This window comes from Cannabis sativa, chromosome X, assembly GCF_029168945.1.
Source record: "Cannabis sativa cultivar Pink pepper isolate KNU-18-1 chromosome X, ASM2916894v1, whole genome shotgun sequence".
NCBI lineage: Eukaryota > Viridiplantae > Streptophyta > Magnoliopsida > Rosales > Cannabaceae > Cannabis > Cannabis sativa.
The window spans coordinates 63,111,912-63,184,000 of NC_083610.1; the positions used below are offsets into that span (position 1 = coordinate 63,111,912).

General features: G+C 35.1%; 2 protein-coding genes and 2 non-coding genes across 4 annotated transcripts; 2 read left to right on the plus strand and 2 right to left on the minus strand.

Moving 5' to 3' along the window:
• Nucleotides 1-11,823: 11,823 nt before the first annotated feature.
• LOC133032539 (uncharacterized) lies at nt 11,824-20,028 on the plus strand. Its single transcript, XM_061106512.1, has one exon. The coding sequence runs from the start codon at nt 13,914-13,916 to the stop codon at nt 19,356-19,358; it is 5,445 nt and encodes a 1,814-aa protein (XP_060962495.1). The 5' UTR covers nt 11,824-13,913; the 3' UTR covers nt 19,359-20,028.
• On the minus strand, nt 14,490-14,596 carry LOC133032868 (small nucleolar RNA R71). The gene has a single exon (XR_009685455.1). It is a non-coding gene; the product is annotated as a small nucleolar RNA R71 (small nucleolar RNA).
• Nucleotides 20,029-23,245: 3,217 nt separating the features above from the next.
• Nucleotides 23,246-26,029, plus strand: LOC133032308 (uncharacterized). Its single transcript, XM_061106206.1, has one exon. The coding sequence runs from the start codon at nt 23,246-23,248 to the stop codon at nt 26,027-26,029; it is 2,784 nt and encodes a 927-aa protein (XP_060962189.1).
• On the minus strand, nt 23,729-23,835 carry LOC133032869 (small nucleolar RNA R71). The gene has a single exon (XR_009685456.1). It is a non-coding gene; the product is annotated as a small nucleolar RNA R71 (small nucleolar RNA).
• Nucleotides 26,030-72,089: the final 46,060 nt, after the last annotated feature.

Below are 72,089 nucleotides of genomic sequence, written 5' to 3' on the forward strand. Positions count from 1 at the left end.
ATAGTTGGTACTCCATGTCTAGTTGAGTTGTAATAGTTTTTACTTTGGAATGGCCAAGTAATATGGCACTAACTTTGATAGGGCTGGTCATCCGGATTGGGATATGTCTCCTCTTAACCCCTTTGACCTATTCATGATAACTAGTTTTAGGAAATTTAGTAACTATTATAGTTCTTCTTTCTCGTCAGATGACTATGGTAATTTTCTTAAGTGGAAGATTATCTCACCACACTTTTCATGCTTATATTGAACAAGTATTAATGTTTATCCTTTTGTCTCGCAGATATGGACTTTGAAAATCTCTTGTCCACTTTGCGTTTCAAAAAAGGTAAGAAGCGAGCTGTTGTATCAGAGACTTCTTTTGGGACGAACCCAGATGTAAAGCCTGCTTAGTTAATTTGGAAATTAGCAGTTGTTTATGTTTAATTATGAAATTATTTATAGCTATTTAAATAATTTATTACTGTTATTTATGGAATTCAGAAATGCATGATTATGTCATCAGTAGTTTTTCATATTTTGCATTTCCGGTGTCCGGTATTTTGGAACTCGGCGTTTGGCTCAGTAGAAATCACAACTTAGCATGTTAGTAGTTTGGGGACGGGTTTTAGACATTGGGAATGTCGGGAATGGCCGGGAATTTAGAATTTCCCAAAAATACCCCTTTAGTGATTTTTATGTGATTTAGAATGGAGGGGCAAAATGGTCTTTTTGCCCCCAATGACTTTTTGTCTTTTAGTGGCTTGTTTATTTGAAAAATAAGTGTTATTTGTTTATGTTATTGGCTGAAGTAAATGAGATAAATGCCTTTACTTTTATTCTCCAATTTTTACAAAAAAATGCTAAGTGTAGAATTAGAAAAAAACTTGAAAAAAGAAACTCTCTCAAGCCTCTCTCTTTTCGGCCTCTTTGAGCAGCAAGGAGGAGGAGTTTTCCTTGGTGATTCAAGTCCCTTTTGTGTTGATTTTTGTGATCCTTAGTTCTAGTAAGTGGTTCTCAACTCTTCTCTTTGTTCTTGATGTTTTTGAAGTGAAAATGGTAGGTTACATGTTAGTTTGTGAAGCTCTATGTTGCTGTGTTTAATTGTTGTTTTCAGTAGCTTAATTAGGTTTTAAATGGATGGATTATATAGGTTCTAATGCATGCTAGTTGTGTTGTTCAAGGTTTGGAAATTTTCTATGCAAAAATGTGGTTTTTGGAGGAAAATATAGTGATTCTGTTATTGTGTTGTTGCTGTAGTTTCTAATAGTTTTCAGAGGTGATTTCATGCATAGTTGAGTAGAATTAACTAGGTTTGAATGCATGTTTGTGGGAATCGCTCAAGTTTGAGTTTAGAACTCAAAGCTTGAGCTCCAATGGTGAATTTTGTTTCTGTGGTTTCTGGGTTAGTTTGTTGCCTTAGATTTGTTCTTTGGGGTGTTTAGAGCAGGTCTGGAAAGTTTGGAACCAATTGGGGTTGAATTGGTCGAGTTATGAAAAATTTGGTTTGCTGCCTGCGAGGAACCGGAATTCCGGTTGTGCATCCGGAATTCCGGATGAGGGTTCTGAATTTTCCAGAACCGGAATTCCGGTTGGGCAACCGGTCTACCGGTTGGGGAAAATTCAGGGACCCTAGTTTTCCTCGTTTTTGTGTTTTTAGGGGTATTGTCATGCTTTTTAACGATAGGGAAACTTTTAGTTCCTAGTTTTAGTCCCCGGGAAGTGATTTAGCGTGTCACTTATAGCGTTGTGATTTTTATGGTTTAGGAGCCAGTAATCCGCCACTCAGCTTCAGTTCCAGTCAGGTTGACCGGCACACCTAAAATCGGAATCCAGGTAAGATTAGTATAACAGTATGCATATGTAGATTACATGTTTAGCGAGCATGTAGGAAGCCTATTAGATTACATTAGTTGTATGTTGGCTTCGAACCATCCAACCCTGTCACGTCGGTACAGGCTGGAGTATGACCAGCAGCCGGAGTATGACCGGTTTGACCGATCAGGCTGACACTTGGTTGGTGGTTCCGTGCTATTGACGTATCCCGTCGGTACAGGCTGGAGTATGACCAGCAGCCGGAGTATGACCGGTTCGACCGATCAGGAGGGTATAGTAACACGTCGGTACAGGCTGGAGTATGACCAGCAGCCGGAGTATGACCTGTTCGACCGATCAGGTTGTTACGTGTCAATAGTACCGTCCCTATGAACGTTCGTAACTCGGTACCATGTTGGACATGGCAGTAGTGGCTCAGTACCATGTTGGACATGGCAGTAGCGGGACTCAGTATCGTGTTGGACACGGCAGTTAGAATTATGTATGATATTATTATGCTTTTCTTACTGAGTCTGTCGACTCACAGTTTATGTTCATGTGTAGGTAAAGGCAAGGCTTTAGCTGATGGACCGTGAGCGAGCTTATGAGATTGTACATGTCGGGGCGGTTAGGCCTGGAGCGTACGATCCTCGGGACAGCAAGGCTGAATTTTTGTAACCGGTCGTTAGACGACCTTTATTTTATGTATCAGTTAAACAGTTAAACTTTTTGTAAATATTTTTATAATCGGGATCCCGAATCTTTTGTAATATGGTTTATAAGTTTAATTAAAAAGAAAATTTTTAATCAATCACGTTTTTCCATAAACCTCGTTGATTAGCAACGAGCTGCACAGTACGTTTAAAAATCACGTAATACGCCTAAGGTAGTTAGGGTGTTACAATTTGGTATCAGAGCCGCCAGGTTGTCTTTCGAAGATCGTCACGACATGTACAATCATCATCAGCAGTTAGCTCGGTTCACGGTTCAGTAAGCCTTTATTGCTTTAGTAGTTTATTTTATTCAGTTATGAAAAAGAAAAGCCTGTTAGGAAGCATGTTAGTAGCCTGATAGTAGAATAGGCGCATGTTTCGTTTTTAATTTCCAAATTAAGCGGCATTAGTAAGCTCTCGATGATCGTGACCTGAAGTGCCAACTCGGGATTTCGAGGCGGTTCAGACTAGATGGACGCCAGACGAAATATTAGGAGTCAGGGCATCTCAGTCGGGTCAGATCAAGGTCGAGGAGCTCAGTTCCCCTCAAGTGTTTTGGGCCGAGGTAGAGGTCCCAGGGGCAGGGTTCGCGGTTGGAGGATGTTAACTCGCCGCAAGCTGCCCAAGTCAATCAGGAAGCCAGAATTGGGAAGTTAGGTTTGCTGAAATGCAAGCCCGGATAGAAGAGCAAGACCTCGAGATTCAGAGGTTGAGACAGCAGGGTGCTCCTGCAGTTCCGGTGCCCGTAGTTCCAGTGGCACACCTCGCCCTCGCCGCCTGTGCCGAGATAGTGGTGGCGGCCCATAGATTGGAACCTTTGTACGAACGGTTCCGGAAGCAGGCACCTCCGGTTTTCCTGGGAGGTCCGGATGTAGTGAAAGCCGAGCAATGGCTGACGGTGATCACCAAGATTCTGAATTTTATGGGTGTCACCGTGAACGACAGAGTGGTGAGTGCCACTTTTCAGTTTTAAGAACACGCTTTGGTTTGGTGGGACATGGTGTCTCAGATCCATGACGTCGTCACTATGACCTGGGAAAGGTTTTAGGAACTCTTCAGCGTTAAATGTTATAACAAGGCGGTCAGAAGCGCCAAGAGGAAAGAGTTCGCCCACCTGACCCAGCGAGTGAATATGAGCATGACGGAATATATTACTCAGTTCAGCTGGTTGGCGAGGTTAGCCTCGGGATTTGCGCCAACCGATTTCAGTAAGAAAGAAAATATCTCGATGGACTTAATGTGAAGATCAAGTATGACCTTATGATCACTACCGACGATAAGACCATCTAAGCTGAGATGGCGAAGAAAGCATGGTGAGCTGAGGGCGCAGCTAGATGTATGTGGAATCAGTTAGGACTCCGGAATGTGGCGGGGCTCCTACCCCTTCTGCGTCAGGTTTCAGCAGGGGAGGTAGTGGTTCGGCCATGGACTGGAGGAGGAATCATCCACTGCATCCGGTGGCTCGAGGCAGAACAAGAGGTTCCGAGGGAACCAGAATCAAGACGACCGTCAGGGTAGTGTTAAGACCCGTTATTCCTACTGGAGTGTCTTATTAGTAAGAGGCATTCTCTGGATGAGTGTTTCGGTCAAGGATGTCTGGTGTCGCAGCCAGAGTCTTTAGAAAATTGGAAAGATCGTATGATAGATATGAATCAGGGTTTGGAACCCTGTTACCTGGCAGAGAATTGGTTATCTCCAATAGGTGGATTAGGTCTATGCCGATCAGGATAGATGGTAGAGAGTTAAGCGCTGATCTGATAGAGATGAGCTTAGTCGAATTTGATATTATTTTAGGAATGGATTTCCTATCTAAATATTCGGCGAGCGTTGATTGTAAAAGGAAGATGGTGGTCTTCCAACCGGAAAGTGAAGAACCGTTTGTATTTGTGGGTTCAGTTCAGGGATCTCGGATCCCGGTGATCTCGGCTATGTCAGCGAGAGAATTGTTGCACGGCGGGTGCTTAGGGTTTCTGGCCGTGGTGGTGGACACCACTCGGCCAGATACCATTCGGCCAGAGGACATCAGAGTGGTTCGGGAATTTTTGGATGTTTTTTTTCGAAGAACTTCCAGGGTTACCACCTCAGCGGGAGATTGATTTCGTGATTGACTTGGCACCAGGGGTGGAACCGGTTTCCAAAGCCCCGTATAGGATGGCTCCAGCTGAACTTAAGGAATTAAAGATTCAGCTCCAAGGGTTGCTTGACATAGGGTTCATTCGGCCCAGTGTGTCACCCTGGGGAGCCCCGGTTTTGTTCGTCAAGAAGAATGATGGATCTATGAGGATGTGCATCGACTACAGGGAGTTGAACAAGCTGACGGTGAAGAATAAATACCCATTACCTAGGATCGATGACTTGTTCGATCAGCTTCAGGGGAAGACGGTCTTTTCTAAGATTGATCTCCGTTCGGGTTATCATCAGTTGAGAATCCAAGAGGAGGACATTCCAAAGACAGCTTTCCGCACTAGGTATGGACATTACGAGTTTCTGGTTATGTCATTCGGACTAACCAATGCTCCTGCAGCATTCACGGACCTGATGAATAGAGTATTCCAGGATTTCCTCGATATCTGTGTGATTGTGTTTATCGACGACATCCTCGTGTACTCTCAATCAGAAGAGGAGCATGAGTTACATCTTCAGATGGTACTGCAACGACTTCGAGAGCATAAGCTTTACGCCAAGTTCAAAAAATGTGAGTTCTTGTTGTCTCAGGTGTCCTTCCTAGGGCACATTGTGAGTAAAGATGGGATCAAGGTGGATCCCGGGAAGATTGAATCCGTCAGGGATTGGCCGAGACCGAAGACAGTGACAGAGATCAGAAGCTTCTTAGGTTTAGCTGGGTACTACCGTAGGTTCGTGGAGGGGTTCTCCAAAATTTCAATGCCCCTAACCGAGCTTACAAAGAAAAATCAGAGATTTATTTGGTCAGATAAATGTGAAGCTAGTTTTCAGGAGCTAAAGCAGAGGTTGATTACTGCTCCAGTGCTAGCTTTGCCTTCGGACAAGGAAAAGTTCGTAGTCTATTGTGACGCATCCAAACAGGGTTTGGGGTGTGTATTGATGCAAGCCGATCGGGTCATCGCTTATGCCTCCCGTCAGTTAAAGGATTATGAACAGCGATACCCGACTCATAATTTAGAATTGGCCGCAGTGGTTTTTGCACTGAGGATTTGGCGGCATTACCTTTATGCGGAGAAGTGTGAGATCTATACCGACCATAAAAGTCTCAAGTATTTCTTTACTCAGAAAGATTTGAACATGAGACAAAGGCGTTGGTTGGAATTAGTAAAGGATTATGATTGTGAGATCCTCTATCATCCCGGAAAAGCCAATGTAGTGGCTGATGCCCTGAGCAGAAAGGGTCCCGGGCAAGTAGCTAGTATGATTCAGATCTCACCTCAACTAGCAGAGGATATGGTTAGATCCAGCATTGAGTTGGTGGTAGGTCAGCTTCACAACTTGACGCTGCAATCTGATCTGTTGGAAAGAATAAAAGTCGCTCAGATGACAGATCCGGAGTTAGTGAAGATCCGAGATGAGGTGTTGGCTGGTCAAGCCAAGGACTTTTCAGTGTCAGACAGTGGGATGCTTTTGTATAAAGCCAGAGTTTGTGTTCCGAGCAGTATGGAACTTAGAAATGAGATCTTTGAGGAGGCTCATTCTACCCCATATTCTCTACATCCCGACACCACCAAGATGTACCAAGATTTGAAACCGTACTTCTGGTGGAGCGGTATGAAGAAGAATTTGGTAGAATTCGTATCGAGATGCCTCACTTGTCAGCAGATTAAGGCTGAACATCAGAGACGAGCAGGGTTGTTGCAGCCTCTAACCCTACCAGAATGGAAATAGGAGGATATTACGATGGATTTTGTGGTCGGGTTACCTAGGACCACAGGTTTATTTGATTCCATCTGGGTAGTGGTGGATCGATTTACGAAATCTGCTCATTTTCTGCCGGTTAGAACAACATTTTCAGTGGATCAGTTGGCAGAACTGTACGTCAGAGAGATAGTGAGACTTCACGGGGTACCGAAGTCTATAGTTTCGGACAGGGATCCGAAATTCACCTCCAAATTTTGGCAAAGTTTGCAACGGGCAATGGGTACAAAGCTGAAATTCAGTACAGCATTTCATCCTCAGACAGATGGTCAGTCCGAAAGGACAATTCAGATATTGGAAGATATGTTGAGAGCCTGTGTTATGGACTTTGAAGGCTCCTGGAGTAAGTATCTACCGTGGATAGAATTCTCTTTCAACAACAGTTATCAGAGTACGATAGGGATGGCTCCCTATGAACTGTTGTACGGTAGAAAGTGTAGATCCCCTATCCACTGGGATGAGACAGGGGAGAGGAAATACCTAGGTCCAGAGTCAGTTCAGCGGACCAACGAGACAATAGAGAAAATAAAAGCTAGAATGCTTGCCTCACAGAGCAGACAGAAGAGTTACGCAGATCCGAAACGCAGAGATGTTGAGTTCCGAGTAGGGGACCATGTGTTTTTACGAGTATCTCCGATGAAGGGGATTACGCGTTTCGGGAAAAGAGGCAAGTTATGCCCTAGATTTACAGGACCTTTCGAGATTCTCGAAAAGATAGGTCAAGTGGCATATCGGTTAGCATTGCCTCCAGCCTTATCAGCAGTTCACAACGTATTCCATGTCTCAATGTTGAGAAAATACGTTTCAGATCCCTCTCATATACTCAGTTATGAGAGTCTTCAGCTTCAGCCAGACATGACTTATGAAGAACAGCCAGTGCAGATCCTGGATAGAAAGGATAAAGTCCTTCGGAATAAGACCATAGCATTGGTCAAGGTACTCTGGAGAAACAGCAAGGTGGAGGAAGCCACCTGGGAGCTAGAGTCAGATATGAGAGCTCAATATCCAGAGTTATTCAGGTTAGATTTCGGGGACGAAATCCTTTTAAGGGGGGGATAGTTGTAAAGCCCGCTTAGTTAATTTGGAAATTAGCAGTTGTTTATGTTTAATTATGAAATTATTTATAGCTATTTAAATAATTTATTACTGTTATTTATGGAATTCAGAAATGCATGATTATGTCATCAGTAGTTTTTCATATTTTGCATTTCCGGTGTCCGGTATTTTGGAACTCGGCGTTTGGCTCAGTAGAAATCACAACTTAGCATGTTAGTAGTTTGGGGACGTGTTTTAGACATTGGGAATGTCGGGAATGGCCGGGAATTTAGAATTTCCCAAAAATACCCCTTTAGTGATTTTTATGTGATTTAGAATGGAGGGGCAAAATGGTCTTTTTGCCCCAATGACTTTTTGTCTTTTAGTGGCTTGTTTATTTGAAAAATAAGTGTTATTTGTTTATGTTATTGGCTGAAGTAAATGAGATAAATGCCTTTACTTTTATTCTCCAATTTTTACAAAAAAATGCTAAGTGTAGAATTAGAAAAAAACTTGAAAAAAGAAACTCTCTCAAGCCTCTCTCTTTTCGGCCTCTTTGAGCAGCAAGGAGGAGGAGTTTTCCTTGGTGATTCAAGTCCTTTTTGTGTTGATTTTTGTGATCCTTAGTTCTAGTAAGTGGTTCTCAACTCTTCTCTTTGTTCTTGATGTTTTTGAAGTAAAAATGGTAGGTTGCATGTTAGTTTGTGAAGCTCTATGTTGCTGTGTTTAATTGTTGTTTTCAGTAGCTTAATTAGGTTTTAAATGGATGGATTATATAGGTTCTAATGCATGCTAGTTGTGTTGTTCAAGGTTTGGAAATTTTCTATGCAAAAATGTGGTTTTTGGAGGAAAATATAGTGATTCTGTTATTGTGTTGTTGCTGTAGTTTCTAATAGTTTTCAGAGGTGATTTCATGCATAGTTGAGTAGAATTAACTAGGTTTGAATGCATGTTTGTGGGAATCGCTCAAGTTTGAGTTTAGAACTCAAAGCTTGAGCTCCAATGGTGAATTTTGTTTCTGTGGTTTCTGGGTTAGTTTGTTGCCTTAGATTTGTTCTTTGGGGTGTTTAGAGCAGGTCTGGAAAGTTTGGAACCAATTGGGGTTGAATTGGTCGAGTTATGAAAAATTTGGTTTGCTGCATGCGAGGAACCGGAATTTCGGTTGTGCATCCGGAATTCCGGATGAGGGTTCTGAATTTTCCAGAACCGGAATTCCGGGTGGGCAACCGGTCTCACCTATTGGGGAAAATTCAGGGACCCTAGTTTTCCTCGTTTTTATGTTTTTAGGGGTATTGCCATGCTTTTTATCGATAGGGAAACTTTTAGTTCCTAGTTTTAGTCCCCGGGAAGTGATTTAGCGTGTCACTTATAGCGTTGTGATTTTTATGGTTTAGGAGCCGCAATCCGCCACTCGGCTTCGGGCCAGTCAGTTGACCCGCACACCGAAATCGGAATTCAGGTAAGATTAGTATAACAGTATGCATATGTAGATTACATGTTTAGCGAGCATGTAGGAAGCCTATTAGATTACATTAGTTGTATGTTGGCTTCGAACCATCCAACCCTGTCACGTCGGTACAGGCTGGAGTATGACCAGCAGCCGGAGTATGACCGGTTTGACCGATCAGGCTGACACTTGGTTGGTGGTTCCGTGCTATTGACGTATCCCGTCGGTACAGGCTGGAGTATGACCAGCAGCCGGAGTATGACCGGTTCGACCGATCAGGAGGATATAGTAACACGTCGGTACAGGCTGGAGTATGACCGGCGGAGTATGACCGGTTCGACCGATCAGGTTGTTACGTGTCAATAGTACCGTCCCTATGAACGTTCAGAACTCAGTACCATGTTGGACATGGCAGTAGTAGCTCAGTACCATGTTGGACATGGCAGTAGCGGGACTCAGTATCGTGTTGGACACGGCAGTTAGAATTATGTATGATATTATTATGCTTTTCTTACTGAGTCTGTCGACTCACAGTTTATGTTCATGTGTAGGTAAAGGCAAGGCTTTAGCTGATGGACCGTGAGCGAGCTTATGAGATTGTACATGTCGGGGCGGTTAGGCCTGGAGCGTACGATCCTCGGGACAGCAAGGCTGAATTTTTGTAACCGGTCGTTAGACGACCTTTATTTTATGTATCAGTTAAACAGTTAAACTTTTTGTAAATATTTTTATAATCGGGATCCCGAGTCTTTTGTAATATGGTTTATAAGTTTAATTAAAAAGCAAAATTTTAATCAATCACGTTTTTCCATAAACCTCGTTGATTAGCAACGAGCTGCACAGTACGTTTAAAAATCACGTAATACGCCTAAGGTAGTTAGGGTGTTACACCAGAACCTTTGAAGAGATTGAAAAAATCAACGACCAACAAGAAACGTGCGTCGACTCGATTGTTATTGAGCTAGAGGTTCCCCCGGTGACCTCTTCGGTACCTGTTGCTGCCTTGATGAGCAGGCTTTAGGGTTTGTTCATCAGGTTAGATTCTCGGGATGACAACCCGAGATAGTACTCTTGGAGCCTTCTTGCCCCCTGCGAAATTCTGCAGGCATTAAGGGTTCGCAAGTTTTCTAGCAATATGTCACCACCTGCTGGCGTCATTACAAATCTTTTCAACAAGATGATTGAGACTTGACTAATGATGGCAATTTTCAAATTTTATCTGCAAGGAGCGCCGATCTTACTCTCTCAGTTAGTATGCATCTTATTCTTTTATTTTGACTTTATATCTCTTTTTTTAGTTATTCTTTCTTAACTTTGTTCTTTTCCAGGCATCTTTTTTGTCTCACCATGCTCAACAAAGAGGCCTTCAGAGAATCAAACAGTTGGAGACTGAGCTTTGCAAGTCTAATGAACAATGTGAAGTCGTTGCGAGGCAATGGACAGATTCTCAAACTGAGATTTCTCAGTTAAAGAAGGATGCTGAAGATCAAAAGAAAACCCACAAGGCTGAGCTCGATGGTGCCCAAAAAGAAGCCAAAGATCACCTTGAGGCCCATTAGAAAACCTAGGAAGAGCTTAATGATGGCAAAAAGAAGCTTGAAGAAGCCGAGGCCAATGCTAAGGCTAGATGTAACTCAGTTGCCAAGTGTTCTATCTGTAGAGCTTGGTTGGCAAATCCAAATATGGACCTAAGTTTCTTGGAAGATGGTGCTAAGGAGATGTTGGCTTTTTGCGAGCAGACCAAAAAAGATTAAGATGTTGCAAAAGAGGAAGTTGAAGAAGAAGAACAGGAACCCACTAAATCTCCAACCATGTAGATTTAGTTTTTATCATTTTAATTTCTGAACAATGGCCTTAAGGCCGAGACAATGGTTTGCCCCTTGTGCCACTTTTGTAGTATTATTCAAACTTTTACTTTGTTTAATGACCAACATCGCTAATTTATATATATATATATATACTTTTATGCCTTTTATCTTGCTTTTTTTGAGTTATTCATGTTTGTTTATTGCATTTTTTTTACAACAAAACATTTTCCTCGATTTAGCTTAGGATATTTTTGGGTTACACACATACAGTTGTCATTATCTTGTTATTAAATAGGCGAGCATTTAATATTTAGGCATTTTTTTTTTCGAGAAATTAGTAATCTGCTATGTCTTTTGTGAGCAGTTAATATTCTGTTATATTTAGAGCAAACTTCAAATATTTTGAAGAGTTCTTGTAAGAACCATTTTGATTTTTTTATTGCTCGTATGAATAGCCAATCCTCTATTCATACTTTAGCTTGCGTATTATTTTTCAAGACACATTTGTATCTTGTTTATAATACATGCTATAATCATACGAGCCGTTATTTACTCAGATCGCATATAGCTTTTTGTTGTTTTATGAGAAAAAACCTCACTTACAACTGCTATTTCAATTTTCACCTAAAGAAAAGTTTTTCAACTCTTGACTTTATACTATCCTAAGACAGTTTTTAATCAATCATCCCATCATTTCTCTTGTGAAAATTTTTAATTTCCAGGTTTTAGCATTTTTGTATATATTTCTAGGTGGAATCTAATTATTATACACATATATGCTCCCAAGTAATTTTAAAGAAAATAAAACTTTATGATTACTTGAAACATTCAACTTTTTTTTTCAAGATAATAAACCACTATTACAAAGATTAATACATCATTACATAATAAATTACTGGTAATAAAGGTTGATTAGTGGTTAAAAATACACTTTTATTTATTTTAAATGATAAAATAAATTGAGTTTTAATTGATATTTTCATGAAATTATTGTAATATATTTTATAAATGAAGATATTTGATTTTGATTCAATTTATGTCTTTCTTGTAGGAATTAAAGTGTATTTTTGTTGAAAGAAAGAGGAAGGAGCAAAGTTGAAAAGAAATGAAGAAAAAAATGACATTTTTGTTGAAGTCCATAGCAACCCAACCCAAAAAGGTTAAGCCTAGCCCATGAAGCTCATCATCAATTTTGTCTCTTCCAAAGCATGTGATGCAATGATGATAAGTCTAGGTCATCATCAACCCTATTTTCCTCTTCCACACTCAACCTTCATCCAAAGAGTAGAAGTCAAAATCACAATGATAACAAAAATAATATTAATTTTATTTTTGATTTGAAATGTCAAATTTAATCTTAATATTTATTTTATAATCCCAAATTTTTATTTATTTATTTTTAGTCCTTTTATGGCTCTATAAATAGGAGCTCATTTTAGTAATTTTTAGAGTGTAATTTTTAGTGTAGAAAAACTATAGCAAAATTCTCTCAACTTTTCTTCTCATCTTTTCTCTTTAGAAATTTTATGAGAATGATTAGCATAATGGCCTAATCTTCCTTGGAAGGTTAGGGATGATTCCATATGCAAAGTGAGGTTATTTTGTATCTTTGATTCACTTTTTGTTGTAATGTTTATTTGAGTAATGCAAGTTCATATTCCACTTTTATTTTTATGTTCTTCTTCCATATATACTATCTATGCTATTATACCAAATATATATATAGACTTAGTCATGCTCTTTCTATATATTTTTATTTAGTGATTATAGTAATGGTAGTATTGCTCATTTCTATCTTTTATGTTCATTTTTATTTACTTTTTGTTAAATGATATATAGGTTTAGTCATGCTCTCCCTATGTGTCTAAAAATTAATAAAAGTAATATTAATGTTCATTTCCTTCACTATCACCTCCATCTCCATCTCTATCTCTTTGTCATTATTTTTACTAAAAATATATAGGATTAGTCATGCTCTTTTTATGTGTTACTATTTAGTAAAAATAATATTGATGTTTAGTTTTATATTTAATCTTTTATTGCATTATTGCTTGATGTATAATGTCATTTCTAGGTTCTACATAAGATTAAATTATTTCTTTTATTTTTAAGAACTTGTATACTCAAAATATAATGAACTTTAATGTTACATCATTTGTGTCAACTTAGTGAATCAAAGGTACAAAATAGCTAAACAAGCATATGGATGATTCTTGAAGCCTTTCTCTCTTTTACTATTGATTACACATCTATTTGCTTTCTTTTAATATTTATTATCAAATTAAAAATCACAAAATCATTGGTTACTATTATCACTTATTATTAACATTTTGTTTTTATTTTTCTACTAACGCTTTTGTCCATAATCACCTTCCTGTGGAATCGACCGCCCGATCTATACTACAACCACCGCTAGTGGAAGTCACATTTGGGCGTTAAACAAATTTTGGCGCCGTTGCCGGGGAGGTAATTTTTCGAAAGCTAGTGAAATCTACAATCAAGAGGTTAGTAACTTTTTTTTGTTACATTTTATTTTCTTGTGAATATTGTCTTATGTTGTGTAAATATTTGTAAAAAAAAAAATTACCAAGAATTCAAAGTATGCTCTAAGGTTGCGGTTTTATCCGATCTTCCTTATCAGAAATGATTTCTTGAAAAAAAAAAAGTCTATTCCCTTTATTTATTTTTTATTTTTTTTACTTTAATTTTTGTTTAGTGTGATTGTTTATACTATCTTTTAGTTATTGTTTTCTTTTTTCATTAGTGTTTTATTTGTCTTTTTCTTAGTACTCATAGCATTTAAGTCCTCTAAAAAATCATAAAATACAAAAAAAAAAAAAAGTAAGTTATAAAAACTCCTTCATAAAACGCTTAGTATTTGGTACAACAGTGTAATATTGTATATGACACAAACCAAGATTGTTCTGTCTAGAAAGATTGGTTTTTAAATAAGGTTTGTGTTAGTGTACCCTCCACCTTACCTGGGAACCTCGGTTCTGTCTAGGCAAGGTTGGGACGAAGCGGTACCTTGGCAACCTTTCCAATTGGCCTGGGAACATTTTTGTGTTAATCATTGTAATATTACATTTTTGTGCTATTTACTATAACAAAAACAACGTTGTTTTATCAAAAATAAGCAACTCATTTTTGCTTAGAAAGGTCTTTGGTCGAAAAGGTTAGTGAACCCTTCACACTTACCTGGTAACCCCGGGGAGTTCTAGTAAGTTGTGAATGACCATTCTAAAAACCTCCAAAGTAACCTGGGAACAAGTTGAACAAAAAAAATTAAATATATTAAAAAAAAAAAAAAGCAAACAAGAGTGGATGAGTAACTCTTCTTCTGACGAAACCACTTCTAGTGAAACTTCGTCCAATCCATCCACTACTCCTTCTCCCATTCACACGATAATTGGTAATCCTTTCGCAATGAATAATAATAATGAAATACAACAGAGAACACTTAATGATTACCTTCACCCCACCCAAACTTCCATACCATCATGCTTCATATTTCCACCTAATATGCCAAGTCTTGGTGTCAAACCCGGCATTATTCAACTTTTGCCAACTTTTCATGGAATAGAAAATGAAAATCCATATGTGCATATTAGGGAATTTGAGGAAGTTGTTGACACTTTTTATGACCGAGCAACCATCAATGATGTTGCACGCTTAAAGTTTTTTCCCTTCTCCTTGAAGGATAAAGTTAATAGTTGGTTGTATTCTTTGAGATCTAGGTCTATCGGAACATGGGAAGAAATGACCAAAACATTTTTTGTTAAATATTTCCCTGTCCATAAGACCAACAGTTTGAAAAGACAAATCTCAACATTTTCCCAAAAAGACAATGAAACGTTCTATCAAGTCTGGGAGAGATTTAAAGATCTCTTAAGTCAGTGTCCACACCACGGGTACGAGAGTTGGCGCATCGTCAGCTACTTCTATGAAGGCCTCACAAGTCGTGAGCGCCAGTTCGTAGAAATGATGTGCAACGGTGAGTTCCTTCAAAAGGAACCCGAAGAAGCTCTTGAGTTTCTCATTGAGCTTGCTGAAAAATCTCACACATGGACTGGTCAAAGTGCTGCTGAAAGCACCAACAGAAATCGACCAGCTGGGATTTACCAACTTTGGGAAGAGGACATCTTAAAGGCCCAAGTCGAATCTTTAAAAAAGCAAATTGAAATCCTTACGACTAAAGATGGCCAAAAAGGGTGCATGGTTGCCCAAGCACAATCCAGACCACTCGAACCTTGTTTCGTTTGTGGAGAAAATGGGCATTTAGCTAAGGACTGCTTAGTTTACAAAGAAATGAAGGGGGTTCATGAGGAGCAATGCAATGCCTTAGGGAAATATAACAAGCCATTCTCCCATACGTACAACCACAGTTGGAGAAACCACCCGAATTTTAGTTGGAGAGATAACTCTAACCAAGCTCAAACATCTGGAGGACAATGGAGAAATGAGCATCAAGCTCAACAACCTCCAAAGGCATATCCTACGCCTCAATACAATGCTCAACAACAAGGGAACTCCCTTGAAAGTACTATTCATGCATTCATTGAGGAACAAGCTAAAATCAATCGCCAATTAAAGGAAGATGTCCAAGAAATAAAAAGTCAATTTTCAAAATTGACCGCATCCTTGGCTATTTCTGAGAAAGGCAGACTTCCTTCCCAGCCTCAATTTAATGCACAAGGGCAACACATGGCTGAAATCTCCACCTCTAATGATCCCATCGTTAAAGGGGTTAACGCCATCACAACAAGAAGTGGTAAAGCTTTGGAAGATCCATCCATCAAAACCACTACTTCAAATTCAAAAGTTGCCCCTGACAGTGCACCGATAAATGCTCAAGCAAAAGTACTATTTCCCCAAGCTCTTAGACCTATTGGGAAAATTCCTGAAAACCGAGCTGAACTCCTTGAGCACTTGACACAAGTGAAGATTAATCTTCCTTTGCTTCACATCATAAAACAAGTGCCAGCTTATGCCAAAATCATCAAGGACTTGTGCACTGCTAAGAGAAAGCACCATGTCAAGAAGACTGCTTTCTTGACTGAACAAGTGAGTGCGGTGATCGAACAAAAGACACTGCTAAAATACAAAGATCCTGGTTGTCCCACCATTTCATGCCAAATTGGGACTCATGAAGTCAGCCAAGCTTTGCTTGACCTTGGCGCGAGTGTGAATCTCATGCCTTACTCTGTGTACTCGCAACTTGGTCTTGGAGAAATGAAGCCAACATCTGTTGTGCTGCAGCTTGCTGACCGCTCTATCAAAAAGCCTCGGGGTATCGTTGAGGATGTTCTTGTTCAAATTGAGAAATTCTATTATCCCGTGGACTTCCTTGTTCTAGATACTCAATCTGTGGTCAACATGGAATCCAAAATTCCCATCATCCTTGGAAGACCATTCCTTGCCACTGCAAATGCTTTGATCAATTGTCGTAATGGTCTAATGAAAATATCATTTGGAAATATGACACTTGAGGTCAACATTTTTCACATTGGGAAACAACTTCAAGAGGATGAAGAATGTCATCAAACATTCATGATTGACAATCTTGTTTCTGAAGAGATTCAATTGCAAAGAAATTTCGTTAATCTTGATGAACTCCTCTCTCGCCTTGAAAATGAAAATCCCAGTTTTGTTGTGTCCGCTCTTGCTACCGATGATCAATTGGACACACAAAACAGAGGGAAGAAATTTTGGAAGCCACACTTTGAAGCATTACCTCGTGAGAGGGAAACGCTAAAAGCTTCTGCCGAAGAACCTCCCAATGTTCAACTGAACCAACTTCCAAAGGGTTTGAAACATGTTTTTCTGGGAGATGGCCAAACCTTTCCAGTTATCATCTCGTCCGACCTTCAACTTTCTCAAGAATTGCAGTTACTCGAGCTACTGCGAAAATACAAACTTGCGATAGGTTGGACGTTTGCTGATATCAAAGGTATTAGCCCTCGAATTCGCACCCATCAAATTAATCTAGAAGAAGCTATCCCACGAAGGGACCCTCAAAGAAGACTGAACCCCACTATGAAAGAAGTGGTGAAAAATGAAGTGTTAAAACTTCTTGATGCTGCTATCATTTACCCGGTGGCCGATAGCAAATGGGTCAGTCCAGTTCAGGTAGTACCTAAGAAATCAGGTGTTACTGTTGTCCAAAATGAAAAAGGGGCCCTTGTTCCCTCCAAAACTGTGACGGGTTGGCGCATGTGCATTGATTATCGAAAATTGAATGCCGCCTCCCGTAAAGATCATTTCCCGCTCCCATTCATTGATCAAATTCTTGAGCGCGTAGCTGGTCATCCTTTCTACTGCTTTCTCGATGGTTATTCAGGTTACTATCAAATTGAGATTGCATTAGAGGACCAAGAGAAGACCACTTTCACTTGTCCTTTTGGAACATATGCTTTCCGGCGTATGCCATTTGGACTGTGTAATGCACCAGCTACTTTCCAAAGATGCATGATGAGTATTTTCAGTGACATGATTGAAAACACCATGGAAGTTTATATGGATGACTTAACCGTCTTTGGAAAATCTTTTGACGCATGCCTTCTCAATCTTGAGGCTGTTTTAAAACGTTGCATCGAGAAAGGTCTTGTGCTTAATTGGGAAAAGTGTCATTTTATGGTATCTTCTGGAATTGTCTTAGGCCACATTGTTTCTGAAAAAGGGATTGAGGTTGATCAATCTAAAATTGACCTCATCTCTAAACTTCCTACCCCTAAGACTGTCAAAGACATTCGGTCATTTTTTGGCCATGCTGGTTTTTATAGGAGGTTCATAAAGAATTTTTCAATGATTTCTCGTCCATTATGCAACCTCCTAGCCAAAGATGCTACTTTTGAGTGGACCCCAAAGTGTGAGGAGTCCTTCCAAACACTTGTGAATTCACTCACTTCTGCTCCCATTATTCAATCACCCGATTGGAGTCTTCCTTTTGAAATCATGTGTGATGCCAGTAATTTTGCTGTTGGAGCTGTTCTTGGACAACGAAGGGAGGGGAAACCTTTTGTTGTCTACTATGCAAGTAGAACTCTTAATAGTGCTCAAATGAACTATTCCACAACTGAAAAAGAGTTGCTTGCCGTTGTCTTTGCTCTTGACAAATTCCGAGCTTACCTGATTGGATCACCTATTACGATCTTCACCGATCACTCCGCCCTTAAGTACCTCCTTTCCAAAAAGGATGCTAAGGCACGCTTAATAAGGTCGATCCTTCTCTTGCAAGAATTTGACATAACAATCAAAGACAAGAAAGGTGTTGAAAATGTAGTCGCGGATCACTTGTCCCGACTTGAATTTAGTGATCCCGCTGATGGCCCACCTATTCATGATGATTTCCCCGATGAACAATTATTCGTTGTTACTAAGTTACCGTGGTATGCGCACATTGTTAACTACTTAGTAACTGGTGAGCTCCCTTCTGAGTGGAGTTCACAAGACAAACGCAAATTCTTGGTCGAGGTGCGAAATTTCTTTTGGGATGATCCATACTTATTCAAGTATTGTCCCGACCAGATTATGCGAAAATGCATTCCCGATGATGAGGTGTCTAGTGTGCTAAATTTTTGCCACAATGATGCTTGTGGTGGTCACTTTTCTGTGAAGAAAACCGCTGCAAAAATCTTACAATGCGGTCTTTACTGGCCCACTTTGTTCAAAGACACCAATGATTTTTGTCGCTCTTGTGTAAGGTGCCAAAAGTTAGGCTCCTTGTCCCATCGGCACATGATGCCCTTGAACCCAATTCTTGTCATCGAAGTATTTGATTGTTGGGGGATAGACTTTATGGGACCATTTCCACCTTCTTTTGGTTACCTTTACATCCTTCTTGCTGTGGATTATGTTTCAAAATGGGTCGAGGCGGTACCTTGTCGAAATAATGATAACGCGACTGTTGTGAAATTCTTAAAAGAAAATGTGTTATCGAGGTTTGGTACCCCTCGCGCTATCATTAGTGATCAAGGCACTCATTTTTGCAACCGATCTTTTGAGGCTCTTATGCGAAAGTACGGTGTACTTCACAAAGTTGCAAATGCCTATCATCCACAAACCAATGGTCAAGCTGAGCTAGCTAATAGGGAGATCAAAAACATTCTTGAAAAGACGGTAAACCCCGACCGCAAAGATTGGTCAACACGTCTTCAAGATGCACTTTGGGCATATCGCGCTGCTTACAAGTCCCCTCTTGGGATGTCTCCTTATCGGCTTGTCTATGGGAAAGCATGTCATTTACCTGTCGAACTTGAGCACAAAGCTTATTGGGCTATTAAGGCCCTGAACTTCGATCTACGTGCGGCAGGTATGAACCGAAAACTTCAATTGTCTGAAATTGAGGAGTTGAGAAATGATGCTTACGATAATTCTAGGATCTACAAAGCAAAGCTGAAAGTTGCTCACGATAAACAGATCCTAAGAAAACATTTTGAGCCGAATCAAAAAGTACATTTGTACGATTCTCGTTTGCATCTCCACCCCGGTAAGTTGAGATCGAGGTGGACTGGTCCATATGTGGTGAAACAAGTATTCCCCAACGGTTCTGTTGAAGTCAAGGACCCAACCGATGGGAGAATTTTTCGAGTCAATGGCCAGAGACTGAAACATTACATTGAGAGTGTGAGCCTTGTTGAAGAGGTCCTTCTTGAGGACCCAGATTATACACTCTGAATGTTTATTTTCCCTATCTATATATTATAGTATTTTATTTTATTTTTATTTTTGTTTTGTGTTTTTGTATTTTTGTATTTTCTATGTTTGTTTTGGGTTACTGTTATCAGGTTATCTCCACTCTCACCCCGTGCATATTATCGTCGATCAGGTGTACTCTTTTCCCTATCTTTTTCATTTCATATTTTTTGTGACATTGAGGACACTGTCTAATTTTGAGTTGGGGGTGGTGAGCTCTGGTGAGCGTTCATTTAGAGAATTATAATTGTCTTGTTGAATTTTTTTTAAGTCAAATTTTTTCAAAATTATCCAAGCATGATAGTAAAATTACAGTTTGAGTCAATATTTGCTATATTTTGTTACCAAGTTGTGATTTTCAGAGTTCTTTTGTGCACTTTCCAAACATGTGGTAAAATGGTTGTAAACACATATAGTTAAGAAAAATTTAAAGTGTAAAGTTTTTCATTTTTTGTGAGTTGTGAGAGTTGAGAAAATAACTTTTTGAACTTTCATTGATCATTTGAGTTGGTAAAGTTAAACTTTTGGAATTTCAAACATGACATTTACTAGAGGGATTAATTTATTGTCAAAAGAGCCTTTGTGTTTATTTCTTTGTAACTTTATTGTATTTCTTTATATCTTTATTTTTATATGTTGTCTCTTGTCAAAAAAAAAAAAAAAGGGAAGAAGAAAAAAAAAAGTAAAAAAAAATCATCAAAAAAATATATATAATGAAAAAAAAAGGAACAAGAGCAACATCATTTTATTTTGATTTTCAAGTAGTCTCCATCTTTTTTTTTTTTTTTTTTGAGAAGAAAAAATAAAAAAAAATAAAAATAGCAAAAGTAATATCATTTTATTTCTATTTATCTCCATTCTTTCCATATCTAAAAAAAAAAAAATTATGTTAGTTTATTTTAATTAAAAAAAAAAAAGAGAAGCATCACATGTCTCTCTAAAGAAAAAAAAATTGTTATTATATTTCTTTATTTATTAGTTAGTTAGTTGGCTCTTTATTTTGTGAGTTTTTCATGTAAATCCCAAATGTTGTTTGTCATTTGAATTCTATTGGTTTGATATGTCTATCTTGTGATCAATATTTGTTCAAATTGCTTATCCTAAAAAGTTTATCCTCTCTCATTTGTGCGTTAATTGTTACATTTCCAACTCCAAAGAGTGTCACCCTTCCAATATAAATACTTTCAATACCCGTGAAAAAAATTAGAGTTGAGACCTTTACACTTTTGAGATTTTTTGATACTATTTGTGTTAAGACTTGAAATAAAATAAATACAGTTTGGTGCACACACACACAACTCTGTTGTTACAACTGAAATAACACTGATAGCAATCTTTAACTCTCTACTAATATTTTGAAAATGCTTGGATATTTTTGCGTGATTTGACTTGTTTATTCAACTCGATTATTATTTTTCTCCGCTTGAATTGCTAGGGACTAGCAATAAGCTAGTTGGGGGTTGTGATTAGTGGTTAAAAATACACTTTTATTTATTTTAAATGATAAAATAAATTGAGTTTTAATTGATATTTTCATGAAATTATTGTAATATATTTTATAAATGAAGATATTTGATTTTGATTCAATTTATTTCTTTCTTGTAGGAATTAAAGTGTATTTTTGTTGAAAGAAAGAAGAAGGAGCAAAGTTGAAAAGAAATGAAGAAAAAAATGGCATTTTTGTTGAAGTCCAAAGCAACCCAACCCAAAAAGGTTAAGCCTAGCCCATGAAGCTCATCATCAATTTTGTCTCTTCCAAAGCATGTGATGCAATGATGATAAGTCTAGGTCATCATCAACCCTATTTTCCTCTTCCACACTCAACCTTCATCCAAAGAGTAGAAGTCAAAATCACAATGATAACAAAAATAATATTAATTTTATTTTTGATTTGAAATGTCAAATTTAATCTTAATATTTATTTTATAATCCCAAATTTTTATTTATTTATTTTTAGTCCTTTTATGGCTCTATAAATAGGAGCTCATTTTAGTAATTTTTAGAGTGTAATTTTTAGTGTAGAAAAACTATAGCAAAATTCTCTCAACTTTTCTTCTCATCTTTTCTCTTTAGAAATTTTATGAGAATGATTAGCATAATGGCTTAATCTTCCTTGGAAGGTTAGGGATGATTCCATATGCAAAGTGAGGTTATTTTGTATCTTTGATTCACTTTTTGTTGTAATGTTTATTTGAGTAATGCAAGTTCATATTCCACTTTTATTTTTATGTTCTTCTTCCATATATACTATCTATGCTATTATACCAAATATATATATAGACTTAGTCATGCTCTTTCTATATATTTTTATTTAGTGATTATAGTAATGGTAGTATTGCTCATTTCTATCTTTTATGTTCATTTTTATTTACTTTTTGTTAAATGATATATAGGTTTAGTCATGCTCTCCCTATGTGTCTAAAAATTAATAAAAGTAATATTAATGTTCATTTCCTTCACTATCACCTCCATCTCCATCTCTATCTCTTTGTCATTATTTTTACTAAAAATATATAGGATTAGTCATGCTCTTTTTATGTGTTACTATTTAGTAAAAATAATATTGATGTTTAGTTTTATATTTAATCTTTTATTGCATTATTGCTTGATGTATAATGTCATTTCTAGGTTCTACATAAGATTAAATTATTTCTTTTATTTTTAAGAACTTGTATACTCAAAATATAATGAACTTTAATGTTACATCATTTGTGTCAACTTAGTGAATCAAAGGTACAAAATAGCTAAACAAGCATATGGATGATTCTTGAAGCCTTTCTCTCTTTTACTATTGATTACACATCTATTTGCTTTCTTTTAATATTTATTATCAAATTAAAAATCACAAAATCATTGGTTACTATTATCACTTATTATTAACATTTTGTTTTTATTTTTCTACTAACGCTTTTGTCCATAATCACCTTCCTGTGGAATCGACCGCCCGATCTATACTACAACCACCGCTAGTGGAAGTCACATTTGGGCGTTAAACAAATTTTGGCGCCGTTGCCGGGGAGGTAATTTTTCGAAAGCTAGTGAAATCTACAATCAAGAGGTTAGTAACTTTTTTTGTTACATTTTATTTTCTTGTGAATATTGTCTTATGTTGTGTAAATATTTGTAAAAAAAAAAAATTACCAAGAATTCAAAGTATGCTCTAAGGTTGCGGTTTTATCCGATCTTCCTTATCAGAAATGATTTCTTGAAAAAAAAAAAAAGTCTATTTCCTTTATTTTTTTTTTTTACTTTAATTTTTGTTTAGTGTGATTGTTTATACTATCTTTTAGTTATTGTTTTCTTTTTTTTTATTAGTGTTTTATTTGTCTTTTTTTTAGTACTCATAGCATTTAAGTCCTCTAAAAAATCATAAAATACAAAAAAAAAGTAAGTTATAAAAACTCCTTCATAAAACGCTTAGTATTTGGTACAACAGTGTAATATTGTATATGACACAAACCAAGATTGTTCTGTCTAGAAAGATTGGTTTTTAAATAAGGTTTGTGTTAGTGTACCCTCCACCTTACCTGGGAACCTCGGTTCTGTCTAGGCAAGGTTGGGACGAAGCGGTACCTTGGCAACCTTTCCAATTGGCCTGGGAACATTTTTGTGTTAATCATTGTAATATTACATTTTTGTGCTATTTACTATAACAAAAACAACCTTGTTTTATCAAAAATAAGCAACTCATTTTTGCTTAGAAAGGTCTTTGGTCGAAAAGGTTAGTGAACCCTTCACACTTACCTGGTAACCCCGGGGAGTTCTAGTAAGTTGTGAATGACCATTCTAAAAACCTCCAAAGTAACCTGGGAACAAGTTGAACAAAAAAAATTAAATATATTTGAAAAAAAAAAAGCAAACAAGAGTGGATGAGTAACTCTTCTTCTGACGAAACCACTTCTAGTGAAACTTCGTCCAATCCATCCACTACTCCTTCTCCCATTCACACGATAATTGGTAATCCTTTCGCAATGAATAATAATAATGAAATACAACAGAGAACACTTAATGATTACCTTCACCCCACCCAAACTTCCATACCATCATGCTTCATATTTCCACCTAATATGCCAAGTCTTGGTGTCAAACCCGGCATTATTCAACTTTTGCCAACTTTTCATGGAATAGAAAATGAAAATCCATATGTGCATATTAGGGAATTTGAGGAAGTTGTTGACACTTTTTATGACCGAGCAACCATCAATGATGTTGCACGCTTAAAGTTTTTTCCCTTCTCCTTGAAGGATAAAGTTAATAGTTGGTTGTATTCTTTGAGATCTAGGTCTATCGGAACATGGGAAGAAATGACCAAAACATTTTTTGTTAAATATTTCCCTGTCCATAAGACCAACAGTTTGAAAAGACAAATCTCAACATTTTCCCAAAAAGACAATGAAACGTTCTATCAAGTCTGGGAGAGATTTAAAGATCTCTTAAGTCAGTGTCCACACCACGGGTACGAGAGTTGGCGCATCGTCAGCTACTTCTATGAAGGCCTCACAAGTCGTGAGCGCCAGTTCGTAGAAATGATGTGCAACGGTGAGTTCCTTCAAAAGGAACCCGAAGAAGCTCTTGAGTTTCTCATTGAGCTTGCTGAAAAATCTCACACATGGACTGGTCCAAGTGCTGCTGAAAGCACCAACAGAAATCGACCAGCTGGGATTTACCAACTTTGGGAAGAGGACATCTTAAAGGCCCAAGTCGAATCTTTAAAAAAGCAAATTGAAATCCTTACGACTAAAGATGGCCAAAAAGGGTGCATGGTTGCCCAAGCACAATCCAGACCACTCGAACCTTGTTTCGTTTGTGGAGAAAATGGGCATTTAGCTAAGGACTGCTTAGTTTACAAAGAAATGAAGGGGGTTCATGAGGAGCAATGCAATGCCTTAGGGAAATATAACAAGCCATTCTCCCATACGTACAACCCTGGTTGGAGAAACCACCCGAATTTTAGTTGGAGAGATAACTCTAACCAAGCTCAAACATCTGGAGGACAATGGAGAAATGAGCATCAAGCTCAACAACCTCCAAAGGCATATCCTACGCCTCAATACAATGCTCAACAACAAGGGAACTCCCTTGAAAGTACTATTCATGCATTCATTGAGGAACAAGCTAAAATCAATCGCCAATTAAAGGAAGATGTCCAAGAAATAAAAAGTCAATTTTCAAAATTGACCGCATCCTTGGCTATTTCTGAGAAAGGCAGACTTCCTTCCCAGCCTCAATTTAATGCACAAGGGCAACACATGGCTGAAATCTCCACCTCTAATGATCCCATCGTTAAAGGGGTTAACGCCATCACAACAAGAAGTGGTAAAGCTTTGGAAGATCCATCCATCAAAACCACTACTTCAAATTCAAAAGTTGCCCCTGACAGTGCACCGATAAATGCTCAAGCAAAAGTACTATTTCCCCAAGCTCTTAGACCTATTGGGAAAATTCCTGAAAACCGAGCTGAACTCCTTGAGCACTTGACACAAGTGAAGATTAATCTTCCTTTGCTTCACATCATAAAACAAGTGCCAGCTTATGCCAAAATCATCAAGGACTTGTGCACTGCTAAGAGAAAGCACCATGTCAAGAAGACTGCTTTCTTGACTGAACAAGTGAGTGCGGTGATCGAACAAAAGACACTGCTAAAATACAAAGATCCTGGTTGTCCCACCATTTCATGCCAAATTGGGACTCATGAAGTCAGCCAAGCTTTGCTTGACCTTGGCGCGAGTGTGAATCTCATGCCTTACTCTGTGTACTCGCAACTTGGTCTTGGAGAAATGAAGCCAACATCTGTTGTGCTGCAGCTTGCTGACCGCTCTATCAAAAAGCCTCGGGGTATCGTTGAGGATGTTCTTGTTCAAATTGAGAAATTCTATTATCCCGTGGACTTCCTTGTTCTAGATACTCAATCTGTGGTCAACATGGAATCCAAAATTCCCATCATCCTTGGAAGACCATTCCTTGCCACTGCAAATGCTTTGATCAATTGTCGTAATGGTCTAATGAAAATATCATTTGGAAATATGACACTTGAGGTCAACATTTTTCACATTGGGAAACAACTTCAAGAGGATGAAGAATGTCATCAAACATTCATGATTGACAATCTTGTTTCTGAAGAGATTCAATTGCAAAGAAATTTCGTTAATCTTGATGAACTCCTCTCTCGCCTTGAAAATGAAAATCCCAGTTTTGTTGTGTCCGCTCTTGCTACCGATGATCAATTGGACACACAAAACAGAGGGAAGAAATTTTGGAAGCCACACTTTGAAGCATTACCTCGTGAGAGGGAAACGCTAAAAGCTTCTGCCGAAGAACCTCCCAATGTTCAACTGAACCAACTTCCAAAGGGTTTGAAACATGTTTTTCTGGGAGATGGCCAAACCTTTCCAGTTATCATCTCGTCCGACCTTCAACTTTCTCAAGAATTGCAGTTACTCGAGCTACTGCGAAAATACAAACTTGCGATAGGTTGGACGTTTGCTGATATCAAAGGTATTAGCCCTCGAATTCGCACCCATCAAATTAATCTAGAAGAAGCTATCCCACGAAGGGACCCTCAAAGAAGACTGAACCCCACTATGAAAGAAGTGGTGAAAAATGAAGTGTTAAAACTTCTTGATCTTTCTTATCATTTACCCGGTGGCCGATAGCAAATGGGTCAGTCCAGTTCAGGTAGTACCTAAGAAATCAGGTGTTACTGTTGTCCAAAATGAAAAAGGGGCCCTTGTTCCCTCCAAAACTGTGACGGGTTGGCGCATGTGCATTGATTATCGAAAATTGAATGCCGCCTCCCGTAAAGATCATTTCCCGCTCCCATTCATTGATCAAATTCTTGAGCGCGTAGCTGGTCATCCTTTCTACTGCTTTCTCGATGGTTATTCAGGTTACTATCAAATTGAGATTGCATTAGAGGACCAAGAGAAGACCACTTTCACTTGTCCTTTTGGAACATATGCTTTCCGGCGTATGCCATTTGGACTGTGTAATGCACCAGCTACTTTCCAAAGATGCATGATGAGTATTTTCAGTGACATGATTGAAAACACCATGGAAGTTTATATGGATGACTTAACCGTCTTTGGAAAATCTTTTGATGCATGCCTTCTCAATCTTGAGGTTGTTTTAAAACGTTGCATCGAGAAAGGTCTTGTGCTTAATTGGGAAAAGTGTCATTTTATGGTATCTTCTGGAATTGTCTTAGGCCACATTGTTTCTGAAAAAGGGATTGAGGTTGATCAATCTAAAATTGACCTCATCTCTAAACTTCCTACCCCTAAGACTGTCAAAGACATTCGGTCATTTCTTGGCCATGCTGGTTTTTATAGGAGGTTCATAAAGAATTTTTCAATGATTTCTCGTCCATTATGCAACCTCCTAGCCAAAGATGCTACTTTTGAGTGGACCCCAAAGTGTGAGGAGTCCTTCCAAACACTTGTGAATTCACTCACTTCTGCTCCCATTATTCAATCACCCAATTGGAGTCTTCCTTTTGAAATCATGTGTGATGCCAGTAATTTTGTTGTTGGGGCTGTTCTTGGACAACGAAGGGAGGGGAAACCTTTTGTTGTCTACTATGCAAGTAGAACTCTTAATAGTGCTCAAATGAACTATTCCACAACTGAAAAAGAGTTGCTTGCCGTTGTCTTTGCTCTTGACAAATTCCGAGCTTACCTGATTGGATCACCTATTACGATCTTCACCGATCACTCCGCCCTTAAGTACCTCCTTTCCAAAAAGGATGCTAAGGCACGCTTAATAAGGTCGATCCTTCTCTTGCAAGAATTTGACATAACAATCAAAGACAAGAAAGGTGTTGAAAATGTAGTCGCGGATCACTTGTCCCGACTTGAATTTAGTGATCCCGCTGATGGCCCACCTATTCATGATGATTTCCCCGATGAACAATTATTCGTTGTTACTAAGTTACCGTGGTATGCGCACATTGTTAACTACTTAGTAACTGGTGAGCTCCCTTCTGAGTGGAGTTCACAAGACAAACGCAAATTCTTGGTCGAGGTGCGAAATTTCTTTTGGGATGATCCATACTTATTCAAGTATTGTCCCGACCAGATTATGCGAAAATGCATTCCCGATGATGAGGTGTCTAGTGTGCTAAATTTTTGCCACAATGATGCTTGTGGTGGTCACTTTTCTATGAAGAAAACCGCTGCAAAAATCTTACAATGCGGTCTTTACTGGCCCACTTTGTTCAAAGACACCAATGATTTTTGTCGCTCTTGTGTAAGGTGCCAAAAGTTAGGCTCCTTGTCCCATCGGCACATGATGCCCTTGAACCCAATTCTTGTCATCGAAGTATTTGATTGTTGGGGGATAGACTTTATGGGACCATTTCCACCTTCTTTTGGTTACCTTTACATCCTTCTTGCTGTGGATAATGTTTCAAAATGGGTCGAGGCGGTACCTTGTCGAAATAATGATAACGCGACTGTTGTGAAATTCTTAAAAGAAAATGTGTTATCGAGGTTTGGTACCCCTCGCGCTATCATTAGTGATCAAGGCACTCATTTTTGCAACCGATCTTTTGAGGCTCTTTTGCGAAAGTACGGTGTACTTCACAAAGTTGCAAATGCCTATCATCCACAAACCAATGGTCAAGCTGAGCTAGCTAATAGGGAGATCAAAAACATTCTTGAAAAGACGGTAAACCCCGACCGCAAAGATTGGTCAACACGTCTTCAAGATGCACTTTGGGCATATCGCGCTGCTTACAAGTCCCCTCTTGGGATGTCTCCTTATCGGCTTGTCTATGGGAAAGCATGTCATTTACCTGTCGAACTTGAGCACAAAGCTTATTGGGCTATTAAGGCCATAAACTTCGATCTACGTGCAGCAGGTATGAACCGAAAACTTCAATTGTCTGAAATTGAGGAGTTGAGAAATGATGCTTACGATAATTCTAGGATCTACAAAGCAAAGCTGAAAGTTGCTCACGATAAATAGATCCTAAGAAAACATTTTGAGCCGAATCAAAAAGTACATTTGTACGATTCTCGTTTGCATCTCCACCCCGGTAAGTTGAGATCGAGGTGGACTGGTCCATATGTGGTGAAACAAGTATTCCCCAACGGTTCTGTTGAAGTCAAGGACCCAACCGATGGGAGAATTTTTCGAGTCAATGGCCAGAGACTGAAACATTACATTGAGAGTGTGAGCCTTGTTGAAGAGGTCCTTCTTGAGGACCCAGATTATACACTCTGAATGTTTATTTTCCCTATCTATATATTATAGTATTTTATTTTATTTTTATTTTTGTTTTGTGTTTTTGTATTTTTGTATTTTCTATGTTTGTTTTGGGTTACCGTTATCGTGTTATCTCCACTCTCACCCCGTGCATATTATCGTCGATCAGGTGTACTCTTTTCCCTATCTTTTTCATTTCATATTTTTTGTGACATTGAGGACACTGTCTAATTTTGAGTTGGGGGTGGTGAGCTCTGGTGAGCGTTCATTTAGAGAATTGTAATTGTCTTGTTGAATTTTTTTAAGTCAAATTTTTTCAAAATTATCCAAGCATGATAGTAAAATTACAGTTTGAGTCAATATTTGCTATATTTTGTTACCAAGTTGTGATTTTCAGAGTTCTTTTGTGCACTTTCCAAACATGTGGTAAAATGGTTGTAAACACATATAGTTAAGAAAAATTTAAAGTGTAAAGTTTTTCATTTTTTGTGAGTTGTGAGAGTTGAGAAAATAACTTTTTGAACTTTCATTGATCATTTGAGTTGGTAAAGTTAAACTTTTGGAATTTCAAACATGACATTTACTAGAGGGATTAATTTATTGTCAAAAGAGCCTTTGTGTTTATTTCTTTGTAACTTTATTGTATTTCTTTATATCTTTATTTTTATATGTTGTCTCTTGTCAAAAAAAAAAAAAAAGAGAAGAAGAAAAAAAAAAGTAAAAAAAAATCATCAAAAAAATATATATAATGAAAAAAAAAGGAACAAGAGCAACATCATTTTATTTTGATTTTCAAGTAGTCTCCATCTTTTTTTTTTTTTTTTGAGAAAAAAGAATAAAAATAGCAAAAGTAATATCATTTTATTTCTATTTATCTCCATTCTTTCCATATCTAAAAAAAAAAAATTATGTTAGTTTATTTTAATTAAAAAAAAAAAAAAGAGAAGCATCACATGTCTCTCTAAAGAAAAAAAAATTGTTATTATATTTCTTTATTTATTAGTTAGTTAGTTGGCTCTTTATTTTGTGAGTTTTTCATGTAAATCCCAAATGTTGTTTGTCATTTGAATTCTATTGGTTTGATATGTCTATCTTGTGATCAATATTTGTTCAAATTGCTTATCCTAAAAAGTTTATCCTCTCTCATTTGTGCGTTAATTGTTACATTTCCAACTCCAAAGAGTGTCACCCTTCCAATATAAATACTTTCAATACCCGTGAAAAAAATTGGAGTTGAGACCTTTACACTTTTGAGATTTTTCGATACTATTTGTGTTAAGACTTGAAATAAAATAAATACAGTTTGGTGCACACACACACAACTCTGTTGTTACAACTGAAATAACACTGATAGCAATCTTTAACTCTCTACTAATATTTTGAAAATGCTTGGATATTTTTGCGTGATTTGACTTGTTTATTCAACTCGATTATTCTTTTTCTCCGCTTGAATTGCTAGGGACTAGCAATAAGCTAGTTGGGGGTTGTGATTAGTGGTTAAAAATACACTTTTATTTATTTTAAATGATAAAATAAATTGAGTTTTAATTGATATTTTCATGAAATTATTGTAATATATTTTATAAATGAAGATATTTGATTTTGATTCAATTTATTTCTTTCTTGTAGGAATTAAAGTGTATTTTTGTTGAAAGAAAGAGGAAGGAGCAAAGTTGAAAAGAAATGAAGAAAAAATGGCATTTTTGTTGAAGTCCAAAGCAACCCAACCCAAAAAGGTTAAGCCTAGCCCATGAAGCTCATCATCAATTTTGTCTCTTCCAAAGCATGTGATGCAATGATGATAAGTCTAGGTCATCATCAACCCTATTTTCCTCTTCCACACTCAACCTTCATCCAAAGAGTAGAAGTCAAAATCACAATGATAACAAAAATAATATTAATTTTATTTTTGATTTGAAATGTCAAATTTAATCTTAATATTTATTTTATAATCCCAAATTTTTATTTATTTATTTTTAGTCCTTTTATGGCTCTATAAATAGGAGCTCATTTTAGTAATTTTTAGAGTGTAATTTTTAGTGTAGAAAAACTATAGCAAAATTCTCTCAACTTTTCTTCTCATCTTTTCTCTTTAGAAATTTTATGAGAATGATTAGCATAATGGCCTAATCTTCCTTGGAAGGTTAGGGATGATTCCATATGCAAAGTGAGGTTATTTTGTATCTTTGATTCACTTTTTGTTGTAATGTTTATTTGAGTAATGCAAGTTCATATTCCACTTTTATTTTTATGTTCTTCTTCCATATATACTATCTATGCTATTATACCAAATATATATATAGACTTAGTCATGCTCTTTCTATATATTTTTATTTAGTGATTATAGTAATGGTAGTATTGCTCATTTCTATCTTTTATGTTCATTTTTATTTACTTTTTGTTAAATGATATATAGGTTTAGTCATGCTCTCCCTATGTGTCTAAAAATTAATAAAAGTAATATTAATGTTCATTTCCTTCACTATCACCTCCATCTCCATCTCTATCTCTTTGTCATTATTTTTACTAAAAATATATAGGATTAGTCATGCTCTTTTTATGTGTTACTATTTAGTAAAAATAATATTGATGTTTAGTTTTATATTTAATCTTTTATTGCATTATTGCTTGATGTATAATGTCATTTCTAGGTTCTACATAAGATTAAATTATTTCTTTTATTTTTAAGAACTTGTATACTCAAAATATAATGAACTTTAATGTTACATCATTTGTGTCAACTTAGTGAATCAAAGGTACAAAATAGCTAAACAAGCATATGGATGATTCTTGAAGCCTTTCTCTCTTTTACTATTGATTACACATCTATTTGCTTTCTTTTAATATTTATTATCAAATTAAAAATCACAAAATCATTGGTTACTATTATCACTTATTATTAACATTTTGTTTTTATTTTTCTACTAACGTTTTTGTCCATAATCACCTTCCTGTGGAATCGACCGTCCGATCTATACTACAACCACCGCTAGTGGAAGTCACATTTGGGCGTTAAACAAAGGTCGTAGATGCTTGTTGTTCCAGTGATTTTTTATTAGCGAGCCATTAAGCCAAGCTAATTTATAAACTCCGGTTCCAACTACAGCTAGGACCTTCCTAGTTTGGGTTGAACACTCCAGCTGCTGGATCTCGTGTGTTTGCAAATACACATCTTAACACCAAATCTCCTACTTTAAAGGGTCTTTTTCAAACTCTTTTATTAAAGTATCTAGTGATACGGTTTTGATAAGAAGCATTGGTTACTTGCAACTCGGTGCGTTTTTCTTCAAGAAAATCTAAGGACATATTCAGTAGTTCTTGGTTTTGTTCTTGATTTTAGAATTCACACATGTGGGTTGCAATGTTTACTTCTACAGGCAACATTGCTTCCAAGCCAAATGTCAAGCGTCATTACAAGCGTCTCGATGTCACATTGAAATATTAACCATGTAAGACCAACAATGCGAATATCCTTAAATTAAAGCTCAATATTTTAAAGAATTTTTTTTTCATTTGATATTTATTTTAATATTTATATATTTATTTAAGGCTAATTAAAAAAAATTTCCGAACTTTGACATGTGCCAAATCATGCCCTCTGAACTTTTTTGTCTGTTAAAATTCCCCCTGAACTATTCAGATTGTTAGATTTGTTAAAAATTCTCCCTAAACTATTTAGAAAAAATTTGACTAAAAAATTCCAAATATATATATACACTAAATAGATGTTACGTGCCAAGTCACGTATGTTAATTTTATTTTAGTTTTTAGTTTTTAATATCATAATTTTAAAGTCAATAATATTCAATGTAGTGATAATCATTAAAATTTAAAAGCATAATAGTGATTTAAATAAAAATTACTATTATACTTTGTAATAGAAATTAAAAAAAAATATTATTCGTCCTAAATTTATCTTTGGAATTAATGAAAATGCTCATTTGGTTAAACTATCATAATATTCAAATTTAATTTAAAATAATATTTAAAATTAAACTAATTCTAAATAACAAAATTTGAAAATAATTTTTAATAATAAAAAAATACACAATATGAACAAATTTATTATTAATTGCAACACTTTAGGTGGATTAATCATATTTAGGTTTAACTAACTATATGAATGCTGATCCTTTACGTGGCAACATCTAATAATTTATTATTTTTTTTATCTAAGAAAAAAATCAGCCAATAATTTTTCATAAACCATATATATAAACGGTATATTGTAGTATGCACGACAATTTGACGGTGAGTTTGTCGTTACATTGGAGAGTTATTCACACACCATGGCTCCTTGGTGATGCTCTTACTCTTTATATATGTAGTTCTTCGACTGCGCAAATATGGGGAAATTAAATAAATAAGTATAGCTGATAAAAGGAGAATTAAGAGCCCCTATTATGTGACTTTCAAACTTAAGAAGCCTTGTCTTTATCCCGTTGGTAAGTCGGTGATGGTTGTCGTAGTATTATTCAAGTATTACACCAATTAATCCCACTTCTTTTCTTTGAAACGATTTACGTACACTTAGGATAGGACTAGAGGACGCATACATACTGAGGCAGTAATTTGAAAGAGGTAATACTTATATTATTGTTATATTGAGGCCAACTTTAAACACAAGGCTCGTTCTCATTGACCATATACTGTTAAAGATTCAACGCCGACTGGCACATGTTTTAAATTAAAAAAAGATTTGATCTTTGGAAATTTAAGGTACAGGTTGTTATGATTTTCATTAGCTAGTAAATGTCACACAGCTACTGATTGAGAAATCATATTTAATGAACTAAGCGATCGAATATTTTATACATAAAAAAATAGAAATAAAAAATGTGTAATAGGTGAGACTAGGTGAAAATGAAAAGTAAATCAGATCGAGTAGTTGTGCTTCCATTCTCATTCAATGTAATTAGAAAATTGGGGGACCATTGTCTTTCCATTTACTCTCTTTTGCTTAGTTTTATAATTTATTTTTGGTACTCATAAGAGTACGTAACTATGCACTCTTTATTTTTTATTCAAATTTTAGTTAAAATAATTAATATATTGAAGTAGAGAACTATTTTTCTTAATTTTACTTTATTCATGCTTTCTAAATTACTAAAGATTTCTTATTTTAATAATATTTTTATAATGAATTTATTAAATATACATTAATTTAAAAAAACTAATAAAACAGTATTAATGTACTTAATTAAAATACTATTAAAAGAATTTAGAGGAGCCCCTATTCATAATCTATTTTATTGTTCTGATCTTATTTTTTTTAAGTCATATTCTCTAAGAGTGTGTTTAAGAATTCATAATAAAAATAACATTTAAATTATAATAAGCAATTAATTAACTGATTTTTTTTTGAATAATTAATCAACTGAATTGTTGCGTAAGAATATACACAAAATTCTGGTCAAAGATTTTAACATGAAGTGGGGTATATTTTTCCTCGCCCTTTTGTGATCTTTTCTCTTTTGACTCCAACGAGGAAAAAACTGCTGAATTTAGTGGATTCAATTTTTCCAGTTACCTTTTCTTATTCCTTACTCCACAAACTCAGAAAAGAAAAAGAGGAGAAAAGAAATTGCTGTAACAATGAAACTAATGCTTCCAAAATAATATAACCAATACACAACAGAAATGATCTCTATCAAACATTTTATAGAGAACATACAATATGCAACACGTACAATATATGGCGCATATATATGAATATGCATGTATGTACGTATAATTTATACAAATGGGAGTTTTCTTCAAAGCCTCGAATTCTAATTAACCTTAATATCTCACGTATTTGCTCATATTGAGATATGATAAGTAACAAACAACAACGAAATCAACTAGCGAGATCGTACATGTGTGTATACATATATATATATATATGCCTCTTTTATAAATAATGAAAGGAACTATAATTCTAAACCAGCTAAATTGGAGATCTCGAGTCACAATCTCTTTTAGCCAATAAAAGAAAAGAAAAACAAAAAGGAACAAAAGAATCATAATTAATGATGAGGATGATCAGGAGTACTAGCTTGTATAGCTAATGGCCTGGGCCTTTTTTGCTTGGCCCAGAAGCCAATCTAAAGGCCAAGCTTCTGGCCGAAGGACGATTACTACTGCTGCTGGAATTGTTGGAAGAAACTGCGAAAGAAGCCATTCCGGCCATCATCTCACCTCCCTCGTTTTGTTGATCACATCCAGCGATGGCTGTAGTAGTAGTAGTGTTCTCCATCGATCGAAGTGCTCTGCAATCAGCTTCATTTAACTGTGCAATCACAATTATCAGTATTAATCCCAGAACAGAACAGAGGGTCTTCACTGAGCTGCTTTTCGAGTTGTACATCATCATTGACATCATCTTAATTAATTAGCCTTCACCTCTCTCGTTTAAATCTCTTTCTTGCTGTGGTTTTCTTATTTTCCCTTTTCCGACTCTCACTAATGTTTGATATAAAGGCTAGGTCTACCAATACATATATATATATATGTATGCTGATATAGTAGTTGATGAGGACGGTGTGAGTTGTAGCAGTTTTGTTTAGTGGGACCTTTTACTAGTTATTTGACTAAAGACCTTATATAGTTTATATTAGTTTTTTCTTTCTTTTTCGCTTTTAGGTTCGTTGATTATTAGATAATGTCTTTCTTTGAATCGTTTCTTTATTTTATTTTTAATTTGGTGGTAGGAGAATTTGACTTTTTCACATTTGAGTACATGACTTGTTTTTAGTATTATTACATAGTGAATGAAGTCAGCAACTTCGAATAAAATGTCAGAAAACGAAGGAAGAATCAAAGAAAGCTCATAAGTATAATTTGTATGCATTTTATAAGTCTATTTATATATATACATACATATAAAGTTGTTGAATGTATACATGTTACAATGGAACTTTTCTCTGCATGGTCATGACGTCCTTTCTCTTTTGGTTTCACACACGGTCTCCGATCTAACGCGTGCGCGCGCGGTGTGCCTCATCTGTGACGCGCTGCCTCCTTTCCTTTTTATTCTTTATTGAAATGCCAGCCAGTAAGGGAGCGACAGCGGACAGGCAAACAAACAAAATTTATAGTTGTGTGTGATAGAAATGGTATGTGTGACACATTAAATTTCAAGCCAAGAAATTAGACAGACTGACCTGTATTTAATGAAAGTTATTTGTTGGTTCAAGTACATTGCTCTAAAGTACAAGACGGCCTTTTTCAAAAAAAAAAAAAAGAAAAAAAAAGTAGAAGACGGGACGGTGGAATTCAGTGCGGCAAAATAGTTTGAGAGTAACAAGGATTCCAAAGCCCAAATAATGTCTCATAAATATGTCCAGACTCTGGGGTAAAAGACCTGTAATGTAAACATGGATTGTTTAAAAAAAAAAACATGGATTATTTATTTTTAAAGGGATTTAAACATGAATTTTTATTTATTTTTTGTGTGTCGAGTTGGTCATTCCAATGCTGTCCAACAAACAAATTTAGCTGACCCAAGATCAGGTTATGAGGGGGGAAATAATTAAGGGGAATTACTCTCTCTCTCTCTATATATTTATTTTTGATTTTTTTTTCTCTTTTTAAATTTACGATTTGGGTTGCTCCAACAATTTCTATATAAATTGCTATGTGGATTTTAGTTGCGATTTAAGTTGTTCCGTTAGTTGCTATATGAATTTCTGTAAAAATACCAAAAAAAAAAAATTTGAAGTACAAAAATAAAAAATTCCAATAATTAAATATTAAAATGGAAGATTTTTTAAAAATATTATTATATTTATTTTCGGTTGAAATGTAGAATATAAAAAACAGAAGTGTAAGAATAAAAATAACATTTTTTTAGCAATAAAAATTAACACTTTAGTGAAATTACAACAATATCTATTGGATTCCTACCCTAAAGAAAATCTTCTTTAGGACATGAGATGAATATTTTCTCTCCCAATGAAGAAGAAAAAATCCAACCAGAAGCCTTTTTGATCACGAAATCAAGAGCAAATATCAGACCAAAAGATCGAATCACATTGATTGGAGATGGTTGATGACTCTATGAGTGAATTTGTTGATGTGATGAATGGTGATTTTTACTTGCTACAAGATGAAATCGAGAATCAGATCTTGGAGGGTTGTCCACCAAATTCAACAATCACTCGCTCAATTGCGCCATGAACAAAGGGAGAGATTGGATTGACTCTACAAGAGCAAGCTACTCAACATTGGGCAAGGCAAGCTCTGAAGGTGAACTATGTTGGAGCGAAGCTACAATTCACTCCACCAATTACAAAGGAGGGAAAGGTAATTGTTAAACTTGACCTAGATGAAATCGAAATCGAAATTGAATCTAAATACTGGAAAATTACTATTCTTTGTGTGGTAATGAGAGCTAACCCTCCAATTAAGGTGTTTAAGGGATTTTTGAAAAGAGTTTAGGGTGATGTAGGCTTGGAGAAGATTGTTAGAATGAATAATGGAGTCACACTGGTGAAATTCAATGATGAGGCCACTCATGACTATGTTTTAGAGGCAGGGTGGTTCATTTTGACAACAAACATGTGATCATGAGGCCATGGTCACCAGAATAGATTTGATCAAGCTCATTCGATATGTACCGGTTTGGGTGAAACTACCTGGATTGGGTCTTCAATATTGGAAAACCAATTGTCTTAGTGCACTAGTAAGTACAATTAGTACTCCAATAATAGTGGATAATATAACAAAGGAAATGACTCAAGTAAAGTTTGCTAGAGTCCTGGTGGTTATCGAGATTCAAGATGAACTGCCTTCAGTCATTACATTTGAGAATGAGTGGGGAATGCTTGACTTTGTTCCAATTCATTATGAATGGCTTCCAAAAACTTTCTCCAAATGTGGAGGCTATGGTCATCAAGATGATCTTTGTAAGGCTGGACAGAAGTGGCAACAGAAAGGCACCAAGAATGAACCTACTGAAACAGTTGCGGAGGAAATTACTACAACTGCTCAAACATTTGACAAATATCCAAACACAGCTCCAAGTGTTGTTAAGGAAGAAGAAAGCTCTTCAATTCTAGTCTTGGAAGAGAAGACACTTGCTGCTGCTCCTTAGTAGGTGGCTACTACCACGCCATCAGCTGAAACTACAGAACAGGAAGTTGGTGTTGATCCTCAGTAGGTGGCTACTACCACACCTGCAGCTGAAACTACAGAACACGGAGTTGGTAAAAATGAGAAAAATAAAGAGGAACAATGGGAAATTCCAAAGAGAAAAGGTGACAGAATTCAAAAAAGGTTGGCTCAGCAACATAGCAATAAGTTCAGTGTGCTGCAAGATGGTCCTATGACTCATAATAATCATGGAGAATTGCAACATTCTGAGCTGGAACATTAGAGGATTTAATCAAAAAAGAAGCAGGAAAAAGTCAGGGAGGTTATGAATAAAAACAAGGTGGGGATTGGAGCAATTATGGAAAATAAAGTTAGAGGTGATAAAGTAGTAGAAATAATGAGCTCATCCTTTCTTGGGTGGGATCACTATACAAGCTCTATAATAGAAGGTAAAATTTTGATTGTTTGGCTTAATAAATTTTTGTCTTTGAAAATTTTGGAAGATAACTCTCAGCTTGTTCATTGTAGAGTTAAAATGACAGGGTTAAATGAGTCCTTTTGTGTAACGTCCCGCTTCAAGTCTCTATTGGGCCCTTACACCAACAAAACAATGGCTCTTATACACGAGTACGTCACTCTAGCTGCTTCATGGACTGATGACTGACCCTATAAACCAACACGAGTGTTTCCAGTGTGCTTTGTGCTCATTCGCACACTTCCTAGGAAAACTTCCCAGGAGGTCACCCATCCTAAAATTACCCTTAGTCAAGCACGCTTACCGTGGAGTTCTTTCGTGATGGGCTAATGAATAACAAGATGCACCTTATTGATATAGGTAGTACCAATCAATCCATTTAAGCCCTCTTCAACTGTGTAGTCCCATACCTACACAGTCTCAAAATCATCCCACTTGACTTTCCCCAGGCGGTGTGAGATTGCACAGCTTACCCAGTATTTCCCCTTACGGATCACAAACTACTCACTGTCACAATCACCCCCCTTACGGAGTCTGACGTCCTCGTTGACCACTCTTCCGGCTGGATTAAGGCTCTGATACCATTTGTAACGTCCCCGCTTCAAGCCTCTATTGGACCCTTACACCCACGGAGTAATGGGTCTTATACACGAGTACGTCACTCTGGCTGCTTCATGGACTGATGACTGACCCTACAAACCAACATGAGTGTTTCTAACGTGCTTTCTCCTCACTTGCACATTTCCTAAGAAAGCTTCCCAGGAGGTCACTCATCCTAAAATTACCCCCCAAGTTAAGCACGCTTAACCATGGAGTTCTTTCGTGATGGGCGTCCGAAAAATAAGATGGACCTTGTTGATATAGGTAGTACCAATCAATCCAATTAAGCCTTCTTCAACTGTGTAGTCCCATACACTTGACCTTCCTCAGGCAGTGTGAGATTGCACAACTTATTCGGTATTTCTCCTTACGGATCACAAGACTACTGACTGTCACATTTTGCCTAACAATAGTCTATGAGAGTAATATGCAGACAGAGAGGCAAGTACTTTGGCAAAGGTTAATTTGTTTATCCATGCCAGTTAAACCTTGGGTCCTTTGTGGGAACATCAACTCAATTTTCAACTATGGGGATCAAATAAGTGGAAAGTGTGTTAGCTCTGGGGAAATTTGGGAGGCAAATAAATGCCTTAATTTAGGCCTAGCAAGTGAAATGAGGAAAAGTGGATCTCATTACAGCTGAACTAATAATCAAGACAATGGGTGAGAATTTACAGGAAGATAGATTAGGTTTTGAAAAATGAAGAATGGTTAGATCTTCATCCAAATACTGAAGCTTACTTTCAGTGGGAGGATGACTCTAATCATTGTTATGGTTTGATTAAGCATCTGAGTTTGGGGAACTTGGGATACCTGTCATTTAAGTTTTTTAGTATGTGGAGCTTGTTGGGTTTTATGCCCTAAATAAAACTCATTTCATGTAATCAGATTTACTTATTAATAAAGATCAAAAATAACATTTTATGTTGCATGGTTCACATGATTTATTTCATGATTATATGTATATAATGTATGAATTCTTTTTAAGTCCAGAACATATGAGTTGGTTAAAGATTATAGTGTTGTCAGCACAGTGGAATATAATCTTTATTATATGTTCAAAAGTAGATTCCCTGATTTGTCAGAACACTGGATTTAGACTGACATGGTATAATCAGCGATAGGTATTCTTACACCTTGGAAAAGTGTTATGTCCTTTCCAAGACATTGGCAAAGTTTACCAGTATCGGATGCATGGAGTATGCATTGGAATGGACCGATATTGAACTCTGAATTAGATTTTGAAACTTACCGTAAACATCTATTCAATTCAATATCATAAGTTGATCCTAGATCACATGATCGAAATCCTGATATGGTTAGGCTCAATTTCAAGAGTATTATTCGTGTTCTTTGATTTGTTAGTTAAGCCTAATCTTTAGTCTGGGCAATACGTACATTTTGGGAACACAGTAGTGCAATTGAGTGGGAGCGCTAACATAAATATGGAATCTATAGCTTCTATTTGCAAATAGAAGTAAAAGATGATTTCCTTCGAGCTTAACCAAACGAAGATAAATGGTGGAGATCTCATTTCACTTAGGTGAAATATCATTTATACAGGGTTAAGTGTTTTAAGGATAAAATACATTGTAGGGTGTTACGGTAATTTAATCCCTTTACAGTGTCAATCATCTATATAGAGGATCATTGATCACATTAGGGTTATAACAATGGATAACTAATGACGTGTCTATATCGTGGAACATATAGAGCGTTTCTATATGACTGAGAGTGCAATTCCAAGTTCTAAGTGTGGACTCAATGAGGAATTAATAAGTTAGGGAATTTACTTGGTAAATTCGGTTCGACTTTTTGGAAGCTCGGTTATATAGACCCATGGTCCCCATACTAGTTGAGGCCATACTGCTTGTAAGACTCAGTTAATTGATTTTAATTAATCAATTATAATTCTAAAAGTTAGACTATGTCTACTTTATGAATTCTCACAGTTTAAGGATGAAATCGTAAATAAAAGGGTTTCTAGGTTTAATTATTAATTAAGAGACATTGTATGTCTAATTAATAATTATTTTAAATGACAATATTATTTAATAATCTATTTTAGTTATTAAATAATTAGTTTTGGCATTTAAATGATTAGAATTGGAAAAATGGCATTTTTGGAGAAATTGAAATAAAATTGAGGAAACTGCAAAATCCAAGTGAGGCCCATTTCCCTCTATGGCCGAGCACTCCCTTTGTATTTCCCAATTATTATTTTCATTTTTAATTGCCATGTAATTGCTAATCAAAGCCTAGCTATAATAGGAAAGTGGTGGATCACACTAAATAAGGCAGTTGATTGATTACACAGTAATTAAGGAAACTGTTTTATTTGGAAAGTTGTGCTCTCCCTTCTCCCTATATATAACAGCCCTTGTTCTCTTCTCTTGCACATCATATGCTATCAGCCACGAAATTGAGAGAGAAAAATAGAGAGAAATTTCAAAATCCTTGTGAGATGAGTAGTGCCCACACACATCAAGTGGTATCTCAATCATAGTATGGAAGACTATGGAATTTCTGCATCAAAGAAGGAGAAAAAAAGATCCAGGTTCAGATCTTGGTGATGCTCTGCTACAGAAAGGAATCAAGGGCTAGAGATCTGAACGGAAGGAGTCATATTATTCTGCTGCACCCACTGTAAGGTTTTCTAACTTTATATGTGTTTATTTTCATTGTTTTAGAATTCATATTAGGTTGTTAATCCAACATACTTGTTAGTAAATCTAGATCCTGGTAAAATAATTTCCAACAACTGGCACCAGAGCCATGGTAATGATTTACTTTCATGTAATATGAATTAAAACGATGATTGCATGTTTCTGTGTTGATTTGGATGGTTTCATGTTGGTTTATGTGCTTTTATGATGAATGTTGATGTTGTACGAAATTTTTCCATGAAATATATTTTTTCAATTTTTGAAAATATTTTATTTGGATTCCTTGTGAAAAATTAAGCAATTTTGTTTTTTACGGAACTCGATTCCGATAAAAATTGAGAAAGTTATGAATTTTTGAATTTTGGATGCCATGGCTGTCGAGTGGGTGCATCGAGTGCACCAGGCACTCGGACGAGCCAGGCACGCGCGCGCCCATCACCCTGCAGCTGACCGAGGTTTCTCGGTCAGGCATCCTGCAGGCGCCGAGAATTCTCGGCAGTTTCCCCCCATCCTGCGTGCAGCCTGTTGCACGCCCAATTCTGGGCAATTTCCCAAAAGTTGCGATTTTTGGGGTTTTTCCCCAAAAATCCAATTTTTTCATGGGTTTATTTCCCAAAATTCATTTTTTTCCTTTCTTAAATATTTCTAAATTGAAATGTTTCCAATTTTAAATATTTTCAATTTGGAATTTTTCCAATTTTAAATATTTCTATTTTGGAATGTTTCCAATTTTAAATATTTCCTATTATGGTCAGATTTAAAAATTTGTTAACTTCTTTAATATTTATTTATTATTTAATTATAAGATTAGATATTTTGATATTTAAGATATTTTAAATTAAAAGATAACTTTGTCTTTTTATTTAAAATATTATATTAAAATTATCTTATATGACAAATTAAATAATTAATAAATTTGAAATTAACATAGATATTTTTATAGATATACTTACCATAATGTTTTCAAATTCAAAAATTTGTTATTTTGTTAAATATTTAATTATTTATAAATTATAAGTATAAAAATGATATTTTTTTCTATATATATATCATTTTTTCCTTATTAGAAATTTATAAATCATATCTTAAATATTTAGATAACATAGAGATTTTTGTAGAGATTTGAATATTGCTTAATTTGAGATATTTTGACATATAATTATGGTAATTATTATTTATTTATTATTTTATTCCTAAAATAGTAATTATCTAACCAAATCTATTTTAGAATTGGTTTATTTTATTAAATTATAAGATCTGAAAGTGATATTGGAGATTCTTTCCTTTCAAATCATTGATCTTATTAGATATTTAATTTGATTCAAATAAACCTAGATATTTTAAAATTAGTTTCCTTTATTTGGTTAGTTTAAGAATAATAATTTAATTATATTAATATCTTGTTTTCACATCTGTTACATGGACAATGTTTGTTTATTTATATTGTTTATTCAAAACTTTTTAACAAACCTATTATTTATCTGATCTTAATTGGTATGATTAACCTGTTGACAGATCATGATCCAATGATCTTATTTTAATCATAGTCCAATTGACGATAGATCTTATAAATAATTTGTAACAGGTAAATTTTGTACTTCTTTCATCTGTGTAAACCTAGTAACATGATAGGGTCCATCCAAATCATTTGACCTGTGTGAGCCTATATGTTTGCTTTTGGGCTTAGATACATATAGGGAGCCCATTTAAGTTTTTACTAAGTAAATGGACTAGGTTGCTAAAATAAATTTTGACATAAGGAAATTTATTTAGGCCCAATTAGATTTGGGCTTATTCAATGAATAACAATTGTTTATTTTAAGGTTAAATTCCTCTCTTTTGGGCCTTGTGTGAGAGTTGGGGGCCATAGAAGTGGGTACGACATACTGAACCCAGCTCCCCCTCACATGAACTACCCCAATTGTGAAGGCCCATTTGCCTTATTTAAATAATTGTATTAGGTTAATTATATTAGTCTAACCTAATTAAAATTGAATTAGCAACATAATTAACTTTTAAAATATATGAAATTTATTTTTCATTGTAATATTTTAAAGTTAATTTTAGAAAAACACTTAGTCAATGATATATTCTAGACAGTTATTTCTAGTACTAGTTATTATTTCTAATATTAAATAGGAAAATATCATAGATTGTGAAATTAATTGTTTCCTAATTAATTTTGGTACAATCTAAGTTTAGAATATTTTCCTAGTATTAAACTAGAATTAATAATTAAGTTTCCTCTTTACTTAATTATTTATTTCTTGAATTTAATACATTTAATTAAATTGAAAATTTCAATATCTAAGTTGATTTTCATCATGATACTTTAATATTGTTATTTTCATGTTATTTAATTAAAGTTGAAAATTATTTTAAGTTTGGAATCTTATTTCAGAATAACTTAAGTTTGAATAATTTTCAGAATATATTTTATTTTATTTTATTAATCATGTCCCAAAATTTCGAAATTACATTTCTTTAATGTAGAAATTTCGAATTTTATTTGAAAATAGATTAAAGTTGAAAATTATTTATTTAATTTTGGACCAACTTAAATCAATGACTTTTTCATTTGATGGTTAATTAAAATAAATGAACTAAAATATATTATAATTAGAAATTGGATTAATTAGTCTATGAAAGTCTAGATAGATATTATCTATTTTGCTTGAAGTATTTTTCTAGTGTATTTAATTAAATAGAAAATTAATATTTAAGTTGATTTTTTAATCATGATACTTAAATATTTGAAATTTTTCTTAGATATTTAATTAAATAGGAAAATTATATTTTTTGTTGAAAATTAATTTTTATTAATTAATTTTGGGCCAACATAAAATTAGATAATTTTCCAGGATTTATTTTTATTTTATTTTAAAGCACTTTCGAAAGTAGTATTCTTATACAGTTCATTTTTCGAAATGCAATATATATTTATAGAAAATTAAATTTGAGTTGTAAATTAATTTAAATTAATTTTGAAACAACTTAAATTGCATAATTTTCTAAATATTTATGGAAATTATTACTAAGATGGAAATAATTCACGTTATTTATCCATCTAAGTATAATTTATAAATATTAAATTAAAATTTATATTTGGAATTTTTCATTCTAAATTGGAAATTTTAATTAAATAAATATATATTTAAAATAAATATTAGAAGAAAATACAACCCTTCATTAAATAATGAGCTTTATTATTATAAGGATATTCGATCTCCATTGTTGGTTTTACATAGCTATTGTTTTAGTGAGTAATCCTCCCTAATGGAGGAACGTTCATTAGCAAGTTAGCACTGTTTAATCTCGAAAGATAAGTAATCTTGTAAGTTTTTTTTATATAGTTTATGATCACCCTAATGGTGGCGACTGTATAAGACTTGCAAGAATATGAAACAATGGTGGAAGCTCATAAGATAGAATAGCCTTGACTCTCGCCTAAACGATACAACGCGGATTCACATCTTGATCGAATAAAAGGTTGCTAGAATGTTTGACATTTTAGATGAGCTGACAACTCTATTCAATAAATGATAGCTTTGACTCTCGCCTAAACGGGACACTGATATCAGTTTGTTGAAAACCTTGGAAATTATTTAGGATTGTATGTTTTAGTATTTTCACTTGTCATTCCTACTTGCTATGTGCTTCATAATTTCTGAATTGTGTATGAATTTGTATTGAACCATGTTATTTTCTGTTATTAAATTGTAGTTTAATTTCGAATCTTCATTGTTGGTCTAACTTGATTTGTTTTTCTAATGAGATAAATCCCTAATGGATTTTCACCATTAGACTAACATAATAGTGTTAGATCTCGAAAGATAAATATTGTAAATGCAACATCTAGCTGTTCATCAATTGATGACACCCTAGACTAGTGTTTTACAATATGAAACAAGAAGATTGTATAAATAAGATTACTTTGACTCTCGCTAATCAGAGCATCGTTGGATTCTTATTTAAAACGAAATTATCCTAATTCCTCTTAGCTTATTCATTTCGAATTAGCTTAATGACATATCATTGGATGAATGGTCTATAAATCATATAAAGTCTTAATTTCTCTTAAGAAATTAGATGACGCATATGATTATATTCCCAGAATTCTATCCCAAAATGATATAAATCCTCAATCTTAGATATCTCCTACTTGTATAGGCAAATCATAGAGTTAGATTAGTACTTAGTAGTGGTGGTCCAAGAAAGAGTTACTAATTATACAGTTGCACTTTCACAAGTGTTTCATAACCATTTTCTTTCAATGGATTCAAACTGTATGAGTTTAGTATTCTGTGACCAGAATCCACTTGCATTATTCTAAGAACTCTTTGATGTAACTAAACATAAGTCATCAAAAGATACAACCACATATTTTATAAATCTAAGGCATTTGTATCTTGTTCATAGTGGTTTTGACAAGATCATTCTCTGCAAAGAGTTAATATGCCTATATTCACTGAAAGTAAGTTCATCTCATTCGCAGATGGATGTACATTCAGGGGTGGATATGAGTTATCGTTGTATTCTTAAAACGATCACTCTAGATTTTACCTTATGCAAAGGAAATGTGAAATGTTTGAAAAATTTCATGAATTTCTAGCAATGGTGAAGGTAAGTGGTTAAAGATCTTGCGAACTGATAGGGGTGGAGAAAAAGTTAGTAGATATGCAGTTCAAAGATAATTTAATTTGATTTTGAATAATATCCAAACTTACCTCCCCAGAAATTCGAGTTGCATATTGATGATTAGTTACTAGTCGTTGCCTAAATCCTTCTATGGAAATAATTTCAGAATGATGTAATGGTTGTATACTTTATGTAAATCATTACTAGATTCATGGATGACCTAATCGAAATCTTAAGAAAAGCTAGAACTGCTAACCCTGGTTTGCATGTTTGTTAGCTATTCTAAGTAATTAGGGGTGGCGCATCCCATAGTCATTAGATAAGAAAGTGTTTGTTTAAACAAATACTACTTTTCTAAGAAAATGACTAAGTCTGAAAATACAGTAGCAAATAAAGGAGATATTTTTTCTTGATTCCAAAAGTATTCTATCATCTTATTTTACAAGATGATCCCACTGCCTCTGTTGTCTTAACACAACTGAAGAGGTCTATACCATTTAGTTTTCCTTGACATAGTTCACGGTACCTTGTCGTAGTGGGAGAGTTTCTAGGAACTCACCTTGTTATAACTTGGAAGACACTAGTGATTAAAATCCATTGTGAGTTTAAACAAGTAATGGATTGTCAAGATGAGAAACTAAGAAGAAAGCCAAGAGAACTATAGTTTGATCCATTCACATGGAGTAACCTAAAGTTTTCTGTTACAAGGACATGAAAGGAAATTTTCGTTAATAAGTCTATTCAATGGACTTAACAAAATTTCCTGTTCCTAGTATTGTAGGTTTGAGTTTATCTAAACCTATGGCTTGTGGTATACCTGGTAATTACTTACTCTAATGCAAGCAACTTACTTTAGTAAGATGCTGGAGCATTTTCTTTCCAATGGAAATCTATAGAAGCTTTACAACTTCTTAGATATAGATTTTATTTATCTAAGGAAAAGTCTCAACTATTCCAGAGAAGATAAAGCCATGAAAGAATTTCTTAAATCAACAGCGAGAGGTCTCAGATATGCTTTAGTATGCCTTAGACCAGACACCTACTGTTGAGTGGGAGTAATGAGTAGGTATCAGATTAATCCAGGAGAGGAACATTGGAAGACAATCAAGTAAATTTTTAAGATTAAGAAGAGGAACTATATGTTAGTCAATAAGGGTGGTTTTGAAACTCTTAGACTACACCACATCAGATTTCAAGACTTGCCTTTGTGCTAGAAAGTCTGCTGATGAGATGGTGATTACTTTGGGGGTGGAGTAGTGATTTTGGAGAAGTGTAAAAACCTATCTGAAATCTCTTGGTCTACCAGAAAGAGACTGAATGTTAAAAGTTGCAGGAAAGATACTTTTTCAGTCTAAGGAAAGTTCTATACATTTGTGGTAGTGTTCCAACTTGGCTTAACTACTAGGGTTACTTCCTGAATAACGAAAGAGTAGTTGCCCAAAAGTATAGAATCCAGTATCCCAAAAGAGTAGACATATAGAGAGGAATTTCACATTATCAAGGATTTTGTGATTAAGGAAGAGTAATGGTGGAGAAGAGGTTGTGTTTAATTCAACTTTGTCGAGGATCCCATTACGAGGAGTTTACTACTATTACACTTGATTGGTATATCAAGGTGTTAATGATTATTTGAAATGCACTTTTTGTTTTATATTAGTGCAAGTGGGAGTTTGTTGGGTTTTATGCCCTAAATAAAACTCATTTTATATAATCAGATTTACTTATTAATAAAGATCAGAAATAACATTTTATGTTGCATGGTTCACATGATTTATTTCATGATTATATGTATATAATGTATGAATTCTTTTTAAGTCCAGAACATATGAGTTGGTTAAAGATTATAGTGTTGTCAGCACAGTGGAATATAATCTTTGGAGAAGAGATCTGAACGAAAGGAGTCATATTCTTCCGCTGCACCCACTGTAAGGTTTTCTAACTTTATATGTGTTTATTTTCATTGTTTTAGAATTCATATTAGGTTGTTAATCCAACATACTTGTTAGTAAATCTAGATCCTGGTAAAATAATTTCCAACAGAGCTTACATAGTGATTTTGAGGACACTGTTCTTACTAGCTGGAGGAAAGAAGCTAAGAGGAGTAATCTAGCTACCTTGTGTTTTAAGTTGAAAAGGCTTCAAGGTGTGCTACTGAAATTCAATGTAAATCATGTCGGAGGTGTCAAAGTTGATTATAAGATGGCTTGGGATTATTACAATTAAGCTCATCATAATCTTCAATAGGACCCTCATTCTTTGTTGCTCTGATAGGAATTAAACCAAGCTCGAGAAAATATGGTTGATTGCAGCATGCTTTTTGAAAGAAAAAAGAAAAGTGGATTGGCTAAAGTTTGGAGATGAAAATTCAGCTTACTTGCATGCTTGTATTAAGAAAAATAGGAGTCTAATCAGATTTCCTCTTTCCTTGATAATCAAGGACAGGTTTTAGATCAGTATCCAAAGGTGTTCAATCATTTTATCTCACATTTTAAAAGCTTCATGGGGAAAACAAGCATAACTTCAGACACTATCTATCCCCAGTGCATAGATGAGGGGCCTCGGTTATCCTTGGAACACGAAGTGACATTGATTCGACCTTTTACTGTACTAGATGTGAAAAAATCTATGTTCTCTATTCCAGATTTAAAAATTCTAGGTCCAGATGGGTATAGATCAAGAGCATGTGGAAGGAATTAGGCCAAGAAATTGCATCTGCTAATCTGAAATTTTTTCATGATGGCTTGATTCTGAGGCAATTAAATAAAACTATTTCTATGCTCATTCCAAAAGTGGAGAATCCATCCAAGGCTACCAACTAATAGATTTCTGCAACACCTTATACAAATTCATCTCAATGATGATTTTCTCAAGACTGTCTGAAGTGCTACCGGGGTTGGTGAGTGATAATCAAGGTGCTTTCATTAAAAAACGACCCCTTCCACATAATGTACTTATTTTACAAGATGTTTTGAAGGGTTATCAAAAGGAAAACTATCACTCCTCGACGCTTGATGAAAATTGATTTAAGCAAGGCTTATGACGCAATTTCTTGGGACTTCTTGGAAAGTTTATTAAAAGCCTACTATTTTCAGAGACAATTTGTGGGCTGGATAATGGTTTGTGTTAGAAATTCTAGTTACTTATTTGTGATGAATAGGAAAGTCCAAGGTCAATTCAAAGGTGCTAAAGGTCTAAGGTAAGGGGACCCTGCATGTCCTTTACTTTTGTTTTGATTATGGAGTATATATCTCGGACACTCAAGTGGAAGGCCAGAGATAAAACTTTTTCTTATCATCCTTTGTGTAGAAGTTTATAGCTCATAACCTTTTCTCTGAAGATGATTTAATTCTATTATGCAAAGGAAACACTGATTTAGTTAGATGCATTGCTGAAACTTTTTCTTATTTTAGTAGATGCTATGGTCCAAAGGCGAATAATGAGAAATCAAACATCTACTTTGTTGGATTGAGTGAAACTACAAAACAAGCAATTCAACAATTGGGTTCTTTCAAGATAGGTTCTTTTCCTTTGAAATATCTTGGAGTTCTCCTTAGAGCAACAAAATAAAAGCAGAAAGACTGTGAGATTATTCTGAAGAAACTAAAGCTAAAATTGCACACTTGGGCAAGTAGGCACCTATCTTTGGTAGGTAGAGCTCTTCTCATTAACTCTCTCCTCATTGGAATATGAGGTTATTGGATGAGCATTTTTCAATTACCTCAAAAAGTTTTCGAAGAGATAGACATGATTTGTAGGAATTTACTTTGGGGTGAGAATGGAAATGCAAGCAAGTTGTATATGGCTTCTTGGAAGATGGTGTGCAAGTCGAGGTAGCTTGGAGGGTTGTGGTTTAGAGAGGACCCTAAATGGAACAAAGCTTCTTTGGCCAAGTACCTTTAAGCTATGACTTTGAAAGAAGATGTCCTTTAGGTAAAATGGGTGAATAATCTATACTTGAAAGATCAAGAGGTGTGGTCTCTTGAGTTAAAGTCTGATATCACCTGGTATTGAAGGAAGCTCTTGAGACTTAGAGAAACATTCTCTTAGGAGAATATCATACAACGAGGTTGTAGTGATAAGCTTGTGATTGGGTAGGTCTATGACAAGCTCATAAATTTATCTCGGTATGAATATTTGTAAGCAACTTGGTGTAAGCTCTCGGATCCAAAACATAGATTCACCATGTGGCAAGCATTACACAACAACCTCCTTACAAGAGATAATCTTGTTTAGAAACACATCCCTATGGCCACTGGTGTATGTCCAGTTTGTGAGTGGGACACTGAGACCCATGCGCATCTATTCTTTGATTGTCCTTACTCTTGGAGAGTGTTACAACATATTAAAAGTTAGGTTGGATGTCAACTTTGACCTAGCTCCTTTGAGGAACTATTGTGATGGATGAGTTTAAAGAGGCTGAGAAGACTCATTTTTGACATTTTTATGATGTGTTAGCTGGTACTATATATAGCATTTGGCTAAACCAAAATTTGTGTATTATTATCAAAATTTTTGCACTATGATGTGGGATCCATCTAGGTGACACGTGTAACATATTTCATAACCTTTATAGATGATTCTATGCCTAGTAGACTGTACAGATTGTTATGATGCTTGAAGTCATGAATAGAAGACAGGATGACCGGACAACTCATGTATAGACTCTGACCAGAACCCATCACATAGATAGCTCGCATGCACAGACCAAATGATGTGAGTTAACAATTTTTGAGATATACCTCATATATTTCCAAGCTTGCGAGTGACGGTGCAATCCCTACATTCATGGGATAGATTCGTATCTTCAGAGAACAAAGGAAATCAGTCTAAGTTTCCCCTTTTCTTCATTGTAATTATGGAAATAAACTAATTTTCTATTTTATTTCTTATTTCTTAAGGAAAACCAATTTCATGTAATTAATCCCCATAAATAATGGGTTCATCTCACTATTCAGGACATGAAATTATTCAAAGAGAGAACACTCAAGAGAGAAATTTTGATCTAAGAGTAAATTGCTCAGAGATCATTGTAAGAACTTACGAGAGAGAATAAGTCATTCTTATTCATTTTCTCACAAGTCAATACAACCAAAAGGGGAGTAGTCTATTACCAACTATAAGGGGTTAAACCTCTATAAAATCTAGTGTTCTGTTACTTTGTATTATTTACTTTCTGTTATTTTATTATTCTTAATCTCTTTAATTTGACTTACTGTTGTTGGCTAAAAGCGAGATCAACATTTTGGTGCTTTCATTGAGAGTAAAAATATGCAAGTTTTTGTGTTAACTAACTTTCTGTTATGTTAGTTAGTTAGTTGGTGTTGGTTTTGCACCTATGTTCTAGCTGTGAGTTGTACCTATAAATAGGCTATTCTTTCCACTTTTGTAAAGAGAGAATGAAGAGAGAGTTTAGAGAGTGAGTGCTTAGTTTTTTAAGCTGTGAAACCATGTTCTTGAAGGGGTCAAAAACAGAGGGTGTACTTGGGTAGGAATTGAGAAACTGAGACCGTTTCTCTAGTTTGTTATTCGAGTGTTGCAGAGCTGTGTTGCTCTTGAATTGGTGCTTGTATTACTGCTCTCTTATTCTCCATGTTAACGAAAGAATTGGTGATGTTTTCTCAGCTAGAGTATGGCTAGGGATCGAATTGATCTCTAGGACCAGAACCAGGATAAATCTTGTTGTCTCCTTCTAGTTCAATTCTATTTTGTTACTTTGTGTTGTTAACTGGTTTATTTGTGTATGTTATTGATGTTCAAGTTTTTGATTTAATGCAAGTTTTTGATAGAATTCTTGGTGTTATTGTAGCTCAATTTACAACAAAATCAGAGCTGCGGGTTCAAGATCCAATAAAGGGAAGTAAAGAATCATGATTCAATAAAGACTCATCTGCAACCAATAATGACAGGAGCAGCAAGATTCGAACTTGAGATGTTCAATGGGACAGGGGATTTTGACCTGTGGAGAGAAAGCTTAAAAGGAATACTTGTTCATCAAAAAGTTGCCAAAGTTTTGAAACCCAAGGAAGAACTGACTGACAAGTTGAAGAAGGAAGAGCTTGAAGACATGGAAGAATTGGCATACTACACTATCATAATGTACTTGTCAAACACTGTAAAAAGGAAGGTTCAGAACATGAAGACAGTTTGAGAATTGTGGAGAAAACTTGAAGAAATCTACATGAAACCCTCTCTAACTAATAAGATCAATCTGTTAGAATCTTTATATGGTTTTAAAATTGTCTTCTCATTTGTGTCTAGATGATAATTGATTAATGGTGAAAAATATACATTCAATAAGCTTAAAGTTTAATATAAATTAAAAATAAATTAATATTTTCATGAGATTAATGGAATATATTTTTATGTTAAAAATATTTAATTTAGATTTAATTTATTATTTTTTTTTCTTGTAGGAATTAAAATTATTGGGTGTTTTGAAGAGAAATGAAGAATTGAAAAAAAAGGAGTAATTATATAAAGAGAAAATCAGATTTCAGCCTGGGAGAAGCCCACTCGCGCGAGCCCACATTCCTTATCCCAAGCCGTCCGATTGCAGATCCAAGGGTCCAAACAGGGCGCGTGCCTCTCAGCTCCAGACAAGGCGCGTGAGGCGCCTGTCTCCTCCTGCCCAGCCTGCTAGCGCCAGCCGCGTGGGACCCGCCTATCCCCTCTCTCTCCAGCAGCTCCTCTCCGCCAGCTCTCCTGCGCGACACGTGTTCCTCATGCTGCAGATTGTCCCCACGCCAGCTTCTCTCTCCAGCAGCCTTTAAGAAAATGCCATTTCAAAATACACTATAATTTTATATTCCTTTGCATTTATTTGGCTCATTTTTTTTATTTCTCTCAGCCAATAAATTGCACCTTGTAGATTTAACCATTTTACCCTCACCTACTTTATTTATGATAGAAATTTCTAGAAAATATTAAAATAATTAATTTATTAATTATTTTAATTCACTCACTTTGACTATAAATAGAGAAGAGATGAAACCTGACACACCTCTTACAACTTCTTCTACACATATCTCTTTAGTGTAATTTTTAGAGTAGAGAAACTATAGCAAAATTTCTCTTCACTTTTCTTCTCATATTTCTTTATGAGAATGATTAGCATAATGACCTAATCTTCCATGGAAGGTTAGGGATGATTCCATATGCAAAGTGAGGTTATTTTGTATCTTTGATTCACTTGTAATATTTATTTGAGCAATCCAAGTTCTTGTTTCACTTTTTCTTGTTCTTCATCCATCTATACTACTATTTATGCTATTATATACTAAATATATATAGACTTAGTCATGCTCTTTCTATATATTTTTATTTAGTGATTCTAGTAATAGTAATATTTATCTTGTTCTATCTTTTATGTTCATTCTTATTTACTTTTTATTAAACATATAGGTTTAGTCATGCTCTTCCTATGTGCTTAAAAGTTAAAGAAAAATAATATTAATGTTCATTTCCTTCACTATCACCACCATCTCTATTTCTATTTTTTTTATCATTATTTTTACTAAAAATATATAGGATTAGTCATGCTCTTTCTATGTGTTTCTATTTAGTAAAAATAATATTTATGTTTAGTTTTATGTTTAATCTTTTATTGCATTATTGCTTGATGTATAATGTCATTTCTAGGTTCTACATAAGATTAAATCATTTCTTTTATTTGCAAGAACTTGTATGCTCAAAAATATAATGAACTTCAATGTCAAATCATTTATCAACTTTGTGAATCAAGGGTACAAAATAGCTAAACAAGCATATAGATGATTCTTGAAGCCTTTCTTTCTTTATACTATTGATTATACCCTTATTTACTCTCTTTTAATATTTATTACCAAAACAAAAATCCTCAAAATCATGTATTTCTATTATCACTTATTTATTAACCTTTTATTTTTATTTTTTCTACTAATGTTTTTGTTTATAATCACCTCCCCGTGGAATCGACCGCCCAATCTATACTACAACCACCGCTAATGGTAGTCACATTTTGGGCGTACAATCAATAATCTTGATGCTTTTAATCAAATTATTATAGGATTGCCTAACTTGAAGTACAATGTTGATGAAAAAAGCCAAGCTGTCATTCTTCTCAGATCATTGCCAACTGCATACCAGGAATTGAAGGCTGAGACCAAATATGGAAGAGATACTCTCACCCTTGATGATGTTCTTGGAGCCTTGAAATCCAAAGAACAAGAAATGGCCAAAGAAAAAGACAATGTCAAGGATGAAGCTTACCTGGCCAGAGGAAGAGACAATAACAGGGGTAGAGATCACTACAAGAAGAATCATTTCAAAGGCCAACACAGATCTCAGTCAAGATCAAAGTCCAGGGCAAAATATCACAAGGACAGAAAATGTTATTTCTGTGGGAAAGTAGACCACATTAAGAGGTTCTGCATTAAGTTTAAGAATAAACTCAAAGAAGATAGAAAAAAGAAGCGTGTTTCTGCTTCAAATGTAGAAGACTCAGATCATTGCTCCTCTGATGGTGACTTGTACATGGTTTCAGATCAAAGAATCACAAATGAATGGATTCTTAATTCTGGATGCACATACCATGTGTGTCCTACTCTTGAAAATTTTACTGATTATAGGAAAGTGAATGCTGGTAGGTACTAATGGGGAATGACAATTCTTGCAGGGTAATTGGCATTGGAAAAGTTGCTATCAAGCACTATGATGGCACTGTTCGAATGCTGCATGAAGTGAGACACATACCAGAGTTGAGAAGAAACTTGATATCACTTGAAACACTTAAAGATGAAGGCTACAGTTATAAATCTTGCAATGGTCAGATGAGAATTGCAAAGGGGTCTCTTACCATCATGAAAGGTGAAAAGAAGAATGGCTTATACATTCTTCAAGGAAAAACAGTAATGGCTTGTGAAGCCAATATTGTACAACACCAAGAAACTGAGATGGAAATGTGGTATAAAAGAATGGGCCGCATGAGTGAGCAAGGGATCAAAGAATTAACCAAGCAAGGGCTCCTAGGAAATTTCAAACCTAATTCATTACCATTCCATGAAGAATGTGTGTTGGGAAAGCATCACAGATTGAAGTTCATGGCAGGCAATCATTGCGCTAAGAGGCCATTGGAATATGTCCATGCTAATCTGTGGGGGTCTCGCAAGGTTGGAACTCACTCAGGTAAACACTATTTCTTGTCTATTGTAGATGATTTCAGTAGGCATGTGTGGGTTTATCTAGTTAAAACTAAAAATGAAATCCTAGAAAAATTCAGGACATGGAAAATTGAAGTTGAAAACCAGTATGAAAAGAAATTGAAAGTGCTTAGAACAGATAATGGTTTAGAATTCATCAATACTGAATTTGGCTTGCTGTGTTCTGAGTTTGGAATTGTTAGGCATAGGACTATTAAGCATACTCCTCAACAAAATGGTGTTGCAGAGAGAATGAATAGGACTTTGTTGAATAAAGTAAGATGTTTATTGATTAGTTCTGGTCTAGGAAAAATCTATTGGGGAGAGGCTCTCATTACTGCATGCTATTTGATTAATATGAGTCCTAGTAGAGTCATTAATCTAAAAACACCATATTAAAAATTGCATGGCACTACACCTAACTTGAATCACTTAAAGATATTTGGATGTACTGCATATGCACATCAGAAACTTGAAAAATTAGAACCTAGGGCCATTAAATGTTTCTTTCTTGGATATCCTAAGGGTGTTAAAGGATATAGACTATGGCATATTGAAAATGGGAAGCCTAAGATTGTTATATGTAGGGATGTAGTCTTTAATAAGCATGATTTCATGCACTTGACAACCAAGGAAGGCAAAGACTTTGATGTTGCAGGTACAAACAGGGATGACCTAGCTGAGTTGGAGATTAATTTTGACAGGATGGAAGTCTCAATTGAATCACCACACACACTAGAAGTAAGGACATAAACTGAGGTGGAAACACAGAGTACTATGGAAGAACTTGATGCAGGCATATCTGAGGTGGAAACTCTAGAAACTGGTCAAGATACTCAACAAGATTTAACCAACTACCAATTGGCTAGAGACAGGACAAGGAGAGAGATCAAACCCCCTAGCAGGTATGCTGAGGCTGATTTGATAGCCTATGCCTTAGCTGTGGTTCAATATGAGAGTGAACCTGAACCAACTACCTATGAAGAAGCCATTGCTTGCAAATCAAAGAAAAAGTGGCTTGCTGCTATGGGAGAAGAAATGCAGTCCTTGAAGAAGAATAAAACTTGGATTCTGGCGCCTAGGCCACAAGACAAGAAGGTTGTCTCATGCAAATGGTTGTTTAAAGAAAAAGAGGGAATGACAGAGGGTGAGCCACCTAGATACAAAGCTAGATTGGTAGCTAAGTGGTTCACACAGGTTGAGGAGGTAGCCTACACAGATATCATTCTCACCTATTGTGAAGTACAAAACCATAAGAATGATGCTAGCCATTGCTGCACACAATGACTTGGAGGTTGAACAGTTAGATGGCAAACTGCTTTCTTAAATGGATATTTGGATGAAGAAATTTTCATGGAGCAACCACTTGGTTTTCAGGTGGAAAATGGTAAAACATATCTGGTTTGCTTGCTTAAAAGATCACTGTATGGGTTGAAACAATCACCCAAACAGTGGAATCAAAGGATCAATCAGTTTGTTCAAAGTATTGGTTTTTCAAGATCAAAATTTGACTCTTGTCTCTACTACAAGGAAATAGGGACACCTAAGGTTGTGTACCTATTACTATATGTTGATGATATGATGATCATTAGCAAAGACAAGACTAAAATTCAAGCCATTAAAAATAAACTTAACTCTGAATTTGAAATGAAGGACTTGGGAGCTGTCAAGAAAATTCTGGGGATAGAAGTCATAAGAAGTAGGCAAGAAGGGAAGATGACACTGACTCAGAGGAGCTACATTGAGAAAGTAATTAAGAAGTTTAATTTGGATTCATCCAAGGCCATTGCTGTGACACTTGCAAGGCATTTCAAATTGTCAAATGAATATTGTCCTAAAACTGAAACAGAGAGAGTAAACATGAAAGGTGTACCCTATGATATGGCTATTGGATGCCTAATGTATATCATGGTCAGTACTAGGCCTGATATAGCTCATTCTCTGAGTGTACTAAGCAGGTTTATGGCAAACCCTAAGTTAGAACACTAGAATGCAATGAAGTGGCTGATTAAATACTTGAAAGGTACAATTAAGTATGGTCTGATTTATCAAAGAGACACATCAAATGTGAGATTAGAAGGCTATGTTGATGCTGATTATGCATCAAATAAGGATACCAGAAGGTCTACTACTGCTTATGTGTTCATGGTCAACAAAAACTGCATATGTTGGAAATCACAACAACAACCAGTGGTGGCACTATCAACTACAGAATCTGAATTCATGGCCACGACTGAAGCTTTCATGGAAGCTATTTGGTTACAAGGAATGCTACAAGAGCTGCATCTACTCAAGGACAAAGGGACAGTCTATTCTGATAGTCTGTCATCAATTCACCTATGTAAGAATCCTGTATACCATAAGAAGAGCAAGCACATCGAAATTAGACTATACTAGATTCGAGAGAAGATTGAGGATAGGGTTTTGGAATTGGAAAAGGTGCACACAAGTGACAATCCTGCAGACATGTGAACCAAGGTTCTCACTTTTAGCAAACTGATGCATCGTCTCAGTTTGGTGAACATTCGTACTTGCTGAACATATTGAGATATCAACATCATCAAGGCTTCTGTGAAAAGATAGCTAGAAGATTGCTTTAGAGAATCAAGGTGGAAATTTATGGAAGTTGATCCTCTAAACCAACCTAAAACTAACTCACCTACACTTAACTAACTTAACTAACTTTCTGTTATGTTAGTTAGTTAGTTGGTGCCGGTTTTGCACCTATTTTCTAGCTGTGAGTTGTACCTATAAATAAGCTACTCTTTCCACTTTTGTAAAGAGAGAATGAAGAGAGAGTTTAGAGAGTGAGTGCTTGGTTTTATAAGCTATGAAACCATGTTCTTGAAGGGGTTAAGAACAGAGGGTGTACTCGGGTATGAATTGAGAAACTGAGACTGGTACTCTGGTGTGTTTCTCGAGTGTTGCAGAGCTGTGTTGCTCTTGAATTGATGCTCGTATTGCTACTCTCTTATTCTCCATGTTAATGAAAAAATTGGTGATGTTTTCTCAGCTTGAGTATGGCCAGGGATCAAATTGATATCTAAGACCGGAACTAGGATAAATCTTGTTATCTCCTTCTAGTTCAATTCTATTTTGTTACTTTGTGTTGTTAACTGGTCTATTTGTGTATGTTATTGTTGTTCAAGTTGTTGATTTAATGCAGGTTTCAAATTGAATTCTTAGTGTTATTGTTGTTGAAATTACAACAAAAAGAAAATACTAAATTTGTATTCTAAAGAGAATGGAGATGCAAAAGTTCAATTTGTTAAACGTTTACTTTAATGGTGTCAAATTGTGATACAAATATATCACATAACAAAAGACGATTTAAATTTAAATCACAATAAATATTATACTTTTATATTTATTATTATGCCACTTTTAATATTTTATTATTAAATTTTAATTGATATATGTTTTTTTTCTGCATTAAATAGAATTTTTATTATTATTATTATTTTATTATTAAATTCTATATTTACTCTTGTATTATTATTACTTTATATTTTTTTTCAATAAATTGTTAAGTAAGTATTAAATAATATATTAAATTTTGCATCAAGATTTATAATTATACATTGGAGCATAATAGTAAAAAGTGATGTAAAAATATTATAAAACAACTTTTTATGCCAAATATGGTTTAACTTTTACATTCCATTAGTGATGGTCTGACATATATATTTTTAGATTCATTAATTTAAATTGTTTGTAGGCAAACATATGAAATTAGGTGGCGTTTGGTTGGGAGGAATAAAAATATAGGAATAGGAATGGAATGAAATAAAATTTAAAATGCATAAAAAAATTGATAAAAAATTATTAAATTTTTTCACTTGTTACTTTAACTGCAACTAAACAAAAGAATGGAATGAAAATTGTTTTCTTTCCATTTCATTACCTTCAACCAAACGTCACCTTAGTTACACAGACATATTACTGCACGATTTTTTTTTGGAAATGTAAGTCTTATTCTTTACTATTTATTTTTCTAACACATCACAATAATATAATACTTAATAGGATGTTTACTAATAAGCAATGGTAATTAATGGAAAGGGAATCATTCCCTTATATTTGTTTATTTAATTTATTAAATTTTAAAAAAATATAACTTAATTAAATAAGTGAGAAAAGGAAGAGATAACTTTCCCACCAAATTTCTAAGGAGTGTCATTAAAGGTAATAGATTTTATTTATTTTTATTTTATTTTTTAATATGAAATTTATAATGACAATTTTATTCTTTATAATCTCTTAAAAAATAATTACGATATACTATAGTTTAACTCAAAAGGGTAATTTAGTCAATTTAAGCACAGAGTAAACAAGATAAATCACTATTATTCTATTTCCAATAAGTTTTAGTAAATAACATATTACAAATATTGATTCCGATTATTTTTCATCTATTCCGTTACATTTCTCTATTACTTTATTCTAATTCTGAATACTGTACAGTAAACGTGTCATTATTGTAATATATGGTTAATGGTATCTTTAATTTATTCAATTAATATGACATTGTAAAACCTTTTTTTTTCCTGAAAAAATACATAATTATTATATTTTCACAATACAATACGATATTTTATATTAGGAAAATTATGATTTTTTTTCCTGACCTTTGACATGTATCAAATCATGTCCCGTGAACTTTTAAGGTCGTTAAAAATTCTCCCTAAACTATTGAGATTGCTAGATTTAAGGATTTTTGTCTAATTTCATTCAATTTTACTACTTCAGTGATTGTTTATGTACTAAATCATGCTCCACAGACTTTGATATCTACCAAATCATGTCCCTTGTATTAGAGATATTAGTACAATGGAAGAAAATTAAGATATATACAACTCAATTGTAAAAATAATACAAGGACAATAAAAGAGATTGATTAAATATATGTTACACAATATACATATATACACTATATATATTGTATATATATATGAAAGATAGAAGAGAAGATTACAACACATGTAATATAATATAAATATATATAGCAAGAGAAGAATATATATATATATACTCACTTACAACCTTGAGTGTAGATTAGTGGGGATCACCATGACTTGAAGAAAGTATTACACCTTTGTCCAAAAGCTTATTTCCCCTATCTTTAAGCACTAAGGGAACTCTCTAGGAAATAGCTTTGGGAATTATCAAGCCTTAGGGTTTTCTAGCAAAATGCTTTTTTGATAGAAAACATCTCTCTCTTTTAAATGAGCACCAAAGACCTCCTTTTATAATGTATAGGTGATCACTTAGAATTCAAAATATACAACACTCATTTCTCTCATATAAATGAGTATTAATATAGTTTGTAACAACTATATTTCATAACATTTGAATTCCATCATCAATTGTGTAACATCTCTTTTATTACACAAGATATGATCAACCTAAAGAAGTTACAAAAATAATTAATCTTGTAACTCCTCCTCATATTACAAAGTGTAGGTTACAACTTTAGGTTAAATAAATTATATATTACACAATTTATTTACCAAACACTTAATATATATTATTCACACAATAATATATATTACTACATTTTAATCTACACTTATTATATTATAAAATATAACAATCCCCCACTAGATTAAAATGTGTGACACACTTGTAACATACTTGTAACATTTATTTAATCAATCAAAATATTATATCAAAATATAACATTCCCCCACTTTGATTGAATAAATACACACTTTCAAAGAAGTCTTGCTTAGGTGCATTAGGTAAAATATCTTTTGACTTGAATTTTACCTTAGTGGAGTTACCACAAAGTTTGATGAAATTTTAGTTGCCATAGCATTGAACCACTATTCCTTTAGTTCAAACCGGTGATAACACACACACCCTTGCTAATGCTCACTTGAGACCACATGTCTCGCTTCTTGCACCGTTAATGGCCATGTGCAAAATTCCAATTCATGGACTCTCTAGAGAATAACTCCCAATTCTCATAAGAGGCGGCACCACCTCTAGTCCATATAGGTAGAGTTTTAGTGTCTCACTACTCTTTAGACACTTCTTAAGCTTAAGTGAGTTTTCTTAAGCTTAAGCTCCATTATAAAACCTTTTGGTTTTAACCCTCAATTTTCACCACATGTACTCATTCATAGATGAGACAATTGAGTATCATATTCACTCTATTGACTTGTTATTACCTTTGAACTTAAGACTAGATGTTTACTAGTGTTAAGATAGGTTACCATCAATGAGCAAAATACTAAGAGAGTTTAGGTCCCATCCCTCGAAAATTCATGCTTTAATCTTGTACGGAGATTAAGCGATTTGTTATAACCTCTCACTATTGATTCATGTGAATCATGCATGCCAAAATATAGTGTTCACTTTGTGACCACTTTTCTCCTTAAGTACTTAAGCTTTAAAAATTCAATCACAAAAGATTAATTTTCACACAACTCAAATTCTCAATAATTTTGATATACCAAACATATCAAAATTAAACACTAATTTAGACACCAAACATGTCTAAATTGCACTTTATTTTAAGACATCAAGCCTGTCTCAAATTCTCATATTGGAGTGTACACCCCACACTTTCACATTTGACTTATTAAGATAATATCTTGATTTTAAGATATAGAAGATCACTTTGTCTCTATAATTTCTCTTGAATTTTAATTTCTTTCTTGAAATTATTTTCACCAAAATTTGACACGAAAATATGTAAAAATTTTACATATGCACATAGCCAAATTTGATTTAGAATTTGATTAATTCAAAATCAAATAAATTAATCAATAATGTCTCAGCACATTTTGATTAAATTTGTAGCTCACCCCCACATTTCTACCATAAAGTGTTTATAAAATATCACTTTTGTGTGTATTTCTCTTGAATGACTCTTTAAAGTCACTTTGAAAAAATACCATTTGACAATTTTAGTTTTCTCAACAAAACTAAAATATTAAACTCACATTACTACTCATAAAATAATGTGATTATTTTTACTCATAATTTATGGTTATCTCCTTATTGAGATTAGCCCGAAATTATACCAAAGTTAACAAAATTCTCGACAATTTTGTTCACAACTTTGATCATTTAAGATTCCAAATTGCTTCTCCAATTTTGTTATCTTTTCACTATATTTTGAATCCACATTGATTCATTTACTTTGAGTCTAAAATTGCTCTTCCAATTTATGACTCATTTCACAAGTTTGGATCCACTATGATCTTGATTGTTCTTGCTTATGATCACAATGCAAGTCCAATAAAAGTGTAACTCTCATAGTCCACTTTTACTTATCTCATAATATGAGATGATTACCTCTTATAATCTAATAAAAGATGTAACTTCTCAAAAGTCATCTTTTATTATCTGCACCAAATTGAATAAGAATTCAAAATATTTTTTATTCACAGAATAAATGATAATAATTCTCACAATAATAATAAACACCATTTATGTAACGCCCTGTCCAACAGGGACGCCACGTGTGTGCACTTTATTTAAAATACCAATAATTATATAAGATGTAATTATACTAAAAGTGTGGGTAATTAAAATTTTGATAGTTAAAAACTCATCCTTTAAACTATTTAACAAAAGATAAGTAATATGATTTATGGGGTCCCCCTGTTTCCAAAATATTTACAAACTGGTTTCAAAGTATTTTACAACATAAACTTTATATTTTCCAAAATACAATCAAAATAGAGCATCCTGTAAACTGGCTGCCTGTGGCTGGTATGTACATTGCTGCTGTGACCATAACTCATGGTTGTTCGACTTTAGCTTTTCCTTTACCTGCACCATAAAGCACCAGTGAGTCACAAAGACTCAGCAAGAAAGTGACAAAAACAATAATTGAAAGAAAAAGATTAACAACTTATTCTCATGCCATTATGTTTACTCACTATTCGATAATAACAGGCATTTTCTTAAACATCATACATTCCTGGTACTTAATAAAGTACCACTTTTACCACTCGTTACATACGAGCTGAATATGTCACTATCGTTGCCCGATAACGCAAACGATAAGTAAGAAACCTAACCGAGGTTTCAAGAGTAATTACTCATAACGGTAATAACCGTTTCCAACCCTAGGTAATAACCTAGGCTTAATAAACTTTAATCAATATCATGATAATAATCAAGATCACCTCCATTCATTCATTGATTTTTAACCACATATGGTGCTTACCACTTTTCTTACCTTAATTCAGAAGTCAAGAATATGGCCGACCTGGGTGGAAAAACAAGCTAGGCAATCCCGGTCCTATGTCACGACAATTGAGAAACACAATAAATACCTTAACATAATATTCCGGATTTAAAACCCTAATTTAGAAATCAAACGTAACCTAACTCCCAACAACCCTAATTTAGGTCAAGCATCCCATATTTAATTTAAAACAGATAGTACATAACTCCCCGGGTCAAAACTGAACATAAAACAAACCCGAAGAAATTCTCCCCTGCAGGCAACCGGTCGACCGGTTCTGGTATACCAGAACCCATCCCAGGTCGGCCAGGTTACAGTGAACTCGGGGAACAATAGTTCCTTTTCACCAAAAATCGATCCAAAACCCTTCCAAACCTATCCAAACTTTCCAGAACAGTTTATTAACATACATATGACATAACCTAAGCTGCAAAACACAATGGTTCAATCTCTAGCTTGAAATCACATACTCAAGTGAAGAAATCAAGTTTCTTTTAGCTTCCTCACTCTCCAATCAATCCCAACAGCCATGAATTCAATCCAAACATGCATTAACAAACCATATTTAACTTGGATAACAAACCTACACCCTCACTAAACCTACAGCTTTGAAAATTTTCAAAAAAATAACAAAACCTAGCTTGAAAACTTAAGAAAACACCAAGACTAGAAGGGTGAACTTACCTAGGGTGCAAGGTCAACTTGGAGATGGAGTTTAGCTCTGAAAATTGGTGTTGGCTGAAGCAAACCAATCCCTCTTGAGGCTGGTTCAGCTGCTCGAAGGAAAAAGGAGAAGAAGATGGAGAAAAAAAGGTTGCTTCACTTGGAAGAAAACTCCTTCTTCCTTTTAAAAAAAAAGCTTTTCTTTTTTTTTTTTTTTTTTTTTTTTAAAATTTCTTTCCTTTTAAATAAAAATGGGCAGCAGCAAAGAAAAGAGGGAAAGTCAAAAAAAATATTTTCTTGAATTCCTAATTTACCCCTCTCACATTTTTTTTTTTAAAGAAAACCCTAGGGGCATTTTGGTAATTTTACTAACTCCCCATTCCGACATTCTAATAAAATTCTAACTTAATCCGGGATATTCTCAAAATAATTCTTTCATTTAATGTCGTGACATTGCTAACCACATAGCTAAATTTCCACAATTACCGGGCCCAAAATAACATATTTACTTAAATAATTTCTCAAAAATTCATCTAAGTAAGATCATAATCCTACTTCATTTTCCAAGTAATTACATATTTAATAAAATATGTCCATTTAAATATTATTTATTTTCTGGGATATTACAACTATCCCCCACTTATAGGAATTTCGTCCTCGAAATTTACCTGAAAAGCTCGGGATACAACTCCCGCATCTGCGACTCTAATTCCCAAGTCGCTTCTTCAACTTTGCTGTTCCGCCACAACACTTTGACTAGTGAAATAGTCTTGTTTCGTAACACCTTTTCTTTCCTGTCTAAGATCTGTACTGGTTGTTCTTCATACGACGAATTCGGTTTGAAGCTCAATGTCTTCATAACTTAAGATATGAGTTGTATCAGATACATATTTTCGAAGCATCGAGACATGAAACACGTTATGAACCCCAGATAAGGCAGGAGGTAGAGCTAACCGATAAGCTACCTGACCTACTTTCTCAAGAATCTCAAATGGACCAATAAATCTGGGACTCAACTTTCCTTTCTTCCCGAACCTTCGAATTCCCTTCATTGGGGACACCCGAAGAAAAACAAAATCCCCAACTTGAAATTCAACATCTCTACGCTTTGGATCTGCGTAGCTTTTCTGTCTACTTTGGGAAGCAAGCATACGAGCTCGAATCTTCTCAATAGCCTCGCTCGTTCTTTGGACAGCTTCAGGTCCAAGATACCTACGTTCACCAGCCTCATCCCAGTGAATAGGTGATCGACATTTCCTTCCATAAAGCATCTCATACGGAGCCATGCCAACGGTACTCTGATAACTATTGTTATAAGAAAACTCAATCAGAGGTAGGTACTTGTTCCAAGAACCTTCAAAGTCCATTATACATGCCCTCAACATATCCTCAAGTATTTGGATAGTCCTTTCAGATTGACCATCGGTTTGAGGATGAAAAGCTGTACTGAATTTCAACTTAGTACCCATTGCTTGCTGTAAACTTCCCCAGAACTTGGATGTAAATTTTGGATCTCGATCTGAAACTATCGACTTTGGGGCACCATGAAGTCGAACTATCTCCTTAATATACAAATCAGCATATTGATCCACTGTATACGTTGTCCTCACCGGGAGAAAGTGAGCAGACTTCGTATATCGATCCACTATCACCCAAATAGAGTCATAATACCCTACTGTTCTGGGTAATCCCACCACAAAATCCATGGTGATGTCTTCCCATTTCCATTCAGGAATCTTTAGAGGCTGAAGCAAACCTGCCGGCCTTTGGTGTTCCGCTTTAATTTGTTGACAGGTTAAGCATTTTGACACATATTCAACAATATCCCTCTTCATACCCGGCCACCAATATAAAGCTTTCACATCATGATACATCTTGGTTGTTCCCGGGTGTAAGGAGTACGGTGTAGTATGAGATTCATCAAGAATTTCTTGTCTGATTTCTTCGTCAACCGGTACACAGATTCTGTTTTTGTATCGCAGCAACCCATCAGATAAGCATTAAAAGTCTCTTGCCAATCCAGCCTCTAACTTCTCCTTATGTCCCTGTAGCTCAAGGTCACCTTGTTGGGCTACTCTAATTCTTTCCAACAGATTAGATTGTATGGTGATATTAGCAAGTTTTCCAATTACAAATTCAATTCCCGCTCTCGTCATATCCTCAGCCAACTTGGCTGAGATTTGCTAGTTCACAAACTTGCCCTGGTCCTTTTCCGACTTAGAGCATCCGCTACCACATTTGCTTTACCAGGGTGGTAGAGAATCTCGCAGTCATAATCTTTGACCAGTTCTAACCATCGTCGTTGCCTCATATTTAAATCCTTCTGAGTGAAAAAGTACTTGAGGCTTTTGTGATCTGTATAAATTTCACACTTCTCACCGTACAGATAGTGACGCCAAACTTTTAGTGCAAAGACAACCGCTGCTAATTCAATATCATGGGTAGGATATCGTTGCTCATACTCCTTCAATTGCCTGGATGCATAAGCAATCACTTTCCCTGATTGCATAAGAACACAACCTAACCCTTGTTTGGACGCATCACAATAAATCACAAACTTTTCATCACCTTTTGGCAAGGTTAGCACAGGAGCGGTAATCAACCTTTGCTTCAATTCCTGAAACTACCTTCACACTTGTCGGTCAAACAAACTTACAATTCTTTCGGGTCAACTCGATTAAAGGCGTAGAAATCTTTGCAAAGCCCTCAACAAATCTTCGGTAATACCCTGCTAACCCCAGGAAACTTCTAACTTCAGTTGCTGACTTAGGTCGAGGCCAGTCACGCACTGCTTCAACCTTTACTGGATCCACTAAAATACCATCTTTACTCACCACATGCCCCAAGAAACTCACCTGAGGTAACCAAAATTCACATTTCTTAAATTTGGCATACAACTTATGCTCCCTGAGACGTTGTAATACCATTCGAAGATGTCTTTCGTGAGTCTCTTCCGAGTCTGAATAAATTAGAATATCATCGATAAAGACAATAACAAAATCATCCAGAAAATCTCTGAACACTCGGTTCATCAAGTCCATAAATCTTTGCGGGGCATTCGTCAATCCGAAGGACATTACCAAGAATTCATAATGACCATACCGGGTCCGAAAAGCTGTCTTGGAAATATCCTCCTCTCGAATCCTCAGTTGGTGATAACCAGATCGAAGATCAATTTTAGAAAAGACAGTTTTACCCTGCAACTGATCAAACAAATCATCTATCCTTGGCAGAGGGTACTTGTTCTTCACTGTCAATTTGTTTAACTCCCGATAATCTATACACATTCGTAATGTTCCATCTTTCTTTTTCACAAACAAAACTGGTGCACCCCAAGGTGAAGTACTAGGTCTAGTAAATTTCAAATCCATCATCCCCTGTAATTGAACTTTTAACTCTTTCAGCTCTGCAGGTGCCATCCTGTAGGGAGCTTTCGACACAGGCTCAGCTCACGGTATTAAATCAATCTCAAAATCAATTTCACGTTTTGGTGGCAACCACAGTAACTCTTCCGGGAATACATCCGAAATTCTCGAACCACTGGGACATGCTCCGGTCCCGCTAGTGGTTCCCTGGAAATATCCACAACACTTGCTAAGAAACCAATGCACCCTTCACACAACAAATCCCTTGCCTTAAGGGCTGAAATTAAGGGAATCCGAGATCCTTGCATCTTACCCACAAATACAAAAGGGTCCTCGCCCTCAGGCTGAAAAGTTACCATCTTTCTTTTACAATCAATGGTGGCGTTGTATTTAGCAAGCCAATCCATCCCCAAAATAACATCAAAATCCTCCAAATTTAATTCTATCAGATCAACTGATAACTCTCTTCCTTCCACAAACACTGGAAGGGATCGAACCCACCTGCTGGAGATAACCAACTCCCCAGTAGGCAACAAGGTTCCAAAACCTCTTGAAAGCACATCACTAGGTTTATTCAGCTGCTCAATTATTCTACTTGAAATATAAGAATGCGTCGCACCAGAATCAATTAATACAGTCAATAAAGTACCAGCAACAGAAAGCTGACCTGTCACAGTAGAAGGACCAGCATCAGCCTCAGCTTGAGTCAGGGCAAATACTCGAGCAGGAGCGGGTGTATCATCCTTCTTTTGCTCTAACCGTAGCAATTGTGGACAATTTCTCTTCATATGACCCACCATTCCACAGTGGAAACAGGCCCTAGCCTGACACTCGCCCAGGTGATGCCTTTTACACCTCGGACATTCAGGAAAAGTCCGCCAGTTTTCATTCCCACTACGACGGAAACCTTGGTTACCCTGGAATCTTTTGTTTGGGACTGCTGCTGATGTTTCAAAAAATAAGGCCCGAAAAGTTTCCCAGGTCATATTATTCAGATCATGGCCCTGAGATACAATTTCCCACCAAATACGGGCATCATCTCGTAACATATAGGTAGCACACCTGACCGGGTCATTATCTTCAACTCGCATAAAATCGAAAATGGATGTTATCATACTCATCCATTGCTCTGCTTTGAGTGGATCAGCACCACCCTCAAACACTGGCGGGTTCTGCTTTCTGAACCGTTTATATAATGGTTCCAAACGATTTCCTGCATCCGGTGGCACTACTAGAGGTGCCGGAGGATCAGGATTCAGATTTAGAGCAGGCTGAGCTCGCTGCTCTCTCAATTCGCTGATTTGTTCACCCTGCTGCCGAATAGTTTCTTGCATAGCAGCATATAACTGTTCCCAATTAGGTGGTGGTAAAGGGTTCTCACCCTCACCAGCAGCCCCGAGCCCAGCTAGCTCGCGGGCACCCCTACCAGTCCGCCTAGGGTGCATAACTATACACCTGCGATCACATTCCAAGTAATAACAATACTGATAAGTATTTCCATATATTATAATCCTTCCCACAACATTCTGATATCGACATAATTCAAATAACCAGATAATCAGAAAATTAACAAGCTATCTTTTAACTTAGAACTTACTAAACCATGAGTCAATCAGGTCCTTGCAGCCAATGTACATATCAAACCAGTCTTCAGGATCTAAAAACCTTGGCGCTCTGATACCATGTTGTAACGCCCTGTCCAACAGGGACGCCACGTGTGTGCACTTTATTTAAAATACCAATAATTATATAAGATGTAATTATACTAAAAGTGTGGGTAATTAAAATTTTGATAGTTAAAAACTCATCCTTTAAACTATTTAACAAAAGATAAGTAATATGATTTATGGGGTCCCCCTGTTTCCAAAATATTTACAAACTGGTTTCAAAGTATTTTACAACATAAACTTTATATTTTCCAAAATACAATCAAAATAGAGCATCCTGTAAACTGGCTGCCTGTGGCTGGTATGTACATTGCTGCTGTGACCATAACTCATGGTTGTTCGACTTTAGCTTTTCCTTTACCTGCACCATAAAGCACCAGTGAGTCACAAAGACTCAGCAAGAAAGTGACAAAAACAATAATTGAAAGAAAAAGATTAACAACTTATTCTCATGCCATTATGTTTACTCACTATTCGATAATAACAGGCATTTTCTTAAACATCATACATTCACAGTACTTAATAAAGTACCACTTTTACCACTCGTTACATACGAGCTGAATATGTCACTATCGTTGCCCGATAACGCAAACGATAAGTAAGAAACCTAACCGAGGTTTCAAGAGTAATTACTCATAACGGTAATAACCGTTTCCAACCCTAGGTAATAACCTAGGCTTAATAAACTTTAATCAATATCATGATAATAATCAAGATCACCTCCATTCATTCATTGATTTTTAACCACATATGGTGCTTACCACTTTTCTTACCTTAATTCAGAAGCCAAGAATATGGCCGACCTGGGTGGAAAAACAAGCTAGGCAATCCCGGTCCTATGTCACGACAATTGAGAAACACAATAAATACCTTAACATAATATTCCGGATTTAAAACCCTAATTTAGAAATCAAACGTAACCTAACTCCCAACAACCCTAATTTAGGTCAAGCATCCCATATTTAATTTAAAACAGATAGTACATAACTCCCCGGGTCAAAACTGAACATAAAACAAACCCGAAGAAATTCTCCCCTGCAGGCAACCGGTCGACCGGTTCTGGTATACCAGAACCCATCCGGTCGACCGGTTCTGGCAGACCAGGAACAATAGTTCCTTTTCACCAAAAATCGATCCAAAACCCTTCCAAACCTATCCAAACTTTCCAGAACAGTTTATTAACATACATATGACATAACCTAAGCTGCAAAACACAATGGTTCAATCTCTAGCTTGAAATCACATACTCAAGTGAAGAAATCAAGTTTCTTTTAGCTTCCTCACTCTCCAATCAATCCCAACAGCCATGAATTCAATCCAAACATGCATTAACAAACCATATTTAACTTGGATAACAAACCTACACCCTCACTAAACCTACAGCTTTGAAAATTTTCAAAAAAATAACAAAACCTAGCTTGAAAACTTAAGAAAACACCAAGACTAGAAGGGTGAACTTACCTAGGGTGCAAGGTCAACTTGGAGATGGAGTTTAGCTCTGAAAATTGGTGTTGGCTGAAGCAAACCAATCCCTCTTGAGGCTGGTTCAGCTGCTCGAAGGAAAAAGGAGAAGAAGATGGAGAAAAAAAAGGTTGCTTCACTTGGAAGGAAACTCCTTCTTCCTTTTAAAAAAAAAGCTTTTCTTTTTTTTTTTTTTTTTTTTTTTTTTTTAAAAAAAATTTCTTTCCTTTTAAATAAAAATGGGCAGCAGCAAAGAAAAGAGGGAAAGTCAAAAAAAATATTTTCTTGAATTCCTAATTTACCCCTCTCACATTTTTTTTTTTTAAAGAAAACCCTAGGGGCATTTTGGTAATTTTACTAACTCCCCATTCCGACATTCTAATAAAATTCTAACTTAATCCGGGATATTCTCAAAATAATTCTTTCATTTAATGTCGTGACATTGCTAACCACATAGCTAAATTTCCACAATTACCGGGCCCAAAATAACATATTTACTTAAATAATTTCTCAAAAATTCATCTAAGTAAGATCATAATCCTACTTCATTTTCCAAGTAATTACATATTTAATAAAATATGTCCATTTAAATATTATTTATTTTCTGGGATATTACAATTTAATTACTATGAACATTATTATCATGCTATGTAACTCATATATTAAAATAAAATTAATATATAACTCACATGCATGAATTATAACTCTCAAATAATAATTCTATGCCAACTAATATAATATGTATGTTACTTATCAACATCTCATATGTAACCATACACATAATATCAATATTAAATTCATATGTTACATATTTCATATACATGTAACATATATATCTATATATCATATATCATATACACATAATATATATATTAATTACACAATTATATATGTTACATACCCACACATATATAATATTTATATACACTTTAATATACATGCATGATATATAATATATACTATATATGCATGTCTCATATATATACATAGAAAATAATTATTTCTACATATTTAATCTCACAATATATATGTATATTATATTATATCTCATCATATACATAATACACATAATCTCATATTCATACTATACATTATATATCTCATATACATATACATATAATAACATGATATAAATTCAAATTTCATATTATATACTACTATATATTAATATGATACAAACACATAATCACATATATGTCATATATATAACTCATATATATCATATATATTACTATCATATAAAATAGTAAATCACATTATACACCACCATGCTCATCCATGAATGGTTTTCACAAATCTCTTATCCTTGTATTCTCACAACCTTGATTTATCTCATCTTCCATTGAAATGGGATAAGCTTTTGATTATTAGAGATATTACTACAATGGAAGAAAATCAAGATATATACAACTCAATTGTAAAAATAATAAAAGGACAATAAAAGAGATTGATTAAATATATGTTACACAATATACATATATACACTATATATATATATATTGTATATATATATATGA

Excerpts from the sequence above, each read along its gene's own strand:
- LOC133032539 (XM_061106512.1), top strand. The coding sequence starts at position 13,914 with ATGACCATTCTAAAAACCTCCAAAGTAACCTGGGAACAAGTTGAACAA.
- LOC133032308 (XM_061106206.1), top strand. The coding sequence starts at position 23,246 with ATGAGTAACTCTTCTTCTGACGAAACCACTTCTAGTGAAACTTCGTCC.